This window comes from Schistocerca cancellata, unplaced genomic scaffold, assembly GCF_023864275.1.
Source record: "Schistocerca cancellata isolate TAMUIC-IGC-003103 unplaced genomic scaffold, iqSchCanc2.1 HiC_scaffold_1114, whole genome shotgun sequence".
Classification (NCBI taxonomy): domain Eukaryota; kingdom Metazoa; phylum Arthropoda; class Insecta; order Orthoptera; family Acrididae; genus Schistocerca; species Schistocerca cancellata.
The window spans coordinates 3,483,323-3,555,411 of NW_026047113.1; positions in this window are offsets into that span (position 1 = coordinate 3,483,323).

Genomic DNA, 72,089 nt, shown 5'->3' on the forward strand with positions numbered 1-72,089 from the left:
GGTGGCCCTGAAAGTTACAATTCACTATCAGTTTTTCGTCCGATTCGAAAATCTTCGACTCACAGCAGAACGGCCATTAGGTGCCCGAGGCAGCAATCGACCCATGGAGACAAGTCTGCTGGAGGACGATGTATTGAATCGGGACGCAATTTGTGTGGTCCATCGTCATTAGGTGGCCCTGAATGTTACAAATCACTATCAGTTTTTCGTCCGATTCGAAGATCTTTGACTCACAGCAGAACGGCAATAAGGTGCCCGAGGCAGCAATCGACCCATGGAGACAAGTCTGCTGGAGGACGATGTATTGGATCGGGACGCAATTTGAGTGATCCATCGTCATTAGGTGGCCCTGAAAGTTACAATTCACTATTAGTTTTTCGTCCGATTCGAAAATCTTTGACTCACAGCAGAACGGCCATAAGGTGCACGAGGCAGCAATAGACGCATGGAGACAAGTCTGCTGGAGGACGATGTATTGAATCGGGACGCAATTTGAGTGTTCCATCGTCATTAGGAGGCCCTGAACGTTAGAATTCACTATCAGTTTTTCGTCCGATTCGAAAATCTTTGAGTCACAGCAGGCCTGCCATAAGGTGCCCGAGGCAGCAATAGACCCATGGAGACAAGTCTGCTGGAGGACGATGTATTGAATCGGGACGCAATTTGAGTGATCCATCGTCATTAGGTGGCCCTGAACGTTACAATTCACTATCAGTTTTTCATCCCATTCTATAATCTAGACTCACAGCAGAACGGCCAGAAGGTGCCCGAGGCAGCAATAGTCCCATGGAGTCAAGTCGGCTAGTGGACGATGTACTGAATCGGGACGCAATTTGTGTGGTCCATCGTCATTAGGTGGCACTGAATGTTACAAATCACTATCAGTTTTTCGTCCGATTCGAAAATCTTTGACTCACAGCAGAACGGCCATAAGGTGCCCGAGGCAGCAATCGACCCATGGAGACAAGTCTGCTGGAGGACGATGTATTGGATCGGGACGCAATTTGAGTGATCCATCGTCATTAGGTGGCCCTGAAAGTTACAATTCACTATCAGTTTTTCGTCCAATTCGAAAGTCTTTGACTCACAGCAGAACGGCCATTAGGTGCCCGAGGCAGCAATCGACCCATGGAGACAAGTCTGCTGGAGTACGATGTATTGAATCGGGACGCAATTTGAGTGATCCATCGTCATTCGGTGGCCCTGAACGTTACAATTCACTATCAGTTTTTCGTCCCATTCGATAATCTAGACTCACAGCAGATCGGCCATAAGGTGCCCGAGGCAGCAATAGACCCATGGAGACAAGTCTGCTGGAGGACGATGTATTGAATCGGGACGCAATTTGAGTGATCCATCGTCATTAGGAGGACCTGAACGTTACAATTCACTATCAGTTTTTTGTCCCATTCGATAATCTAGACTCACGGCAGAACGGCCATAAGGTGCCCGAGGCAGCAATAGACCCATGAAGTCAAGTCGGCTGGAGGACGATATAAAGAATCGGGACGCAATTTGAGTGATCCATCGTCAATAGGTGGCCCTGAACGTTACAATTCACTATCAGTTTTTCGTCCGATTCGAAAATCTTTGACTCACAGCAGAATGGCCATAAGGTGCCCAAGGCAGCAATCGACCCATGGAGACAAGTCTGCTGAGGACGATGTATTGATTCGGGACGCAATTTGAGTGTTCCATCGTCATTAGGAGGCCCTGAACGTTACAATAAACTATCAGTTTTTCGTCCGATTCGAAAATCTTTGAGTCACAGCAGGACTGCCATAAGGTGCCCGAGGCAGCAATAGACCCATGGAGACAAGTCTGCTGGAGGACGATGTATTGAATCGGGACGCAATTTGAGTGATCCATCGTCATTAGGTGGCCCTGAACGTTACAATTCACTATCAGTTTTTCATCCCATTCGATAATCTAGACTCACAGCAGAACGGCCATAAGGTGCCCGAGGCAGCAATAGTCCCATGGAGTCAAGTCGGCTAGTGGACGATGTACTGAATCGGGACGCAATTTGTGTGGTCCATCGTCATTAGGTGGCCCTGAATGTTACAAATCACTATCAGGTTTTTCGTCGGATTCGAAAATCTTTGACTCACAGCAGAACGGCCATTAGGTGCCCGAGGCAGCAATCGACCCATGGAGACAAGTCTGCTGGAGGACGATGTATTGAATCGGGACGCAATTTGAGTGATCCATCGTCATTAGGAGGCCCTGAACGTTACAATTCACTATCAGTTTTTCGTCCCATTCGATAAACTAGACTCACAGCAGAACGGCCGTAAGGTGCCCGAGGCAGCAATAGACCCATGGAGTCAAGTCGGCTGGAGGACCATGTATTGAATCGGGACGCAATTTGAGTGATCCATCGTCATTAGGTGGCCCTGAGAGTTACAATTCACTATCAGTTTTTCGTCCGATTCGAAAATCTTTGACTCACAGCAGAACGGCCATTAGGTGCCCGAGGCAGCAATCGACCCATGGAGACAAGTCTGCTGGAGGACGATGTATTGAATCGGGACGCAATTTGAGTGATCCATCGTCATTAGGAGGCCGTGAACGTTACAATTCACTATCAGTTTTTCGTCCCATTCGATAATCTAGACTCACAGCAGAACGGCCATAAGGTGCCCGAGGCAGCAATAGACCCATGGAGTCAAGTCGGCTGGAGGACGATGTATTGAATCGGGACGCAATTTGAGTGATCCATCGTCATTAGGTGGCCCTGAACGTTACAATTCACTATCAGTTTTTCGTCCCATTCGATAATCTAGACTCACAGCAGAACGGCCATAAGGTGCCCGAGGCAGCAATAGACCCATGGAGACAAGTCTGCTGGAGGACGATGTATTGAATCGGGACGCAATTTGAGTGATCCATCGTCATTAGGAGGACCTGAACGTTACAATTCACTATCAGTTTTTTGTCCCATTCGATAATCTAGACTCACAGCAGAACGGCCATAAGGTGCCCGAGGCAGCAATAGACCCATGGAGTCAAGTCGGCTGGAGGACGATGTATTGAATCGGGACGCAATTTGAGTAATCCATCGTCATTAGGTGGCCCTGAACGTTACAAATCACTATCAGTTTTTCGTCCGATTCGAAAATCTTTGACTCACAGCACAACGGCCATAAGGTGCCCGAGGCAGCAATCGACCCATGGAGACAAGTCTGCTGGAGGACGATGTATTGAATCGGGACGCAATTTGAGTGTTCCATCGTCATTAGGTGGCCCTGAAAGTTACAATTCACTATCTGTTTTTCGTCCCATTCGATAATCTAGACTCACAGCAGAACGGCCATAAGGTGCCCGAGGCAGCAATAGACCCATGGAGACAAGTCAGCTGGAGGACGTTGTATTGAATCGGGACGCATTTTGAGTGATCCATCGTCATTAGGTGGCCCTGAACGTTACAATTCACTACCAGTTTTTCGTCCCATTCGATAATCTAGATTCACAGCAGAACGGCCATAAAGGGCCCGAGGCAGCAATCGACCCATGGAGACAAGTCTGCTGGAGGACGATGTATTGAATCGGGACGCAATTTGAGTGATCCATCGTCATTAGGTGGCCCTGAAAGTTACAATTCACTATTAGTTTTTCGTCCGATTCGAAAATCTTTGACTCACAGCAGAACGGCCATAAGGTGCACGAGGCAGCAATAGACGCATGGAGACAAGTCTGCTGGAGGACGATGTATTGAATCGGGACGCAATTTGAGTGTTCCATCGTCATTAGGAGGCCCTGAACGTTAGAATTCACTATCAGTTTTTCGTCCGATTCGAAAATCTTTGAGTCACAGCAGGCCTGCCATAAGGTGCCCGAGGCAGCAATAGACCCATGGAGACAAGTCTGCTGGAGGACGATGTATTGAATCGGGACGCAATTTGAGTGATCCATCGTCATTAGGTGGCCCTGAACGTTACAATTCACTATCAGTTTTTCATCCCATTCTATAATCTAGACTCACAGCAGAACGGCCAGAAGGTGCCCGAGGCAGCAATAGTCCCATGGAGTCAAGTCGGCTAGTGGACGATGTACTGAATCGGGACGCAATTTGTGTGGTCCATCGTCATTAGGTGGCACTGAATGTTACAAATCACTATCAGTTTTTCGTCCGATTCGAAAATCTTTGACTCACAGCAGAACGGCCATAAGGTGCCCGAGGCAGCAATCGACCCATGGAGACAAGTCTGCTGGAGGACGATGTATTGGATCGGGACGCAATTTGAGTGATCCATCGTCATTAGGTGGCCCTGAAAGTTACAATTCACTATCAGTTTTTCGTCCAATTCGAAAGTCTTTGACTCACAGCAGAACGGCCATTAGGTGCCCGAGGCAGCAATCGACCCATGGAGACAAGTCTGCTGGAGTACGATGTATTGAATCGGGACGCAATTTGAGTGATCCATCGTCATTCGGTGGCCCTGAACGTTACAATTCACTATCAGTTTTTCGTCCCATTCGATAATCTAGACTCACAGCAGATCGGCCATAAGGTGCCCGAGGCAGCAATAGACCCATGGAGACAAGTCTGCTGGAGGACGATGTATTGAATCGGGACGCAATTTGAGTGATCCATCGTCATTAGGAGGACCTGAACGTTACAATTCACTATCAGTTTTTTGTCCCATTCGATAATCTAGACTCACAGCAGAACGGCCATAAGGTGCCCGAGGCAGCAATAGACCCATGAAGTCAAGTCGGCTGGAGGACGATATAAAGAATCGGGACGCAATTTGAGTGATCCATCGTCAATAGGTGGCCCTGAACGTTACAATTCACTATCAGTTTTTCGTCCGATTCGAAAATCTTTGACTCACAGCAGAATGGCCATAAGGTGCCCAAGGCAGCAATCGACCCATGGAGACAAGTCTGCTGAGGACGATGTATTGATTCGGGACGCAATTTGAGTGTTCCATCGTCATTAGGAGGCCCTGAACGTTACAATAAACTATCAGTTTTTCGTCCGATTCGAAAATCTTTGAGTCACAGCAGGACTGCCATAAGGTGCCCGAGGCAGCAATAGACCCATGGAGACAAGTCTGCTGGAGGACGATGTATTGAATCGGGACGCAATTTGAGTGATCCATCGTCATTAGGTGGCCCTGAACGTTACAATTCACTATCAGTTTTTCATCCCATTCGATAATCTAGACTCACAGCAGAACGGCCATAAGGTGCCCGAGGCAGCAATAGTCCCATGGAGTCAAGTCGGCTAGTGGACGATGTACTGAATCGGGACGCAATTTGTGTGGTCCATCGTCATTAGGTGGCCCTGAATGTTACAAATCACTATCAGGTTTTTCGTCGGATTCGAAAATCTTTGACTCACAGCAGAACGGCCATTAGGTGCCCGAGGCAGCAATCGACCCATGGAGACAAGTCTGCTGGAGGACGATGTATTGAATCGGGACGCAATTTGAGTGATCCATCGTCATTAGGAGGCCCTGAACGTTACAATTCACTATCAGTTTTTCGTCCCATTCGATAAACTAGACTCACAGCAGAACGGCCGTAAGGTGCCCGAGGCAGCAATAGACCCATGGAGTCAAGTCGGCTGGAGGACCATGTATTGAATCGGGACGCAATTTGAGTGATCCATCGTCATTAGGTGGCCCTGAGAGTTACAATTCACTATCAGTTTTTCGTCCGATTCGAAAATCTTTGACTCACAGCAGAACGGCCATTAGGTGCCCGAGGCAGCAATCGACCCATGGAGACAAGTCTGCTGGAGGACGATGTATTGAATCGGGACGCAATTTGAGTGATCCATCGTCATTAGGAGGCCGTGAACGTTACAATTCACTATCAGTTTTTCGTCCCATTCGATAATCTAGACTCACAGCAGAACGGCCATAAGGTGCCCGAGGCAGCAATAGACCCATGGAGTCAAGTCGGCTGGAGGACGATGTATTGAATCGGGACGCAATTTGAGTGATCCATCGTCATTAGGTGGCCCTGAACGTTACAATTCACTATCAGTTTTTCGTCCCATTCGATAATCTAGACTCACAGCAGAACGGCCATAAGGTACCCGAGGCAGCAATAGACCCATGGAGACAAGTCTGCTGGAGGACGATGTATTGAATCGGGACGCAATTTGAGTGATCCATCGTCATTAGGAGGACCTGAACGTTACAATTCACTATCAGTTTTTTGTCCCATTCGATAATCTAGACTCACAGCAGAACGGCCATAAGGTGCCCGAGGCAGCAATAGACCCATGGAGTCAAGTCGGCTGGAGGACGATGTATTGAATCGGGACGCAATTTGAGTAATCCATCGTCATTAGGTGGCCCTGAACGTTACAAATCACTATCAGTTTTTCGTCCGATTCGAAAATCTTTGACTCACAGCACAACGGCCATAAGGTGCCCGAGGCAGCAATCGACCCATGGAGACAAGTCTGCTGGAGGACGATGTATTGAATCGGGACGCAATTTGAGTGTTCCATCGTCATTAGGTGGCCCTGAAAGTTACAATTCACTATCTGTTTTTCGTCCCATTCGATAATCTAGACTCACAGCAGAACGGCCATAAGGTGCCCGAGGCAGCAATAGACCCATGGAGACAAGTCAGCTGGAGGACGTTGTATTGAATCGGGACGCAATTTGAGTGATCCATCGTCATTAGGTGGCCCTGAACGTTACAATTCACTACCAGTTTTTCGTCCCATTCGATAATCTAGATTCACAGCAGAACGGCCATAAGGGGCCCGAGGCAGCAATCGACCCATGGAGACAAGTCTGCTGGAGGACGATGTATTGAATCGGGACGCAATTTGAGTGATCCATCGTCATTAGGTGGCCCTGAGTGTTACAATTCACTATCAGTTTTTCATCCCATTCTATAATCTAGACTCACAGCAGAACGGCCAGAAGGTGCCCGAGGCAGCAATAGTCCCATGGAGTCAAGTCGGCTAGTGGACGATGTACTGAATCGGGACGCAATTTGTGTGGTCCATCGTCATTAGGTGGCCCTGAATGTTACAAATCACCATCAGTTTTTCGTCCGATTCGAAAATCTTTGACTCACAGCAGAACGGCCATAAGGTGCCCGAGGCAGCAATCGACCCATGGAGACAAGTCTGCTGGAGGACGATGTATTGGATCGGGACGCAATTTGAGTGATCCATCGTCATTAGGTGGCCCTGAAAGTTACAATTCACTATCAGTTTTTCGTCCGATTCGAAAGTCTTTGACTCACAGCAGAACGGCCATTAGGTGCCCGGGGCAGCAATCGACCCATGGAGACAAGTCTGCTGGAGTACGATGTATTGAATCGGGACGCAATTTGAGTGATCCATCGTCATTCGGTGGCCCTGAACGTTACAATTCACTATCAGTTTTTCGTCCCATTCGATAATCTAGACTCACAGCCGATCGGCCATAAGGTGCCCGAGGCAGCAATAGACCCATGGAGACAAGTCTGCTGGAGGACGATGTATTGAATCGGGACGCAATTTGAGTGATCCATCGTCATTAGGAGGACCTGAACGTTACAATTCACTATCAGTTTTTTGTCCCATTCGATAATCTAGACTCACAGCAGAACGGCCATAAGGTGCCCGAGGCAGCAATAGACCCATGAAGTCAAGTCGGCTGGAGGACGATGTAAAGAATCGGGACGCAATTTGAGTGATCCACCGTCAATAGGTGGCCCTGAACGTTACAATTCACTATCAGTTTTTCGTCCGATTCGAAAATCTTTGACTCACAGCAGAACGGCCATAAGGTGCCCAAGGCAGCAATCGACCCATGGAGACAAGTCTGCTGAGGACGATGTATTGATTCGGGACGCAATTTGAGTGTTCCATCGTCATTAGGAGGCCCTGAACGTTACAATAAACTATCAGTTTTTCGTCCGATTCGAAAATCTTTGAGTCACAGCAGGACTGCCATAAGGTGCCCGAGGCAGCAATAGACCCATGGAGACAAGTCTGCTGGAGGACGATGTATTGAATCGGGACGCAATTTGAGTGATCCATCGTCATCAGGTGGCCCTGAACGTTACAATTCACTATCAGTTTTTCATCCCATTCGATAATCTAGACTCACAGCAGAACGGCCATAAGGTGCCCGAGGCAGCAATAGTCCCATGGAGTCAAGTCGGCTAGTGGACGATGTACTGAATCGGGACGCAATTTGTGTGGTCCATCGTCATTAGGTGGCCCTGAATGTTACAAATCACTATCAGGTTTTTCGTCCGATTCGAAAATCTTTGACTCACAGCAGAACGGCCATTAGGTGCCCGAGGCAGCATTCGACCCATGGAGACAAGTCTGCTGGAGGACGATGTATTGAATCGGGACGCAATTTGAGTGATCCATCGTCATTAGGAGGCCCTGAACGTTACAATTCACTATCAGTTTTTCGTCCCATTCGATAAACTAGACTCACAGCAGAACGGCCGTAAGGTGCCCGAGGCAGCAATAGACCCATGGAGTCAAGTCGGCTGGAGGACCATGTATTGAATCGGGACGCAATTTGAGTGATCCATCGTCATTAGATGGCCCTGAGAATTACAATTCACTATCAGTTTTTCGTCCGATTCGAAAATCTTTGACTCACAGCAGAACGGCCATTAGGTGCCCGAGGCAGCAATCGACCGATGGAGACAAGTCTGCTGGAGGACGATGTATTGAATCGGGACGCAATTTGAGTGATCCATCGTCATTAGGAGGCCCTGAACGTTACAATTCACTATCAGTTTTTCGTCCCATTCGATAATCTAGACTCACAGCAGAACGGCCATAAGGTGCCCGAGGCAGCAATAGACTCATGGAGTCAAGTCGGCTGGAGGACGATGTATTGAATCGGGACGCAATTTGAGTGATCCATCGTCATTAGGTGGCCCTGAACGTTACAATTCACTATCAGTTTTTCGTCCCATTCGATAATCTAGACTCACAGCAGAACGGCCATAAGGTGCCCGAGGCAGCAATAGACCCATGGAGACAAGTCTGCTGGAGGACGATGTATTGAATCGGGACGCAATTTGAGTGATCCATCGTCATTAGGAGGACCTGAACGTTACAATTCACTATCAGTTTTTCAGCCCATTCTATAATCTAGACTCACAGCAGAACGGCCATAAGGTGCCCGAGGCAGCAATAGACCCATGAAGTCAAGTCGGCTGGAGGACGATGTATTGATCCATCGTCATTAGGTGGCCTTGAGAGTTACAATTCACTATCAGTTTTTCGTCCGATTCGAAAATCTTTGAGTCACAGCAGGCCTGCCATAAGGTGCCCGAGGCAAAAATAGACCCATGGAGAAAAGTCTGCTGGAGGACGATGTATTGAATCGGGACGCAATTTGAGTGATCCATCGTCATTAGGTGGCCCTGAACGTTACAATTCACTATCAGTTTTTCATCCCATTCTATAATCTAGACTCACAGCAGTACGGCCATAAGGTGCCCGAGGCAGCAATAGTCCAATGCAGTCAATCGGCTAGTGGACGATGTATTGAATCGGGACGCAATTTGTGTGGTCCATCGTCATTAGGTAGCCCTGAATGTTACAAATCACTATCAGTTTTTCGTCCCATTCGAAGATCTTTGACTCACAGCAGAACGGCAATAAGGTGCCCGAGGCAGCAATCGACCCATGGGTCAAGTCTGCTGGAGGACGATGTATTGAATCGGGACGCAATTTGTGTGGTCCATCGTCATTAGGTGGCCCTGAATGTTACAAATCACTATCAGTTTTTCGTCCGATTCGAAGATCTTTGACTCACAGCAGAACGGCAATAAGGTGCCCGAGGCAGCATTCGACCCATGGAGACAAGTCTGCTGGAGGACGATGTATTGAATCGGGACGCAATTTGAGTGATCCATCGTCATTAGGTGGCCCTGAAAGTTACAATTCACTATTAGTTTTTCGTCCGATTCGAAAATCTTTGACTCACAGCAGAACGGCCATAAGGTGCCCGAGGCAGCAATCGACCCATGGAGACAAGTCTGCTGGAGGACGATGTATTGGATCGGGACGCAATTTGAGTGATCCATCGTCATTAGGTGGCCCTGAAAGTTACAATTCACTATCAGTTTTTCGTCCGATTCGAAAGTCTTTGACTCACAGCAGAACGGCCATTAGGTGCCCGAGGCAGCAATCGACCCATGGAGACAAGTCTGCTGGAGTACGATGTATTGAATCGGGACGCAATTTGAGTGATCCATCGTCATTCGGTGGCCCTGAACGTTACAACTCACTATCAGTTTTTCGTCCCATTCGATAATCTAGACTCACAGCCGATCGGCCATAAGGTGCCCGAGGCAGCAATAGACCCATGGAGACAAGTCTGCTGGAGGACGATGTATTGAATCGGGACGCAATTTGAGTGATCCATCGTCATTAGGAGGACCTGAACGTTACAATTCACTATCAGTTTTTTGTCCCATTCGATAATCTAGACTCACAGCAGAACGGCCATAAGGTGCCCGAGGCAGCAATAGACCCATGAAGTCAAGTCGGCTGGAGGACGATGTAAAGAATCGGGACGCAATTTGAGTGATCCATCGTCAATAGGTGGCCCTGAACGTTACAATTCACTATCAGTTTTTCGTCCGATTCGAAAATCTTTGACTCACAGCAGAACGGCCATAAGGTGCCCAAGGCAGCAATCGACCCATGGAGACAAGTCTGCTGAGGACGATGTATTGATTCGGGACGCAATTTGAGTGTTCCATCGTCATTAGGAGGCCCTGAACGTTACAATAAACTATCAGTTTTTCGTCCGATTCGAAAATCTTTGAGTCACAGCAGGACTGCCATAAGGTGCCCGAGGCAGCAATAGACCCATGGAGACAAGTCTGCTGGAGGACGATGTATTGAATCGGGACGCAATTTGAGTGATCCATCGTCATCAGGTGGCCCTGAACGTTACAATTCACTATCAGTTTTTCATCCCATTCGATAATCTAGACTCACAGCAGAACGACCATAAGGTGCCCGAGGCAGCAATAGTCCCATGGAGTCAAGTCGGCTAGTGGACGATGTACTGAATCGGGACGCAATTTGTGTGGTCCATCGTCATTAGGTGGCCCTGAATGTTACAAATCACTATCAGGTTTTTCGTCCGATTCGAAAATCTTTGACTCACAGCAGAACGGCCATTAGGTGCCCGAGGCAGCATTCGACCCATGGAGACAAGTCTGCTGGAGGACGATGTATTGAATCGGGACGCAATTTGAGTGATCCATCGTCATTAGGAGGCCCTGAACGTTACAATTCACTATCAGTTTTTCGTCCCATTCGATAAACTAGACTCACAGCAGAACGGCCGTAAGGTGCCCGAGGCAGCAATAGACCCATGGAATCAAGTCGGCTGGAGGACCATGTATTGAATCGGGACGCAATTTGAGTGATCCATCGTCATTAGGTGGCCCTGAGAATTACAATTCACTATCAGTTTTTCGTCCGATTCGAAAATCTTTGACTCACAGCAGAACGGCCATTAGGTGCCCGAGGCAGCAATCGACCCATGGAGACAAGTCTGCTGGAGGACGATGTATTGAATCGGGACGCAATTTGAGTGATCCATCGTCATTAGGAGGCCCTGAACGTTACAATTCACTATCAGTTTTTCGTCCCATTCGATAATCTAGACTCACAGCAGAACGGCCATAAGGTGCCCGAGGCAGCAATAGACCCATGGAGTCAAGTCGGCTGGAGGACGATGTATTGAATCGGGACGCAATTTGAGTGATCCATCGTCATTAGGTGGCCCTGAACGTTACAATTCACTATCAGTTTTTCGTCCCATTCGATAATCTAGACTCACAGCAGAACGGCCATAAGGTGCCCGAGGCAGCAATAGACCCATGGAGTCAAGTCGGCTGGAGGACGATGTATTGAATCGGGACGCAATTTGAGTAATCCATCGTCATTAGGTGGCCCTGAACGTTACAATTCACTATCAGTTTTTCGTCCGATTCGAAAAATGTTTGACTCACAGCAGAACGGCCATAAGGTGCCCGAGGCAGCAATCGACCCATGGAGACAAGTCTGCTGGAGGACGATGTATTGAATCGGGACGCAATTTGAGTGTTCCATCGTCATTAGGTGGCCCTGAAAGTTACAATTCACTATCAGTTTTTCGTCCCATTCGATAATCTAGACTCACAGCAGAACGGCCATAAGGTGCCCGAGGCAGCAATAGACCCATGGAGACAAGTCGGCTGGAGGACGTTGTATTGAATCGGGACGCAATTTGAGTGATCCATCGTCATTAGGTGGCCCTGAACGTTACAATTCACTACCAGTTTTTCGTCCCATTCGATAATCTAGATTCACAGCAGAACGGCCATAAAGGGCCCGAGGCAGCAATCGACCCATGGAGACAAGTCTGCTGGAGGACGATGTATTGAATCGGGACGCAATTTGAGTGATCCATCGTCATTAGGTGGCCTTGAGAGTTACAATTCACTATCAGTTTTTCGTCCGATTCGAAAATCTTTGAGTCACAGCAGGCCTGCCATAAGGTGCCCGAGGCAAAAATAGACCCATGGAGAAAAGTCTGCTGGAGGACGATGTATTGAATCGGGACGCAATTTGAGTGATCCATCGTCATTAGGTGGCCCTGAACGTTACAATTCACTATCAGTTTTTCATCCCATTCTATAATCTAGACTCACAGCAGTACGGCCATAAGGTGCCCGAGGCAGCAATAGTCCAATGGAGTCAATCGGCTAGTGGACGATGTACTGAATCGGGACGCAATTTGTGTGGTCCATCGTCATTAGGTGGCCCTGAACGTTACAATTCACTATCAGTTTTTCATCCCATTCTATAATCTAGACTCACAGCAGAACGGCCAGAAGGTGCCCGAGGCAGCAATAGTCCCATGGAGTCAAGTCGGCTAGTGGACGATGTACTGAATCGGGACGCAATTTGTGTGGTCCATCGTCATTAGGTGGCACTGAATGTTACAAATCACTATCAGTTTTTCGTCCGATTCGAAAATCTTTGACTCACAGCAGAACGGCCATAAGGTGCCCGAGGCAGCAATCGACCCATGGAGACAAGTCTGCTGGAGGACGATGTATTGGATCGGGACGCAATTTGAGTGATCCATCGTCATTAGGTGGCCCTGAAAGTTACAATTCACTATCAGTTTTTCGTCCAATTCGAAAGTCTTTGACTCACAGCAGAACGGCCATTAGGTGCCCGAGGCAGCAATCGACCCATGGAGACAAGTCTGCTGGAGGACGATGTATTGGATCGGGACGCAATTTGAGTGATCCATCGTCATTAGGTGGCCCTGAAAGTTACAATTCACTATCAGTTTTTCGTCCGATTCGAAAATCTTTGACTCACAGCAGAACGGCCATTAGGTGCCCGAGGCAGCAATCGACCCATGGAGACAAGTCTGCTGGAGGACGATGTATTGAATCGGGACGCAATTTGTGTGGTCCATCGTCATTAGGTGGCCCTGAATGTTACAAATCACTATCAGTTTTTCGTCCGATTCGAAGATCTTTGACTCACAGCAGAACGGCAATAAGGTGCCCGAGGCAGCAATCGACCCATGGAGACAAGTCTGCTGGAGGACGATGTATTGAATCGGGACGCAATTTGAGTGATCCATCGTCATTAGGTGGCCCTGAAAGTTACAATTCACTATTATTTTTTCGTCCGATTCGAAAATCTTTGACTCACAGCAGAACGGCCATAAGGTGCACGAGGCAGCAATAGACGCATGGAGACAAGTCTGCTGGAGGACGATGTATTGAATCGGGACGCAATTTGAGTGTTCCATCGTCATTAGGAGGCCCTGAACGTTAGAATTCACTATCAGTTTTTCGTCCGATTCGAAAATCTTTGAGTCACAGCAGGCCTGCCATAAGGTGCCCGAGGCAGCAATAGACCCATGGAGACAAGTCTGCTGGAGGACGATGTATTGAATCGGGACGCAATTTGAGTGATCCATCGTCATTAGGTGGCCCTGAACGTTACAATTCACTATCAGTTTTTCATCCCATTCTATAATCTAGACTCACAGCAGAACGGCCAGAAGGTGCCCGAGGCAGCAATAGTCCCATGGAGTCAAGTCGGCTAGTGGACGATGTACTGAATCGGGACGCAATTTGTGTGGTCCATCGTCATTAGGTGGCACTGAATGTTACAAATCACTATCAGTTTTTCGTCCGATTCGAAAATCTTTGACTCACAGCAGAACGGCCATAAGGTGCCCGAGGCAGCAATCGACCCATGGAGACAAGTATGCTGGAGGACGATGTATTGGATCGGGACGCAATTTGAGTGATCCATCGTCATTAGGTGGCCCTGAAAGTTACAATTCACTATCAGTTTTTCGTCCAATTCGAAAGTCTTTGACTCACAGCAGAACGGCCATTAGGTGCCCGAGGCAGCAATCGACCCATGGAGACAAGTCTGCTGGAGTACGATGTATTGAATCGGGACGCAATTTGAGTGATCCATCGTCATTCGGTGGCCCTGAACGTTACAATTCACTATCAGTTTTTCGTCCCATTCGATAATCTAGACTCACAGCAGATCGGCCATAAGGTGCCCGAGGCAGCAATAGACCCATGGAGACAAGTCTGCTGGAGGACGATGTATTGAATCGGGACGCAATTTGAGTGATCCATCGTCATTAGGAGGACCTGAACGTTACAATTCACTATCAGTTTTTTGTCCCATTCGATAATCTAGACTCACAGCAGAACGGCCATAAGGTGCCCGAGGCAGCAATAGACCCATGAAGTCAAGTCGGCTGGAGGACGATATAAAGAATCGGGACGCAATTTGAGTGATCCATCGTCAATAGGTGGCCCTGAACGTTACAATTCACTATCAGTTTTTCGTCCGATTCGAAAATCTTTGACTCACAGCAGAATGGCCATAAGGTGCCCAAGGCAGCAATCGACCCATGGAGACAAGTCTGCTGAGGACGATGTATTGATTCGGGACGCAATTTGAGTGTTCCATCGTCATTAGGAGGCCCTGAACGTTAGAATAAACTATCAGTTTTTCGTCCGATTCGAAAATCTTTGAGTCACAGCAGGACTGCCATAAGGTGCCCGAGGCAGCAATAGACCCATGGAGACAAGTCTGCTGGAGGACGATGTATTGAATCGGGACGCAATTTGAGTGATCCATCGTCATTAGGTGGCCCTGAACGTTACAATTCACTATCAGTTTTTCATCCCATTCGATAATCTAGACTCACAGCAGAACGGCCATAAGGTGCCCGAGGCAGCAATAGTCCCATGGAGTCAAGTCGGCTAGTGGACGATGTACTGAATCGGGACGCAATTTGTGTGGTCCATCGTCATTAGGTGGCCCTGAACGTTACAATTCACTATCAGTTTTTCGTCCCATTCGATAATCTAGACTCACAGCAGAACGGCCATAAGGTGCCCGAGGCAGCAATAGACCCATGGAGACAAGTCTGCTGGAGGACGATGTATTGAATCGGGACGCAATTTGAGTGATCCATCGTCATTAGGAGGACCTGAACGTTACAATTCACTATCAGTTTTTTGTCCCATTCGATAATCTAGACTCACAGCAGAACGACCATAAGGTGCCCGAGGCAGCAATAGACCCATGGAGTCAAGTCGGCTGGAGGACGATGTATTGAATCGGGACGCAATTTGAGTAATCCATCGTCATTAGGTGGCCCTGAACGTTACAATTCACTATCAGTTTTTCGTCCGATTCGAAAATCTTTGACTCACAGCACAACGGCCATAAGGTGCCCGAGGCAGCAATCGACCCATGGAGACAAGTCTGCTGGAGGACGATGTATTGAATCGGGACGCAATTTGAGTGTTCCATCGTCATTAGGTGGCCCTGAAAGTTACAATTCACTATCTGTTTTTCGTCCCATTCGATAATCTAGACTCACAGCAGAACGGCCATAAGGTGCCCGAGGCAGCAATAGACCCATGGAGACAAGTCGGCTGGAGGACGTTGTATTGAATCGGGACGCAATTTGAGTGATCCATCGTCATTAGGTGGCCCTGAACGTTACAATTCACTACCAGTTTTTCGTCCCATTCGATAATCTAGATTCACAGCAGAACGGCCATAAGGGGCCCGAGGCAGCAATCGACCCATGGAGACAAGTCTGCTGGAGGACGATGTATTGAATCGGGACGCAATTTGAGTGATCCATCGTCATTAGGTGGCCCTGAGAGTTACAATTCACTATCAGTTTTTCGTCCGATTCGAAAATCTTTGAGTCACAGCAGGCCTGCCATAAGGTGCCCGAGGCAAAAATAGACCCATGGAGAAAAGTCTGCTGGAGGACGATGTATTGAATCGGGACGCAATTTGAGTGATCCATCGTCATTAGGTGGCCCTGAACGTTACAATTCACTATCAGTTTTTCATCCCATTCTATAATCTAGACTCACAGCAGTACGGCCATAAGGTGCCCGAGGCAGCAATAGACCCATGGAGACAAGTCTGCTGGAGGACGATGTATTGAATCGGTACGCAATTTGAGTGATCCATCGTCATTAGGTGGCCCTGAACGTTACAATTCACTATCAGTTTTTCATCCCATTCTATAATCTAGACTCACAGCAGAACGGCTAGAAGGTGCCCGAGGCAGCAATAGTCCCATGGAGTCAAGTCGGCTAGTGGACGATGTACTGAATCGGGACGCAATTTGTGTGGTCCATCGTCATTAGGTGGCACTGAATGTTACAAATCACTATCAGTTTTTCGTCCGATTCGAAAATCTTTGACTCACAGCAGAACGGCCATAAGGTGCCCGAGGCAGCAATCGACCCATGGAGACAAGTCTGCTGGAGGACGATGTATTGGATCGGGACGCAATTTGAGTGATCCATCGTCATTAGGTGGCCCTGAACGTTACAATTCACTATCAGTTTTTTATCCCATTCTATAATCTAGACTCACAGCAGTACGGCCATAAGGTGCCCGAGGCAGCAATAGACCCATGGAGACAAGTCTGCTGGAGGACGATGTATTGAATCGGGACGCAATTTGAGTGATCCATCGTCATTAGGTGGCCCTGAACGTTACAATTCACTATCAGTTTTTCATCCCATTCTATAATCTAGACTCACAGCAGAACGGCCAGAAGGTGCCCGAGGCAGCAATAGTCCCATGGAGTCAAGTCGGCTAGTGGACGATGTACTGAATCGGGACGCAATTTGTGTGGTCCATCGTCATTAGGTGGCACTGAATGTTACAAATCACTATCAGTTTTTCGTCCGATTCGAAAATCTTTGACTCACAGCAGAACGGCCATAAGGTGCCCGAGGCAGCAATCGACCCATGGAGACAAGTCTGCTGGAGGACGATGTATTGGATCGGGACGCAATTTGAGTGATCCATCGTCATTAGGTGGCCCTGAAAGTTACAATTCACTATCAGTTTTTCGTCCAATTCGAAAGTCTTTGACTCACAGCAGAACGGCCATTAGGTGCCCGAGGCAGCAATCGACCCATGGAGACAAGTCTGCTGGAGTACGATGTATTGAATCGGGACGCAATTTGAGTGCTCCATCGTCATTCGGTGGCCCTGAACGTTACAATTCACTATCAGTTTTTCGTCCGATTCGAAAATCTTTGACTCACAGCAGAATGGCCATAAGGTGCCCAAGCCAGCAATCGACCCATGGAGACAAGTCTGCTGAGGACGATGTATTGATTCGGGACGCAATTTGAGTGTTCCATCGTCATTAGGAGGCCCTGAACGTTACAATAAACTATCAGTTTTTCGTCCGATTCGAAAATCTTTGAGTCACAGCAGGACTGCCATAAGGTGCCCGAGGCAGCAATAGACCCATGGAGACAAGTCTGCTGGAGGACGATGTATTGAATCGGGACGCAATTTGAGTGATCCATCGTCATTAGGTGGCCCTGAACGTTACAATTCACTATCAGTTTTTCATCCCATTCGATAATCTAGACTCACAGCAGAAGGGTTATAAGGTGCCCGAGGCAGCAATAGTCCCATGGAGTCAAGTCGGCTAGTGGACGATGTACTGAATCGGGACGCAATTTGTGTGGTCCATCGTCATTAGGTGGCCCTGAATGTTACAAATCACTATCTGGTTTTTCGTCCGATTCGAAAATCTTTGACTCACAGCAGAACGGCCATTAGGTGCCCGAGGCAGCAATCGACCCATGGAGACAAGTCTGCTGGAGGACGATGTATTGAATCGGGACGCAATTTGAGTGATCCATCGTCATTAGGAGGCCCTGAACGTTACAATTCACTATCAGTTTTTCGTCCCATTCGATAAACTAGACTCACAGCAGAACGGCCGTAAGGTGCCCGAGGCAGCAATAGACCCATGGAGTCAAGTCGGCTGGAGGACCATGTATTGAATCGGGACGCAATTTGAGTGATCCATCGTCATTAGGTGGCCCTGAGAGTTACAATTCACTATCAGTTTTTCGTCCGATTCGAAAATCTTTGACTCACAGCACAACGGCCATAAGGTGCCCGAGGCAGCAATCGACCCATGGAGACAAGTCTGCTGGAGGACGATGTATTGAATCGGGACGCAATTTGAGTGTTCCATCGTCATTAGGTGGCCCTGAAAGTTACAATTCACTATCTGTTTTTCGTCCCATTCGATAATCTAGACTCACAGCAGAACGGCCATAAGGTGCCCGAGGCAGCAATAGACCCATGGAGACAAGTCGGCTGGAGGACGTTGTATTGAATCGGGACGCAATTTGAGTGATCCATCGTCATTAGGTGGCCCTGAACGTTACAATTCACTACCAGTTTTTCGTCCCATTCGATAATCTAGATTCACAGCAGAACGGCCATAAGGGGCCCGAGGCAGCAATCGACCCATGGAGACAAGTCTGCTGGAGGACGATGTATTGAATCGGGACGCAATTTGAGTGATCCATCGTCATTAGGTGGCCCTGAGAGTTACAATTCACTATCAGTTTTTCGTCCGATTCGAAAATCTTTGAGTCACAGCAGGCCTGCCATAAGGTGCCCGAGGCAAAAATAGACCCATGGAGAAAAGTCTGCTGGAGGACGATGTATTGAATCGGGACGCAATTTGAGTGATCCATCGTCATTAGGTGGCCCTGAACGTTACAATTCACTATCAGTTTTTCATCCCATTCTATAATCTAGACTCACAGCAGTACGGCCATAAGGTGCCCGAGGCAGCAATAGTCCAATGGAGTCAATCGGCTAGTGGACGATGTACTGAATCGGGACGCAATTTGTGTGGTCCATCGTCATTAGGTGGCCCTGAATGTTACAAATCACTATCAGTTTTTCGTCCGATTCGAAAATCTTTGACTCACAGCAGAACGGCCATAAGGTGCCCGAGGCAGCAATCGACCCATGGAGACAAGTCTGCTGGAGGACGATGTATTGGATCGGGACGCAATTTGAGTGATCCATCGTCATTAGGTGGCCCTGAAAGTTACAATTCACTATCAGTTTTTCGTCCGATTCGAAAATCTTTGACTCACAGCAGAACGGCCATTAGGTGCCCGAGGCAGCAATCGACCCATTTAGACAAGTCTGCTGGAGGACGATGTATTGAATCGGGACGCAATTTGTGTGGTCCATCGTCATTAGGTGGCCCTGAATGTTACAAATCACTATCAGTTTTTCGTCCGATTCGAAAATCTTTGACTCACAGCAGAACGGCCATAAGGTGCCCGAGGCAGCAATCGACCCATGGAGACAAGTCTGCTGGAGGACGATGTATTGGATCGGGACGCAATTTGAGTGATCCATCGTCATTAGGTATCCCTGAAAGTTACAATTCACTATCAGTTTTTCGTCCGATTCGAAAGTCTTTGACTCACAGCAGAACGGCCATTAGGTGCCCGAGGCAGCAATCGACCCATGGAGACAAGTCTGCTGGAGGAGGATGAATTGAATCGGGACGCAATTTGAGTGATCCATCGTCATTAGGTGGCCCTGAACGTTACAATTCACTATCAGTTTTTCGTCCCATTCGATAATCTAGACTCACAGCAGATCGGCCATACGGTGCCCGAGGCAGCAATAGACCCATGAAGTCAAGTCGGCTGGAGGACGATGTAAAGAATCGGGACGCAATTTGAGTGATCCATCGTCATTAGGTGGCCCTGAACGTTACAATTCACTATCAGTTTTTCATCCCATTCGATAATCTAGACTCACAGCAGAACGGCCATAAGGTGCCCGAGGCAGCAATAGTCCCATGGAGTCAAGTCGGCTAGTGGACGATGTACTGAATCGGGACGCAATTTGTGTGGTCCATCGTCATTAGGTGGCCCTGAACGTTACAATTCACTACCAGTTTTTCGTCCCATTCGATAATCTAGATTCTGAATCACTATCAGGTTTTTCGTCCGATTCGAAAATCTTTGACTCACAGCAGAACGGCCATTAGGTGCCCGAGGCAGCAATCGACCCATGGAGACAAGTCTGCTGGAGGACGATGTATTGAATCGGGACGCAATTTGAGTGATCCATCGTCATTAGGAGGCCCTGAACGTTACAATTCACTGTCAGTTTTTCGTCCCATTCGATAATCTAGACTCACAGCAGAACGGCCGTAAGGTGCCCGAGGCAGCAATAGACCCATGGAGACAAGTCGGCTGGAGGACGTTGTATTGAATCGGGACGCAATTTGAGTGATCCATCGTCATTAGGTGGCCCTGAACGTTACAATTCACTACCAGTTTTTCGTCCCATTCGATAATCTAGATTCACAGCAGAACGGCCATAAGGTGCCCGAGGCAGTAATAGACCCATGGAGTCAACTCGGCTGGAGGACGATGTATTGAATCGGGACGCAATTTGCGTGGTCCATCGTCATTAGGTGGCCCTGAATGTTACAATTCACTATCAGTTTTTCGTCCGATTCGAAAGTCTTTGACTCACAGCAGAACGGCCATTAGGTGCCCGAGGCAGCAATAGACCAATGGAGACAAGTCCGCTGGATGACGATGTATTGAATCGGGACGCAATTTGAGTGTTCCATCGTCATTAGGAGGCCCTGAACGTTCCAATTTACTATCAGTTTTTCGTCCGATTCGAAAATCTTTGACTCACAGCAGAACTGCCATAAGGTGCCCGAGGCAGCAATAGACCCATGGAGACAAGTCGGCTGGATGACGATGTATTGAATCGGGACGCAATTTGAGTTATCCATCGTCATTTGGTTGCCCTGAAAGTTACAATTCACTATCAGTTTTTCATCCCATTCGATAATCTAGACTCACAGCAGAAGGGTTATAAGGTGCCCGAGGCAGCAATAGTCCCATGGAGTCAAGTCGGCTAGTGGACGATGTACTGAATCGGGACGCAATTTGTGTGGTCCATCGTCATTAGGTGGCCCTGAATGTTACAAATCACTATCTGGTTTTTCGTCCGATTCGAAAATCTTTGACTCACAGCAGAACGGCCATTAGGTGCCCGAGGCAGCAATCGACCCATGGAGACAAGTCTGCTGGAGGACGATGTATTGAATCGGGACGCAATTTGAGTGATCCATCGTCATTAGGAGGCCCTGAACGTTACAATTCACTATCAGTTTTTCGTCCCATTCGATAAACTAGACTCACAGCAGAACGGCCGTAAGGTGCCCGAGGCAGCAATAGACCCATGGAGTCAAGTCGGCTGGAGGACCATGTATTGAATCGGGACGCAATTTGAGTGATCCATCGTCATTAGGTGGCCCTGAGAGTTACAATTCACTATCAGTTTTTCGTCCGATTCGAAAATCTTTGACTCACAGCAGAACGGCCATTAGGTGCCCGAGGCAGCAATAGACCCATGGAGTCAAGTCGGCTGGAGGACGATGTATTGAATCGGGACGCAATTTGAGTGATCCATCGTCATTAGGTGGCCCTGAACGTTACAATTCACTATCAGTTTTTCGTCCCATTCGATAATCTAGACTCACAGCAGAACGGCCATAAGGTGCCCGAGGCAGCAATAGACCCATGGAGACAAGTCTGCTGGAGGACGATGTATTGAATCGGGACGCAATTTGAGTGATCCATCGTCATTAGGAGGACCTGAACGTTACAATTCACTATCAGTTTTTTGTCCCATTCGATAATCTAGACTCACAGCAGAACGGCCATAAGGTGCCCGAGGCAGCAATAGACCCATGGAGTCAAGTCGGCTGGAGGACGATGTATTGAATCGGGACGCAATTTGAGTAATCCATCGTCATTAGGTGGCCCTGAACGTTACAATTCACTATCAGTTTTTCGTCCGATTCGAAAATCTTTGACTCACAGCACAACGGCCATAAGGTGCCCGAGGCAGCAATCGACCCATGGAGACAAGTCTGCTGGAGGACGATGTATTGAATCGGGACGCAATTTGAGTGTTCCATCGTCATTAGGTGGCCCTGAAAGTTACAATTCACTATCTGTTTTTCGTCCCATTCGATAATCTAGACTCACAGCAGAACGGCCATAAGGTGCCCGAGGCAGCAATAGACCCATGGAGACAAGTCGGCTGGAGGACGTTGTATTGAATCGGGACGCAATTTGAGTGATCCATCGTCATTAGGTGGCCCTGAACGTTACAATTCACTACCAGTTTTTCGTCCCATTCGATAATCTAGATTCACAGCAGAACGGCCATAAGGGGCCCGAGGCAGCAATCGACCCATGGAGACAAGTCTGCTGGAGGACGATGTATTGAATCGGGACGCAATTTGAGTGATCCATCGTCTTTAGGTGGCCCTGAGAGTTACAATTCACTATCAGTTTTTCGTCCGATTCGAAAATCTTTGAGTCACAGCAGGCCTGCCATAAGGTGCCCGAGGCAAAAATAGACCCATGGAGAAAAGTCTGCTGGAGGACGATGTATTGAATCGGGACGCAATTTGAGTGATCCATCGTCATTAGGTGGCCCTGAACGTTACAATTCACTATCAGTTTTTCATCCCATTCTATAATCTAGACTCACAGCAGTACGGCCATAAGGTGCCCGAGGCAGCAATAGTCCAATGGAGTCAATCGGCTAGTGGACGATGTACTGAATCGGGACGCAATTTGTGTGGTCCATCGTCATTAGGTGGCCCTGAATGTTACAAATCACTATCAGTTTTTCGTCCGATTCGAAAATCTTTGACTCACAGCAGAACGGCCATAAGGTGCCCGAGGCAGCAATCGACCCATGGAGACAAGTCTGCTGGAGGACGATGTATTGGATCGGGACGCAATTTGAGTGATCCATCGTCATTAGGTGGCCCTGAAAGTTACAATTCACTATCAGTTTTTCGTCCGATTCGAAAATCTTTGACTCACAGCAGAACGGCCATTAGGTGCCCGAGGCAGCAATCGACCCATTTAGACAAGTCTGCTGGAGGACGATGTATTGAATCGGGACGCAATTTGTGTGGTCCATCGTCATTAGGTGGCCCTGAATGTTACAAATCACTATCAGTTTTTCGTCCGATTCGAAAATCTTTGACTCACAGCAGTACGGCCATAAGGTGCCCGAGGCAGCAATAGTCCAATGGAGTCAATCGGCTAGTGGACGATGTACTGAATCGGGACGCAATTTGTGTGGTCCATCGTCATTAGGTGGCCCTGAATGTTACAAATCACTATCAGTTTTTCGTCCGATTCGAAAATCTTTGACTCACAGCAGAACGGCCATAAGGTGCCCGAGGCAGCAATAGACCCATGGAGACAAGTCGGCTGGATGACGATGTATTGAATCGGGACGCAATTTGAGTTATCCATCGTCATTTGGTTGCCCTGAAAGTTACAATTCACTATCAGTTTTTCGTCCGATTCGAAAATCTTTGACTCACAGCAGAACGGCCATAAGGTGCCCGACGCAACAATAGACCCATGGAAACAAGTCTGCTGGAGGACGATAAATTGAATCGGGACGCAATTTTAGTGATCTATCGTCATTAGGTGGCCCTGAACGTTACAATTCACTATCAGTTTTTCGTCCCATTCGATAATCTAGACTCACAGCAGAACGGCCATAAGGTGCCTGAGACAGCAATAGACCCATGGACTTTGGTCGGCTGGAGGACGATGTACTGAATCGGGACGCAATTTGTGTGGTCCATCGTCATTAGGTGGCCCTGAATGTTAGAATTCACTATCAGTTTTTCGTCCGATTCGAAAATCTTTGACTCACAGCAGAACGGCCATAAGGTGCCCGAGGCAGCAATAGACCCATGGAGACAAGTCTGCTGGTGGACGATGTATTGGATCGGGACGCCATTTGAGTGTTCCATCGTCATTAGGAGGCCCTGAACGTTACAATTCACTATCAGTTTTTCGTCCGATTCGAAAATCTTTGACTCACAGCAGAACGGCCATTAGGTGCCCGAGGCAGCAATCGACCCATGGAGACAAGTCTGCTGGAGGACGATGTATTGAATCGGGACGCAATTTGAGTGATCCATCGTCATTAGGAGGCCCTGAACGTTACAATTCACTATCAGTTTTTCGTCCCATTCGATAATCTAGACTCACAGCAGAACGGCCGTAAGGTGCCCGAGGCAGCAATAGACCCATGGAGTCAAGTCGGCTGGAGGACGATGTATTGAATCGGGACGCAATTTGAGTGATCCATCGTCATTAGGTGGCCCTGAGAGTTACAATTCACTATCAGTTTTTCGTCCGATTCGAAAATCTTTGACTCACAGCAGAACGGCCATAAGGTGCCCGAGGCAGCAATAGACGCATGGAGTCAAGTCGGCTGGAGGACGATGTATTGAATCGGGACGCAATTTGCGTGTTCCATCGTCATTAGGAGGCCCTGAACGTTACAATTCACTATCAGTTTTTCGTCCCATTCGATAATCTAGACTCACAGCAGAACGGCCGTAAGGTGCCCGAGGCAGCAATAGACCCATGGAGTCAAGTCGGCTGGAGCACGATGTATTGAATCGGGACGCAATTTGAGTGATCCATCGTTATTAGGTGGCCCTGAGAGTTACAATTCACTATCAGTTTTTCGTCCGATTCGAAAATCTTTGACTCACAGCAGAACGGCCATAAGGTGCCCGAGGCAGCAATAGACGCATGGAGACAAGTCTGCTGGAGGACGATGTATTGAATCGGGACGCAATTTGAGTGTTCCATCGTCATTAGGAGGCCCTGAACGTTACAATTCACTATCAGTTTTTCGTCCGATTCGAAAATCTTTGAGTCACAGCAGGACTACCATAAGGTGCCCGAGGCAGCAATAGACCCATGGAGACAAGTCTGCTGGAGGACGATGTATTGAATCGGGACGCAATTTGAGTGATCCATCGTCATTAGGTGGCCCTGAACGTTACAATTCACTATCAGTTTTTCATCCCATTCGATAATCTAGACTCAAAGCAGTACGGCCATAAGGTGCCCGAGGCAGCAATAGTCCCATGGAGTCAAGTCGGCTAGTGGACGATGTACTGAATCGGGACGCAATTTGTGTGGTCCATCGTCATTAGGTGGCCTTGAATGTTACAAATCACTATCTGGTTTTTCGTCCGATTCGAAAATCTTTGACTCACAGCAGAACGGCCATAAGGTGCCCGAGGCAGCAATCGACCCATGGAGACAAGTCTGCTGGAGGATGATGTATTGAATCGGGACGCAATTTGAGTGATCCATCGTCATTAGGTGGCCCTGAAAGTTACAATTCACTATCAGTTTTTCGTCCCATTCGATAATCTAGACTCACAGCAGAACGGCCATGAGGTGCCCTAGGCAGCAATAGACCCATGGAGACAAGTCGGCTGGAGGACGTTGTATTGAATCGGGACGCAATTTGAGTGATCCATCGTCATTAGGTGGCCCTGAACGTTACAATTCACTACCAGTTTTTCGTCCCATTCGATAATCTAGATTCACAGCAGAACGGCCATAAGGTGCCCGAGGCAGCAATAGACCCATGGAGTCAACTCGGCTGGAGGACGATGTATTGAATCGGGACGCAATTTGCGTGGTCCATCGTCATTAGGTGGCCCTGAATGTTACAATTCACTATCAGTTTTTCGTCCGATTCGAAAGTCTTTGACTCACAGCAGAACGGCCATTAGGTGCCCGAGGCAGCAATAGACCAATGGAGACAAGTCCGCTGGATGACGATGTATTGAATCGGGACGCAATTTGAGTGTTCCATCGTCATTAGGAGGCCCTGAACGTTCCAATTTACTATCAGTTTTTCGTCCGATTCGAAAATCTTTGACTCACAGCAGAACGGCCATAAGGTGCCCGAGGCAACAATAGACCCATGGAAACAAGTCTGCTGGAGGACGATATATTGAATCGGGACGCAATTTTAGTGATCTATCGTCATTAAGTGGCCCTGAACGTTACAATTCACTATCAGTTTTTCGTCCCATTCGATAATCTAGACTCACAGCAGAACGGCCATAAGGTGCATGAGTCAGCAATAGACCCATGGAGATTGGTCGGCTGGAGGACAATGTACTGAATCGGGACGCAATTTGAGTGGTCCATCGTCATTAGGTGGCCCTGAATGTTAGAATTCACTATCAGTTTTTCGTCCGATTCGAAAATCTTTGACTCACAGCAGAACGGCCATAAGGTGCCCGAGGCAGCAATAGACCCATGGAGACAAGTCTGCTGGTGGACGATGTATTGAATCGGGACGCAATTTGAGTGTTCCATCGTCATTAGGTGGCCCTGAATGTCAGTTTTTCGTCCGATTCGAAAATCTTTGAATCACAGCAGAACGGCCATTAGCTGCCCGAGGCAGCAATCGACCCATGGAGACAAGTCTGCTGGAGGACGATGTATTGAATCGGGACGCAATTTGTGTGGTCCATCGTCATTAGGTGGCCCTGAATGTTACAAATCACTATCAGTTTTTCGTCCGATTCGAAAATCTTTGACTCACAGCAGAACGGCCATAAGGTGCCCGAGGCAGCAATCGACCCTTGGAGACAAGTCTGCTGGAGGATGATGTATTGAATCGGGACGCAATTTGAGTGATCCATCGTCATTAGGTGGCCCTGAGTGTTACAAATCACTATCAGTTTTTCGTCCCATTCGATAATCTAGACTCACAGCAGAACGGCCATGAGTTGCCCGAGGCAGCAATAGACCCATGGAGACAAGTCGGCTGGAGGACGTTGTATTGAATCGGGACGCAATTTGAGTGATCCATCGTCATTAGGTGGCCCTGAACGTTACAATTCACTACCAGTTTTTCGTCCCATTCGCTAATCTAGATTCACAGCAGAACGGCCATAAGGTGCCCGAGGCAGCAATAGACCCATGGAGTCAACTCGGCTGGAGGACGATGTATTGAATCGGGACGCAATTTGCGTGGTCCATCAACATTAGGTGGCCCAGAATGTTACAATTCACTATCAGTTTTTCGTCCGATTCGAAAGTCTTTGACTCACAGCAGAACGGCCATTAGGTGCCCCAGGCAGCAATAGACCAATGGAGACAAGTCCGGTTGATGACGATGTATTGAATCGGGACGCAATTTGAGTGTTCCATCGTCATTAGGAGGCCCTGAACGTTCCAATTTACTATCAGTTTTTCGTCCGATTCGAAAATCTTTGACTCACAGCAGAACTGCCATAAGGTGCCCGAGGCAGCAATAGACCCATGGAGACAAGTCTGCTGGAGGACGATGTATTGAATCGGGACGCAATTTGAGTGATCCATCGTCATTAGGAGGCCCTGAACGTTACAATTCACTATCAGTTTTTCGTCCCATTCGATAATCTAGACTCACAGCAGAACGGCCGTAAGGTGCCCGAGGCAGCAATAGACCCATGGAGTCAAGTCGGCTAGAGGACGATGTATTGAATCGGGACGCAATTTGAGTGATCCATCGTTATTAGGTGGCCCTGAGAGTTACAATTCACTATCAGTTTTTCGTACGATTCGAAAATCTTTGAGTCACAGCAGGACTGCCATAAGGTGCCCGAGGCAGCAATAGACCCATGGAGACAAGTCTGCTGGAGGACGATGTATTGAATCGGGACGCAATTTGAGTGATCCATCGTCATTAGGTGGCCCTGAACGTTACAATTCACTATCAGTTTTTCATCCCATTCGATAATCTAGACTCAAAGCAGTACGGCCATAAGGTGCCCGAGGCAGCAATAGTCCCATGGAGTCAAGTCGGCTAGTGGACGATGTACTGAATCGGGACGCAATTTGTGTGGTCCATCGTCATTAGGTGGCCCTGAATGTTACAAATCACTATCTGGTTTTTCGTCCGATTCGAAAATCTTTGACTCACAGCAGAACGGCCATAAGGTGCCCGAGGCAGCAATCGACCCATGGAGACAAGTCTGCTGGAGGATGATGTATTGAATCGGGACGCAATTTGAGTGATCCATCGTCATTAGGTGGCCCTGAAAGTTACAATTCACTATCAGTTTTTCGTCCCATTCGATAATCTAGACTCACAGCAGAACGGCCATGAGGTGCCCGAGGCAGCAATAGACCCATGGAGACAAGTCGGCTGGAGGACGATGTAAAGAATCGGGACGCAATTTGAGTGATCCATCGTCATTAGGTGGCCCTGAACGTTACAATTCACTATCAGTTTTTCATCCCATTCGATAATCTAGACTCACAGCAGAACGGCCATAAGGTGCCTGAGACAGCAATAGACCCATGGAGTTTGGTCGGCTGGAGGACGATGTACTGAATCGGGACGCAATTTGTGTGGTCCATCGTCATTAGGTGGCCCTGAACGTTACAATTCACTATCAGTTTTTCGTCCCATTCGATAATCTAGACTCACAGCAGAACGGCCGTAAGGTGCCCGAGGCAGCAATAGACCCATGGAGTCAAGTCGGCTGGAGGACGATGTATTGAATCGGGACGCAATTTGAGTGATCCATCGTTATTAGGTGGCCCTGAGAGTTACAATTCACTATCAGTTTTTCGTCCGATTCGAAAATCTTTGACTCACAGCAGAACGGCCATAAGGTGCCCGAGGCAGCAATAGACGCATGGAGACAAGTCTGCTGGAGGACGATGTATTGAATCGGGACGCAATTTGAGTGATCCATCGTCATTAGGTGGCCCTGAACGTTACAATTCACTATCAGTTTTTCATCCCATTCGATAATCTAGACTCAAAGCAGTACGGCCATAAGGTGCCCGAGGCAGCAATAGTCCCATGGAGTCAAGTCGGCTAGTGGACGATGTACTGAATCGGGACGCAATTTGTGTGGTCCATCGTCATTAGGTGGCCCTGAATGTTACAAATCACTATCTGGTTTTTCGTCCGATTCGAAAATCTTTGACTCACAGCAGAACGGCCATAAGGTGCCCGAGGCAGCAATCGACCCATGGAGACAAGTCTGCTGGAGGATGATGTATTGAATCGGGACGCAATTTGAGTGATCCATCGTCATTAGGTGGCCCTGAAAGTTACAATTCACTATCAGTTTTTCGTCCCATTCGATAATCTAGACTCACAGCAGAACGACCATGAGGTGCCCTAGGCAGCAATAGACCCATGGAGACAAGTCGGCTGGAGGACGTTGTATTGAATCGGGACGCAATTTGAGTGATCCATCGTCATTAGGTGGCCCTGAACGTTACAATTCACTACCAGTTTTTCGTCCCATTCGATAATCTAGATTCACAGCAGAACGGCCATAAGGTGCCCGAGGCAGCAATAGACCCATGGAGTCAACTCGGCTGGAGGACGATGTATTGAATCGGGACGCAATTTGCGTGGTCCATCGTCATTAGGTGGCCCTGAATGTTACAATTCACTATCAGTTTTTCGTCCGATTCGAAATTCTTTGACTCACAGCAGAACGGCCATTAGGTGCCCGAGGCAGCAATAGACCAATGGAGACAAGTCCGCTGGATGACGATGTATTGAATCGGGACGCAATTTGAGTGTTCCATCGTCATTAGGAGGCCCTGAACGTTCCAATTTACTATCAGTTTTTCGTCCGATTCGAAAATCTTTGACTCACAGCAGAACTGCCATAAGGTGCCCGAGGCAGCAATAGACCCATGGAGACAAGTCGGCTGGAGGACGATGTATTGAATCGGGACGCAATTTGAGTTATCCATCGTCATTTGGTTGCCCTGAAAGTTAGAATTCACTATCAGTTTTTCGTCCGATTCGAAAATCTTTGACTCACAGCAGAACGGCCATAAGGTGCCCGAGGCAACAATAGACCCATGGAAACAAGTCTGCTGGAGGACGATATATTGAATCGGGACGCAATTTTAGTGATCTATCGTCATTAGGTGGCCCTGAACGTTACAATTCACTATCAGTTTTTCGTCCCATTCGATAATCTAGACTCACAGCAGAACGGCCATAAGGTGCATGAGTCAGCAATAGACCCATGGAGATTGGTCGGCTGGAGGACGATGTACTGAATCGGGACGCAATTTGAGTGGTCCATCGTCATTAGGTGGCCCTGAATGTTAGAATTCACTATCAGTTTTTCGTCCGATTCGAAAATCTTTGACTCACAGCAGAACGGCCATAAGGTGCCCGAGGCAGCAATAGACTCATGGAGACAAGTCTGCTGGTGGACGATGTATTGAATCGGGACGCAATTTGAGTGTTCCATCGTCATTAGGAGGCCCTGAACGTTACAATTCATTATCAGTTTTTCGTCCCATTCGATAATCTAGATTCACAGCAGAATGGCCATAAGGTGCCGGAGGCAGCAATAGACCCATGGAGTCAACTCGGCTGGAGGACGATGTATTGAATCGGGACGCAATTTGCGTGGTCCATCGTCATTAGGTGGCCCTGAATGTCAGTTTTCCGTCCGATTCGAAAATCTTTGACTCACAGCAGAACGGCCATTAGGTGCCCGAGGCAGCAATCGACCCATGGAGACAAGTCTGCTGGAGGACGATGTATTGAATCGGGACGCAATTTGTGTGGTCCATCGTCATTAGGTGGCCCTGAATGTTACAAATCACTATCAGTTTCTCGTCCGATTCGAAAATCTTTGACTCACAGCAGAACGGCCATAAGGTGCCCGAGGCAGCAATCGACCCTTGGAGACAAGTCTGCTGGAGGATGATGTATTGAATCGGGACGCAATTTGAGTGATCCATCGTCATTAGGTGGCCCTGAGTGTTACAAATCACTATCAGTTTTTCGTCCCATTCGATAATCTAGACTCACAGCAGAACGGCCATGAGGTGCCCGAGGCAGCAATAGGCCCATGGAGACAAGTCGGCTGGAGGACGTTGTATTGAATCGGGACGCAATTTGAGTGATCCATCGTCATTAGGTGGCCCTGAACGTTACAATTCACTACCAGTTTTTCGTCCCATTCGATAATCTAGATTCACAGCAGAACGGCCATAAGGTGCCCGAGGCAGCAATAGACCCATGGAGTCAACTCGGCTGGAGGACGATGTATTGAATCGGGACGCAATTTGCGTGGTCCATCGTCATTAGGTGGCCCTGAATGTTACAATTCACTATCAGTTTTTCGTCCGATTCGAAAGTCTTTGACTCACAGCAGAACGTCCATTAGGTGCCCGAGGCAGCAATAGACCAATGGAGACAAGTCCGCTTGATGACGATGTATTGAATCGGGACGCAATTTGAGTGTTCCATCGTCATTAGGAGGCCCTGAACGTTCCAATTTACTATCAGTTTTTCGTCCGATTCGAAAATCTTTGACTCACAGCAGAACTGCCATAAGGTGCCCGAGGCAGCAATAGACCCATGGAGACAAGTCTGCTGGAGGATGATGTATTGAATCGGGACGCAATTTGAGTGTTCCATCGTAATTAGGAGGCCCTGAACGTTACAATTCACTATCAGTTTTTCGTCCGATTCGAAAATCTTTGACTCACAGCAGAACGGCCATAAGGTGCCCGAGGCAGCAATAGACGCATGGAGACAAGTCGGCTGGAGGACGATGTATTGAATCGGGACGCAATTTGAGTGTTCCATCGTAATTAGGAGGCCCTGAACGTTACAATTCACTATCAGTTTTTCGTCCGATTCGAAAATCTTTGAGTCATAGCAGGACTGCCATAAGGTGCCCGAGGCAGCAATAGACCCATGGAGACAACTCTGCTGGAGGACGATGTATTGAATCGGGACGCAATTTGAGTGATCCATCGTCATTAGGTGGCCCTGAACGTTACAATTCACTATCAGTTTTTCATCCCATTCGATAATCTAGACTCACAGCAGAACGGCCATAAGGTGCCCGAGGCAGCAATAGTCCTATGGAGTCAAGTCGGCTAGTGGACGATGTACTGAATCGGGACGCAATTTGTGTGGTCCATCGTCATTAGGTATCCCTGAATGTTACAAATCACTATCAGGTCTTTCGTCCGATTCGAAAATCTTTGACTCACAGCAGAACGGCCATTAGGTGCCCGAGGCAGCAATCGACCCATGGAGACAAGTCTGCTGGAGGACGATGTATTGAATCGGGACGCAATTTGAGTGATCCATCGTCATTAGGAGGCCCTGAACGTTACAATTCACTATCAGTTTTTCGTCCCATTCGATAATCTAGACTCACAGCAGAACGGCCGTAAGGTGCCCGAGGCAGCAATAGACCCATGGAGTCAAGTCGGCTGGAGGACGATGTATTGAATCGGGACGCAATTTGAGTGATCCATCGTTATTAGGTGGCCCTGAGAGTTACAATTCACTATCAGTTTTTCGTCCGATTCGAAAATCTTTGACTCACTGCAGAACGGCCATAAGGTGCCCGAGGCAGCAATAGACGCATGGAGACAAGTCTGCTGGAGGACGATGTATTGAATCGGGACGCAATTTGAGTGTTCCATCGTAATTAGGAGGCCCTGAACGTTACAATTCACTATCAGTTTTTCGTCCGATTCGAAAATCTTTGAGTCACAGCAGGACTGCCATAAGGTGCCCGAGGCAGCAATAGTCCCATGGAGTCAAGTCGGCTAGTGGACGATGTACTGAATCGGGACGCAATTTGTGTGGTCCATCGTCATTAGGTGGCCCTGAATGTTACAAATCACTATCTGGTTTTTCGTCCGATTCGAAAATCTTTGACTCACAGCAGAACGGCCATAAGGTGCCCGAGGCAGCAATCGACCCATGGAGACAAGTCTGCTGGAGGATGATGTATTGAATCGGGACGCAATTTGAGTGATCCATCGTCATTAGGTGGCCCTGAAAGTTACAATTCACTATCAGTTTTTCGTCCCATTCGATAATCTAGACTCACAGCAGAACGGCCATGAGGTGCCCGAGGCAGCAATAGACCCATGGAGACAAGTCGGCTGGAGGACGTTGTATTGAATCGGGACGCAATTTGAGTGATCCATCGTCTTTAGGTGGCCCTGAACGTTACAATTCACTATCAGTTTTTCGTCCAATTCGAAAATCTTTGACTCACCGCAGAACGGCCATAAGGTGCCCGAGGCAGCAATAGACCCATGGAGACAAGTCGGCTGGAGGACGATGTATTGAATCGGGACGCAATTTGAGTAATCCATCGTCATTAGGTGGCCCTGAACGTTGCAATTCACTATCAGTTTTTCGTCCCACTAGACTCACAGCAGAACGGCCATAAGGTGCCCGAGGCAGCAATAGACCCATGGAGTCATGTCGGCTGGAGGACGATGTATTGAATCGGGACGCAATTTGAGTGATCCATCGTCATTAGGAGGCCCTGAACGTTACAATTCACTATCAGTTTTTCATCCCATTCGATAATCTAGACTCACAGCAGAACGGCCATAAGGTGCCCGAGGCAGCAATAGACCCATGGAGTCAAGTCGGCTGGAGGACGATGTATTGAATCGGGACGCAATTTGAGTGATCCATCGTCATTAGGTGGCCCTGAACGTTACAATTCACTATCAGTTTTTCGTCCAATTCGAAAATCTTTGACTCACCGCAGAACGGCCATAAGGTGCCCGAGGCAGCAAGAGACCCATGGAGACAAGTCTGCTGGAGGACGATGTATTGAATCGGGACGCAATTTGAGTAATCCATCGTCATTAGGTGGCCCTGAACGTTACAATTCACTATCAGTTTTTCGTCCCATTCGATAATCTAGACTCACAGCAGAACGGCCATAAGGTGCCCGAGGCAGCAATAGACCCATGGAGTCAAGTCGGCTGGAGGACGATGTATTGAATCGGGTCGCAATTTGAGTGATCCAACGTCATTAGGAGGCCCTGAACGTTGCAATTCACTATCAGTTTTTCGTCCCATACGATAATCTAGACTCACAGCAGAACGGCCATAAGGTGCCCGAGGCAGCAATAGACCCATGGAGTCAAGTCGGCTGGAGGACGATGTATTGAATCGGGACGCAATTTGAGTGATCCATCGTCATTAGGTGGCCCTGAACGTTACAATTCATTATCAGTTTTTCGTCCCATTCGATAATCTAGACTGACAGCAGAACGGCCATAAGGTGCCTGAGGCAGCAATAGACCCATGGAGACAAGTCTGCTGGAGGACGATGTATTGAATCGGGACGCAATTTGAGTGATCCATCGTCATTAGGAGGCCCTGAACGTTACAATTCACTATCAGTTTTTTGGCCCATTCGATAATCTAGACTCACAGCAGAACGGCCATAAGGTGCCCGACGCAGCAATAGACCTTTGGAGTCAAGTCGGCTGGAGGACGATGTATTGAATCGGGACGCAATTTGAGTGATCCATCGTCATTAGGTGGCCCTGAACGTTACAATTCACTATCAGTTTTTCGTCCCATTCGATAATCTAGACTCACAGCAGAACGGCCATAAGGTGCCCGAGGCAGCAATAGACCCATGGAGTCAAGTCGGCTGGAGGACGATGTATTGAATCGGGTCGCAATTTGAGTGATCCATCGTCATTAGGAGGCCCTGAACGTTGCAATTCACTATCAGTTTTTCGTCCCACTAGACTCACAGCAGAACGGCCATAAGGTGCCCGAGGCAGCAATAGACCCATGGAGTCAAGTCGGCTGGAGGACGATGTATTGAATCGGGACGCAAATTGAGTGATCCATCGTCATTAGGTGGCCCTGAACGTTACAATTCATTATCAGTTTTTCGTCCCATTCGATAATCTAGACTGACAGCAGAACAGCCATAAGGTGCCCGAGGCAGCAATAGACCCATGAAGTAAAGTCTGCTGGAGGACGATGTATTGAATCGGGACGCAATTTTAGTGTTCCATCGTCATTAGGAGGCCCTGACGTTACAATTCACTATCAGTTTTTCGTCCGATTCGAAAATCTTTGACTCACAGCAGAACGGCCATAAGGTGCCCGAGGCAGCAATAGACCCATGGATACAAGCCGGCTGGAGGACGATGTATTTAATCGGGACGCAATTTGAGTGATCCATCGTCATTAGGTGGCCCTGAAAGTTACAATTCACTATCAGTTTTTCGTCCGATTCGAAAATCTTTGACTCACAGCAGAACGGCCATAAGGTGCCCGAGGCAGCAATAGACCCATGGAGACAAGTCGGCTGGAGGACGATGTATTGAATCGGGACGTAATTTGAGTGTTCCATCGTCATTAGGAGGCCCTGAACGTTACAATTCACTATCAGTTTTTCGTCCGATTCGAAAATCTTTGAGTCACTGCTGAACGGCCATAAGGTGCCCGAGGCTGCAATAGACCAAATGGAGACAGTCTGCTGGAGGACAATGTATTGAATCGGGACGCAATTTGAGTGATCCATCGTCATTAGGTGGCCCTGAACGTTACAATTCACTATCAGTTTTTCGTCCGATTCGAAAATCTTTGACTCACAGCAGAACGGCCATAAGGTGCCAAGGCAGCAATAGACCCATGGTGACATGTCGGCTGGAGAACGATGTATTGAATCGGGACGCAATTTGAGTGATCCATCGTCATTAGGTGGCCCTGAACGTTACAATTCACTATCAGTTTTTCATCCCATTCGATAATCTAGACTCAAAGCAGTACGGCCATAAGGTGCCCGAGGCAGCAATAGTCCCATGGAGTCAAGTCGGCTAGTGGACGATGTACTGAATCGGGACGCAATTTGTGTGGTCCATCGTCATTAGGTGGCCCTGAATGTTACAAATCACTATCTGGTTTTTCGTCCGATTCGAAAATCTTTGACTCACAGCAGAACGGCCATAAGGTGCCCGAGGCAGCAATCGACCCATGGAGACAAGTCTGCTGGAGGATGATGTATTGAATCGGGACGCAATTTGAGTGATCCATCGTCATTAGGTGGCCCTGAAAGTTACAATTCACTATCAGTTTTTCGTCCCATTCGATAATCTAGACTCACAGCAGAACGGCCATGAGGTGCCCGAGGCAGCAATAGACCCATGGAGACAAGTCGGCTGGAGGACGTTGTATTGAATCGGGACGCAATTTGAGTGATCCATCGTCATTAGGTGGCCCTGAACGTTACAATTCACTACCAGTTTTTCGTCCCATTCGATAATCTAGATTCACAGCAGAACGGCCATAAGGTGCCCGAGGCAGCAATAGACCCATGGAGTCAACTCGGCTGGAGGACGATGTATTGAATCGGGACGCAATTTGCGTGGTCCATCGTCATTAGGTGGCCCTGAATGTTACAATTCACTATCAGTTTTTCGTCCGATTCGAAAGTCTTTGACTCACAGCAGAACGGCCATTAGGTGCCCGAGGAAGCAATAGACCAATGGAGACAAGTCCGCTGGATGACGATGTATTGAATCGGGACGCAATTTGAGTGTTCCATCGTCATTAGGAGGCCCTGAACGTTCCAATTTACTATCAGTTTTTCGTCCGATTCGAAAATCTTTGACTCACAGCAGAACTGCCATAAGGTGCCCGAGGCAGCAATAGACCCATGGAGACAAGTCGGCTGGAGGACGATGTATTGAATCGGCACGCAATTTGAGTTATCCATCGTCATTTGGTTGCCCTGAAAGTTAGAATTCACTATCAGTTTTTCGTCCGATTCGAAAATCTTTGACTCACAGCAGAACGGCCATAAGGTGCCCGAGGCAACAATAGACCCATGGAAACAAGTCTGCTGGAGGACGATATATTGAATCGGGACGCAATTTTAGTGATCTATCGTCATTAGGTGGCCCTGAACGTTACAATTCACTATCAGTTTTTCGTCCCATTCGATAATCTAGACTCACAGCAGAACGGCCGTAAGGTGCCCGAGGCAGCAATAGACCCATGGAGTCAACTCGGCTGGAGGACGATGTATTGAATCGGGACGCAATTTGCGTGGTCCATCGTCATTAGGTGGCCCTGAATGTTACAATTCACTATCAGTTTTTCGTCCGAATCGAAAGTCTTTGACTCACAGCAGAACGGCCATTAGGTGCCCGAGGCAGCAATAGACCAATGGAGACAAGTCCGCTGGATGACGATGTATTGAATCGGGACGCAATTTGAGTGTTCCATCGTCATTAGGAGGCCCTGAACGTTCCAATTTACTATCAGTTTTTCGTCCGATTCGAAAATCTTTGACTCACAGCAGAACTGCCATAAGGTGCCCGAGGCAGCAATAGACCCATGGAGACAAGTCTGCTGGTGGACGATGTATTGAATCGGGAGGCAATTTGAATGTTCCATCGTCATTAGGAGGCCCTGAACGTTACAATTCACTATCAGTTTTTCATCCCATTCTATAATCTAGACTCACAGCAGAACGGCCATAAGGTGCCCGAGGCAGCAATAGTCCCATGGAGTCAAGTCGGCTAGTGGACGATGTACTGAATCGGGACGCAATTTGTGTGGTCCATCGTCATTAGGTGGCCCTGAATGTTACAAATCACTATCAGTTTTTCGTCCCATTCGATAATCTAGATTCACAGCAGAATGGCCATAAGGTGCCCGAGGCAGCAATAGACCCATGGAGTCAACTCGGCTGGAGGACGATGTATTGAATCGGGACGCAATTTGCGTGGTCCATCGTCATTAGGTGGCCCTGAATGTCAGTTTTTCGTCCGATTCGAAAATCTTTGACTCACAGCAGAACGGCCATTAGGTGCCCGAGGCAGCAACCGACCCATGGAGACAAGTCTGCTGGAGGACGATGTATTGAATCGGGACGCAATTTGTGTGGTCCATCGTCATTAGGTGGCCCTGAATGTTACAAATCACTATCAGTTTTTCGTCCGATTCGAAAATCTTTGACTCACAGCAGAACGGCCATAAGGTGCCCGAGGCAGCAATCGACCATTGGAGACAAGTCTGCTGGAGGACGATTTATTGAATCGGGACGCAATGTGAGTGATCCATCGTCATTAGGTGGCCCTGAACGTTACAATTCACTATCAGTTTTTCGTCCCATTCGATAATCTAGACTCACAGCAATAGACCCATTGAGTCAAGTCGGCTGGAGGACGATGTATTGAATCGGGACGCAATTTGAGTGATCCATCGTCATTAGGAGGCCCTGAACGTTGCAATTCACTATCAGTTTTTCGTCCCACTAGACTCACAGCAGAACGGCCATAAGGTGCCCGAGGCAGCAATAGACCCATGGATACAAGCCGGCTGGAGGACGATGTATTTAATCGGGACGCAATTTGAGTGATCCATCGTCATTAGGTGGCCCTGAAAGTTACAATTCACTATCAGTTTTTCGTCCGATTCGAAAATCTTTGACTCACAGCAGAACGGCCATAAGGTGCCCGAGGCAGCAATAGACCCATGGAGACAAGTCGGCTGGAGGACGATGTATTGAATCGGGACGTAATTTGAGTGTTCCATCGTCATTACGAGGCCCTGAACGTTACAATTCACTATCAGTTTTTCGTCCGATTCGAAAATCTTTGAGTCACTGCTGAACGGCCATAAGGTGCCCGAGGCTGCAATAGACCAAATGGAGACAGTCTGCTGGAGGACAATGTATTGAATCGGGACGCAATTTGAGTGATCCATCGTCATTAGGTGGCCCTGAACGTTACAATTCACTATCAGTTTTTCGTCCGATTCGAAAATCTTTGACTCACAGCAGAACGGCCATAAGGTGCCAAGGCAGCAATAGACCCATGGTGACATGTCGGCTGGAGAACGATGTATTGAATCGGGACGCAATTTGAGTGATCCATCGTCATTAGGTGGCCCTGAACGTTACAATTCACTATCAGTTTTTCATCCCATTCGATAATCTAGACTCAAAGCAGTACGGCCATAAGGTGCCCGAGGCAGCAATAGTCCCATGGAGTCAAGTCGGCTAGTGGACGATGTACTGAATCGGGACGCAATTTGTGTGGTCCATCGTCATTAGGTGGCCCTGAATGTTACAAATCACTATCTGGTTTTTCGTCCGATTCGAAAATCTTTGACTCACAGCAGAACGGCCATAAGGTGCCCGAGGCAGCAATCGACCCATGGAGACAAGTCTGCTGGAGGATGATGTATTGAATCGGGACGCAATTTGAGTGATCCATCGTCATTAGGTGGCCCTGAAAGTTACAATTCACTATCAGTTTTTCGTCCCATTCGATAATCTAGACTCACAGCAGAACGGCCATGAGGTGCCCGAGGCAGCAATAGACCCATGGAGACAAGTCGGCTGGAGGACGTTGTATTGAATCGGGACGCAATTTGAGTGATCCATCGTCATTAGGTGGCCCTGAACGTTACAATTCACTACCAGTTTTTCGTCCCATTCGATAATCTAGATTCACAGCAGAACGGCCATAAGGTGCCCGAGGCAGCAATAGACCCATGGAGTCAACTCGGCTGGAGGACGATGTATTGAATCGGGACGCAATTTGCGTGGTCCATCGTCATTAGGTGGCCCTGAATGTTACAATTCACTATCAGTTTTTCGTCCGATTCGAAAGTCTTTGACTCACAGCAGAACGGCCATTAGGTGCCCGAGGAAGCAATAGACCAATGGAGACAAGTCCGCTGGATGACGATGTATTGAATCGGGACGCAATTTGAGTGTTCCATCGTCATTAGGAGGCCCTGAACGTTCCAATTTACTATCAGTTTTTCGTCCGATTCGAAAATCTTTGACTCACAGCAGAACTGCCATAAGGTGCCCGAGGCAGCAATAGACCCATGGAGACAAGTCGGCTGGAGGACGATGTATTGAATCGGCACGCAATTTGAGTTATCCATCGTCATTTGGTTGCCCTGAAAGTTAGAATTCACTATCAGTTTTTCGTCCGATTCGAAAATCTTTGACTCACAGCAGAACGGCCATAAGGTGCCCGAGGCAACAATAGACCCATGGAAACAAGTCTGCTGGAGGACGATATATTGAATCGGGACGCAATTTTAGTGATCTATCGTCATTAGGTGGCCCTGAACGTTACAATTCACTATCAGTTTTTCGTCCCATTCGATAATCTAGACTCACAGCAGAACGGCCGTAAGGTGCCCGAGGCAGCAATAGACCCATGGAGTCAACTCGGCTGGAGGACGATGTATTGAATCGGGACGCAATTTGCGTGGTCCATCGTCATTAGGTGGCCCTGAATGTTACAATTCACTATCAGTTTTTCGTCCGATTCGAAAGTCTTTGACTCACAGCAGAACGGCCATTAGGTGCCCGAGGCAGCAATAGACCAATGGAGACAAGTCCGCTGGATGACGATGTATTGAATCGGGACGCAATTTGAGTGTTCCATCGTCATTAGGAGGCCCTGAACGTTCCAATTTACTATCAGTTTTTCGTCCGATTCGAAAATCTTTGACTCACAGCAGAACTGCCATAAGGTGCCCGAGGCAGCAATAGACCCATGGAGACAAGTCTGCTGGTGGACGATGTATTGAATCGGGAGGCAATTTGAATGTTCCATCGTCATTAGGAGGCCCTGAACGTTACAATTCACTATCAGTTTTTCATCCCATTCTATAATCTAGACTCACAGCAGAACGGCCATAAGGTGCCCGAGGCAGCAATAGTCCCATGGAGTCAAGTCGGCTAGTGGACGATGTACTGAATCGGGACGCAATTTGTGTGGTCCATCGTCATTAGGTGGCCCTGAATGTTACAAATCACTATCAGTTTTTCGTCCCATTCGATAATCTAGATTCACAGCAGAATGGCCATAAGGTGCCCGAGGCAGCAATAGACCCATGGAGTCAACTCGGCTGGAGGACGATGTATTGAATCGGGACGCAATTTGCGTGGTCCATCGTCATTAGGTGGCCCTGAATGTCAGTTTTTCGTCCGATTCGAAAATCTTTGACTCACAGCAGAACGGCCATTAGGTGCCCGAGGCAGCAACCGACCCATGGAGACAAGTCTGCTGGAGGACGATGTATTGAATCGGGACGCAATTTGTGTGGTCCATCGTCATTAGGTGGCCCTGAATGTTACAAATCACTATCAGTTTTTCGTCCGATTCGAAAATCTTTGACTCACAGCAGAACGGCCATAAGGTGCCCGAGGCAGCAATCGACCATTGGAGACAAGTCTGCTGGAGGACGATTTATTGAATCGGGACGCAATGTGAGTGATCCATCGTCATTACGTGGCCCTGAACGTTACAATTCACTATCAGTTTTTCGTCCCATTCGATAATCTAGACTCACAGCAATAGACCCATTGAGTCAAGTCGGCTGGAGGACGATGTATTGAATCGGGACGCAATTTGAGTGATCCATCGTCTTTAAGAGGCCCTGAACGTTACAATTCACTATCAGTTTTTCGTCCCATTCGATAATCTAGACTCACAGCAGAACGGCCATAAGGTGCCCGAGGCAGCAATAGATCCATGGAGTCAAGTCGGCTGGAGGACGATGTATTGAATCGGGACGCAATTTGAAAGATCCATCGTCATAAGGTGGCCCTGAACGTTACAATTCACTATCAGTTTTTCGTCCCATTCGATAATCTAGACTCACAGCAGAAAGCCATAAGGTGCCCGAGGCAGCAATAGACCCATGGAGACAAGTCTGCTGGAGGACGATGTATTGAATCGGGACGCAATTTGAGGGATCCATCGTCATTAGGAGGCCCTGAACGTTACAATTCACTATCATTTTTTTGTCCCATTCGATAATCTAGATTCACAGCAGAACGGCCATAAGGTGCCCGAGGCAGCAATAGACCCATGGAGTCAAGTCGGCTGGAGGACGATGTATTGAATCGGGACGCAATTTGAGTGATCCATCGTCATTAGGTGGCCCTGAACGTTACAATTCACTATCAGTTTTTCGTCCAATTCGAAAATCTTTGACTCACAGCAGAACTGCCATAAGGTGCCCGAGGCAGCAATAGACCCATGGAGACAAGTCGGCTGGAGGACGATGTATTGAATCGGGACGCAATTTGAGTTATCCATCGTCAATTGGTTGCCCTGAAAGTTAGAATTCTCTATCAGTTTTTCGTCCGATTCGAAAATCTTTGACACTCAGCAGAACGGCCATAAGGTGCCCGAGGCAACAATAGACCCATGGAAACAAGTCTGCTGGAGGACGATATATTGAATCGGGACGCAATTTTAGTGATCTATCGTCATTAGGTGGCCCTGAACGTTACAATTCACTATCAGTTTTTCGTCCCATTCGATAATCTAGACTCACAGCAGAACGGCCATAAGGTGCCTGAGTCAGCAATAGACCCATGCAGATTGGTCGGCTGGAGGACGATGTACTGAATCGGGACGCAATTTGAGTGGTCCATCGTCATTAGGTGGCCCTGAATGTTAGAATTCACTATCAGTTTTTCGTCCGATTCGAAAATCTTTGACTCACAGCAGAACGGCCATAAGGTGCCCGAGGCAGCAATAGACCCATGGAGACAAGTCTGCAGGTGGACGATGTATTGAATCGGGACGCAATTTGAGTGTTCCATCGTCATTAGGAGGCCCTGAACGTTACAATTCACTATCAGTTTTTCATCCCATTCTATAATCTAGACTCACAGCAGAACGGCCATAAGGTGCCCGAGGCAGCAATAGTCCCATGGAGTCAAGTCGGCTAGTGGACGATGTACTGAATCGGGACGCAATTTGTGTGGTCCATCGTCATTAGGTGGATCTGAATGTTACAAATCACTATCAGTTTTTCGTCCCATTCGATAATCTAGATACACAGCAAAATGGCCATAAGGTGCCCGAGGCAGCAATAGACCCATGGAGTCAACTCGGCTGGAGGACGATGTATTGAATCGGGACGCAATTTGCGTGGTCCATCGTCATTAGGTGGCCCTGAATGTCAGTTTTTCGTCCGATTCGAAAATCTTTGACTCACAGCAGAACGGCCATTAGGTGCCCGAGGCAGCAACCGACCCATGGAGACAAGTCTGCTGGAGGACGATGTATTGAATCGGGACGCAATTTGTGTGGTCCATCGTCATTAGGTGGCCCTGAATGTTACAAATCACTATCAGTTTTTCGTCCCATTCGATAATCTAGACTCACAGCAGAACGGCCGTAAGGTGCCCGAGGCAGCAATAGACCCATGGAGTCAACTCGGCTGGAGGACGATGTATTGAATCGGGACGCAATTTGCGTGGTCCATCGTCATTAGGTGGCCCTGAATGTTACAATTCACTATCAGTTTTTCGTCCGATTCGAAAGTCTTTGACTCACAGCAGAACGGCCATTAGGTGCCCGAGGCAGCAATAGACCAATGGAGACAAGTCCGCTGGATGACGATGTATTGAATCGGGACGCAATTTGAGTGTTCCATCGTCATTAGGAGGCCCTGAACGTTCCAATTTACTATCAGTTTTTCGTCCGATTCGAAAATCTTTGACTCACAGCAGAACTGCCATAAGGTGCCCGAGGCAGCAATAGACCCATGGAGACAAGTCTGCTGGTGGACGATGTATTGAATCGGGAGGCAATTTGAGTGTTCCATCGTCATTAGGAGGCCCTGAACGTTACAATTCACTATCAGTTTTTCATCCCATTCTATACTCTAGACTCACAGCAGAACGGCCATAAGGTGCCCGAGGCAGCAATAGTCCCATGGAGTCAAGTCGGCTAGTGGACGATGTACTGAATCGGGACGCAATTTGTGTGGTCCATCGTCATTAGGTGGCCCTGAATGTTACAAATCACTATCAGTTTTTCGTCCCATTCGATAATCTAGATTCACAGCAGAATGGCCATAAGGTGCCCGAGGCAGCAATAGACCCATGGAGTCAACTCGGCTGGAGGACGATGTATTGAATCGGGACGCAATTTGCGTGGTCCATCGTCATTAGGTGGCCCTGAATGTCAGTTTTTCGTCCGATTCGAAAATCTTTGACTCACAGCAGAACGGCCATTAGGTGCCCGAGGCAGCAACCGACCCATGGAGACAAGTCTGCTGGAGGACGATGTATTGAATCGGGACGCAATTTGTGTGGTCCATCGTCATTAGGTGGCCCTGAATGTTACAAATCACTATCAGTTTTTCGTCCGATTCGAAAATCTTTGACTCACAGCAGAACGGCCATAAGGTGCCCGAGGCAGCAATCGACCATTGGAGACAAGTCTGCTGGAGGACGATTTATTGAATCGGGACGCAATGTGAGTGATCCATCGTCATTAGGTGGCCCTGAACGTTACAATTCACTATCAGTTTTTCGTCCCATTCGATAATCTAGACTCACAGCAATAGACCCATTGAGTCAAGTCGGCTGGAGGACGATGTATTGAATCGGGACGCAATTTGAGTGATCCATCGTCTTTAAGAGGCCCTGAACGTTACAATTCACTATCAGTTTTTCGTCCCATTCGATAATCTAGACTCACAGCAGAACGGCCATAAGGTGCCCGAGGCAGCAATAGATCCATGGAGTCAAGTCGGCTGGAGGACGATGTATTGAATCGGGACGCAATTTGAAAGATCCATCGTCATAAGGTGGCCCTGAACGTTACAATTCACTATCAGTTTTTCGTCCCATTCGATAATCTAGACTCACAGCAGAAAGCCATAAGGTGCCCGAGGCAGCAATAGACCCATGGAGACAAGTCTGCTGGAGGACGATGTATTGAATCGGGACGCAATTTGAGGGATCCATCGTCATTAGGAGGCCCTGAACGTTACAATTCACTATCATTTTTTTGTCCCATTCGATAATCTAGATTCACAGCAGAACGGCCATAAGGTGCCCGAGGCAGCAATAGACCCATGGAGACAAGTCTGCTGGAGGACGATGTATTGAATCGGGACGCAATTTGAGTAATCCATCGTCATTAGGTGGCCCTGAACGTTACAATTCACTATCAGTTTTTCGTCCCAATTCGAAAATCTAGACTCACAGCAGAACGGCCATAAGGTGCCCGAGGCAGCAATCGACCCATGGAGTCAAGTCGGCTGGAGGACGATGTATTGAATCGGGTCGCAATTTGAGTGATCCATCGTCATTAGGAGGCCCTGAACGTTGCAATTCACTATCAGTTTTTCGTCCCATACGATAATCTAGACTCACAGGAGAACGGCCATAAGGTGCCCGAGGCAGCAATAGACCCATGGAGTCAAGTCGGCTGGAGGACGATGTATTGAATCGGGACGCAATTTGAGTGATCCATCGTCATTAGTTGGCCCTGAACGTTACAATTCATTATCAGTTTTTCGTCCCATTCGATAATCTAGACTCACAGCAGAACGGCCATAAGGTGCCCGAGGCAGCAATAGACCCATGGAGACAAGTCTGCTGGAGGACGATGTATTGAATCGGGACGCAATTAGAGTGATCCATCGTCATTAGGAGGCCCTGAACGTTACAATTCACTATCAGTTTTTTGTCCCATTCGATAATCTAGACTCACAGCAGAACGGCCATAAGGTGCCCGATGCAGCAATAGACCTTTGGAGTCAAGTCGGCTGGAGGACGATGTATTGAATCGGGACGCAATTTGAGTGATCCATCGTCATTAGGTGGCCCTGAACGTTACAATTCACTATCAGTTTTTCGTCCGATTCGAAAATCTTTGACTCACAGCAGAACGGCCATAAGGTGCCCGAGGCAGCAATAGACCCATGAAGTAAAGTCTGCTGGAGGACGATGTATTGAATCGGGACGCAATTTTAGTGTTCCATCGTCATTAGGAGGCCCGGAACGTTACAATTCACTATCAGTTTTTCGTCCGATTCGAAAATCTTTGACTCACAGCAGAACGGCCATAAGGTGCCCGAGGCAGCAATAGACCCATGGATACAAGTCGGCTGGAGGACGATGTATTTAATCGGGACGCAATTTGAGTGATCCATCGTCATTAGGTGGTCCTGAAAGTTACAATTCACTATCAGTTTTTCGTCCGATTCGAAAATCTTTGACTCACAGCAGAACGGCCATAAGGTGCCCGAGGCAGCAATAGACCCATGGAGACAAGTCGGCTGGAGGACGATGTATTGAATCGGGACGTAATTTGTGTGGTCCATCGTCATTAGGTGGCCCTGAATGTCAGTTTTTCGTCCGATTCGAAAATCTTTGACTCACAGCAGAACGGCCATTAGGTGCCCGAGGCAGCAACCGACCCATGGAGACAAGTCTGCTGGAGGACGATGTATTGAATCGGGACGCAATTTGTGTGGTCCATCGTCATTAGGTGGCCCTGAATGTTACAAATCACTATCAGTTTTTCGTCCGATTCGAAAATCTTTGACTCACAGCAGAACGGCCATAAGGTGCCCGAGGCAGCAATCGACCCTTGGAGACAAGTCTGCTGGAGGACGATTTATTGAATCGGGACGCAATGTGAGTGATCCATCGTCATTAGGTGGCCCTGAACGTTACAATTCACTATCAGTTTTTCGTCCCATTCGATAATCTAGACTCACAGCAGAACGGCCATAAGGTGCCCGAGGCAGCAATAGACCCATTGAGTCAAGTCGGCTGGAGGACGATGTATTGAATCGGGACGCAATTTGAGTGATCCATCGTCTTTAAGAGGCCCTGAACGTTATAATTCACTATCAGTTTTTCGTCCCATTCGATAATCTAGACTCACAGCAGAACGGCCATTAGGTGCCCGAGGCAGCAATAGACCCATGGAGTCAAGTCGGCTGGAGGACGATGTATTGAATCGGGACGCAATTTGAAAGATCCATCGTCATTAGGTGGCCCTGAACGTTACAATTCACTATCAGTTTTTCGTCCCATTCGATAATCTAGACTCACAGCAGAAAGCCATATGGTGCCCGAGGCAGCAATAGACCGATGGAGACAAGTCTGCTGGAGGACGATGTATTGAATCGGGACGCAATTTGAGTGATCCATCGTCATTAGGTGGCCCTGAACGTTACAATTCACTATCAGTTTTTCGTCCCATTCGATAATCTAGATTCACAGCAGAACGGCCATAAGGTGCCCGAGGCAGCAATAGACCCATGGAGTCAAGTCGGCTGGAGGACGATGTATTGAATCGGGACGCAATTTGAGTGATCCATCGTCATTAGGTGGCCCTGAACGTTACAATTCACTATCAGTTTTTCGTCCCATTCGATAATCTAGATTCACAGCAGAACGGCCATAAGGTGCCCGAGGCAGCAATAGACCCATGGAGTCAACTCGGCTGGAGGACGATGTATTGAATCGGGACGCAATTTGCGTGGTCCATCGTCTTTAGGTGGCCCTGAATGTTACAATTCACTATCAGTTTTTCGTCCGATTCGAAAATCTTTGAATCACAGCAGAACGGTCATAAGGTGCCCGAGGCAGCAATAGACCCATGGAGTCAAGTCGGCTGGAGGACGATGTATTGAATCGGGACGCAATTTGAGTGATCCATCGTCATTAGGAGGCCCTGAACGTTACAATTCACTATCAGTTTTTCGTCCCATTCGATAATCTAGACTCACAGCACAACGGCCATAAGGTGCCCGAGGCAGCAATAGACCCATGGAGTCAAGTCGGCTGGAGGACGATGTATTGAATCGGGACGCAATTTGAGAGATCCATCGTCATTAGGTGGCCCTGAACGTTACAATTCACTATCAGTTTTTCGTCCCATTCGATAATCTAGACTCACAGCAGAACGGCCATAAGGTGCCCGAGGCAGCAATAGACCCATGGAGTCAAGTCGGCTGGAGGACGATGTATTGAATCGGGACGCAATTTGAGTGATCCATCGTCTTTAGGTGGCCCTGAACGTTACAATTCACTATCAGTTTTTCGTCCAATTCGAAAATCTTTGACTCACCGCAGAACGGCCATAAGGTGCCCGAGGCAGCAATAGACCCATGGAGACAAGTCGGCTGGAGGACGATGTATTGAATCGGGACGCAATTTGAGTAATCCATCGTCATTAGGTGGCCCTGAACGCTACAATTCACTATCAGTTTTTCGTCCCATTCGAAAATCTAGACTCACAGCAGAACGGCCATAAGGTGCCCGAGGCAGCAATAGACCCATGGAGTCAAGTCGGCTGGAGGACAATGTATTGAATCGGGTCGCAATTTGAGTGATCCATCGTCATTAGGAGGCCCTCAACGTTGCAATTCACTATCAGTTTTTCGTCCCATACGATAATCTAGACTCACAGCAGAACGGCCATAAGGTGCCCGAGGCAGCAATAGACCCATGGAGTCAAGTCGGCTGGAGGACGATGTATTGAATTGGGACGCAATTTGAGTGATCCATCGTCATTAGGTGGAGCTGAACGTTACAATTCATTATCAGTTTTTCGTCCCATTCGATAATCTAGACTCACAGCAGAACGGCCATAAGGTGCCCGAGGCAGCAATAGACCCATGGAGACAAGTCTGCTGGAGGACGATGTATTGAATCGGGACGCAATTTGAGTGATCCAACGTCATTAGGAGGCCCTGAACGTTACAATTCACTATCAGTTTTTTGTCCCATTTGATAATCTAGACTCACAGCAGAACGGCCATAAGGTGCCCGACGCAGCAATAGACCTTTGGAGTCAAGTCGGCTGGAGGACGATGTATTGAATCGGGACGCAATTTGAGTGATCCATCGTCATTAGGTGGCCCTGAACGTTACAATTCACTATCAGTTTTTCGTCCGATTCGAAAATCTTTGACTCACAGCAAAACGGCCATAAGGTGCCCGATGCAGCAATAGACCCATGAAGTAAAGTCTGCTGGAGGACGATGTATTGAATCGGGACGCAATTTTAGTGTTCCATCGTCATTAGGAGGCCCTGAACGTTACAATTCACTATCAGTTTTTCGTCCGATTCGAAAATCTTTGACTCACAGCAGAACGGCCATAAGGTGCCCGAGGCAGCAATAGACCCATGGATACAAGTCGGTTGGAGGACGATGTATTTAATCGGGACGCAATTTGAGTGATCCATCGTCATTAGGTGGTCCTGAAAGTTACAATTCACTATCAGTTTTTCGTCCGATTCGAAAATCTTTGACTCACAGCAGAACGGCCATAAGGTGCCCGAGGCAGCAATAGACCCATGGAGACAAGTCGGCTGGAGGACGATGTATTGAATCGGGACGTAATTTGAGTGTTCCATCGTCATTAGGAGGCCCTGAACGTTACAATTCACTATCAGTTTTTCGTCCGATTCGAAAATCTTTGAGTCACTGCTGAACGGCCATAAGGTGCCCGAGGCTGCAATAGACCAAATGGAGACAGTCTGCTGGAGGACAATGTATTGAATCGGGACGCAATTTGAGTGTTCCATCGTCATTAGGTGGCCCTGAAAGTTACAATTCACTATCAGTTTTTCGTCCGATGCGAAAATCTTTTACTCACAGCAGAACGGCCATAAGGTGCCCGAGGCAGCAATAGACCCATGGAGACAAGTCTGCTGGAGGACGATGTATTGAATCGGGACGCAATTTGAGTGATCCATCGTCATTAGGAGGCCCTGAACGTTACAATTCACTATCAGTTTTTTGTCCCATTCGATAATCTAGACTCACAGCAGAACGGCCATAAGGTGCCCGAGGCAGCAATAGACCCATGGAGTCAAGTCGGCTGGAGGACGATGTATTGAATCGGGACGCAATTTGAGTGATCCATCGTCATTAGGTGGCCCTGAACGTTACAATTCACTATCAGTTTTTCATCCGATTCGAAAGTGTTTGACTCACAGCAGAACGGCCATTAGGTGCCCGAGGCAGCAATAGACCAATGGAGACAAGTCCGCTGGAGGACGATGTATTGAATCAGGACGCAATTTGAGTGTTCCATCGTCATTAGGAGGCCGTCAACGTTCCAATTTACTATCAGTTTTTCGTCCGATTCGAAAATCTTTGACTCACAGCAGAACGGCCATAAGGTGCCCGAGGCAGCAATAGACCCATGGAGACAAGTCGGCTGGAGGACGATGTATTGAATCGGGACGCAATTTGAGTGATCCATCGTCATTAGGTTGCCCTGAAAGTTACAATTCACTATCAGTTTTTCGTCCGATTCGAAAATCTTTGACTCACAGCAGAACGGCCATATGGTGCCCGAGGCAACAATATACCCATGGAAACAAGTCTGCTGGAGGACGATATATTGAATCGGGACGCAATTTGAGTGATCCATCGTCATTAGGTGGCCCTCAACGTTACAATTCACTATCAGTTTTTCGTCCCATTCGATAATCTAGACTCACAGCAGAACGGCCATAAGGTGCCTGAGGCATCAATAGACCCATGGAGTCATGGTCGGCTGGAGGACTATGTACTGAATCGGGACGCAATTTGTGTGGTCCATCGTCATTAGGTGGCCCTGAATGTTACAATTCACTATCAGTTTTTCGTCCGATTCGAAAATCTTTGACTCACAGCAGAACGGCCATAAGGTGCCCGAGGCAGCAATAGACCCATGGAGACAAGTCTGCTGGAGGACGATGTATTCAATCGGGACGCAATTTGAGTGTTCCATCGTCATTAGGAGGCCCTGAACGTTACAATTCACTATCAGTTTTTCGTCCGATTCGAAAATCTTTGGGTCACAGCAGGCCTGCCATAAGGTGCCCGAGGCAGCAATAGACCCATGGAGACAAGTCTGCTGGAGGACGATGTATTAAATCGGGACGCAATTTGAGTATTCCATCGTCATTAGGTGGCCCTGAACGTTACAATTCACTATCTGTTTTTCATCCCATTCTATAATCTAGACTCACAGCAGAACGGCCATAAGGTGCCCGAGGCAGCAATAGACCGATGGAATCAACTCGGCTGGAGGACGATGTATTGAATCGGGACGCAATTTGCGTGGTCCATCGTCATTAGGTGGCCCTGAATGTTACAATTCACTATCAGTTTTTCGTCCGATTCGAAAATCTTTGACTCACAGCAGAACGGCCATTAGGTGCCCGAGGCAGCAATAGACCCATGGAGTCAAGTCTGCTGGAGGACGATGTATTGAATCGGGACGCAATTTGAGTGATCCATCGTCAATAGGAGGCCCTGAACGTTACAATTCACTATCAGTTTTTCGTCCCATTCGATAATCTAGACTCACAGCAGAACGGCCATAAGGTGCCAGAGGCAGCAATAGACCCATGGAGTCAAGTCGGCTGGAGGACGATGTATTTAATCGGGACGCAAGTTGAGAGATCCATCGTCATTAGGTGGCCCTGAACGCTACAATTCACTATCAGTTTTTCGTCCCATTCGATAATCTAGACTCACAGCAGAACGGCCATAAGGTGCCCGAGGCAGCAATAGACCCATGGAGACAAGTCTGCATGAGGACGATGTATTGAATCGGGACGCAATTTGAGTGATCCATCGTCATTAGGAGGCCCTGAACGTTACAATTCACTATCAGTTTTTTGTCCCATTCGATAATCTAGACTCACAGCAGAACGGCCATAAGGTCCCCGAGGCAGCAATAGACCCTTGGAGTCAAGTCGGCTGGAGGACGATGTATTGAATCGGGACGCAATTTGAGTAATCCATCGTCATTAGGTGGCCCTGAACGTTACAATTCACTATCAGTTTTTCGTCCCATTCGATAATCTAGACTCACAGCAGAACGGCCATAAGGTGCCCGAGGCAGCAATAGACCCATGGAGTCAAGTCGGCTGGAGGACGATGTATTGAATCGGGACGCAATTTGAGTGATCCATCGTCATTAGGAGGCCCTGAACGTTGCAATTCACTATCAGTTTTTGTCCATACGATAATCTAGACTCACAGCAGAACGGCCATAAGGTGCCCGAGGCAGCAATAGACCCATGGAGTCAAGTCGGCTGGAGGACGATGTATTGAATCGGGACGCAATTTGAGTGATCCATCGTCATTAGGTGGCCCTGAACGTTACAATTCACTATCAGTTTTTCATCCCATTCGATAATCTAGACTCACAGCAGAACGGCCATAAGGTGCCCGAGGCAGCAATAGTCCCATGGAGTCAAGTCGGCTAGTGGACGATGTACTGATTCGTGACGCAATTTGTGTGGTCCATCGTCATTAGGTGGCCCTGAATGTTACAAATCACTATCAGGTTTTTCGTCCGATTCGAAAATCTTTGACTCACAGCAGAACGGCCAAAAGGTGCCCGAGGCTGCAATAGACCCATGGAGACAGTCTGCTGGAGGACAATGTATTGAATCGGGACGCAATTTAAGTCATCCATCGTCATTAGGTGGCCCTGAACGTTACAATTCACTACCAGTTTTTCGTCCCATTCGATAATCTATATTCACAGCAGAACGGCCATAAGGTGCCCGAGGCAGCAATAGACCCATGGAGTCAACTCGGCTGGAGGACGATGTATTGAATCGGGACGCAATTTGCGTGGTCCATCGTCATTAGGTGGCCCTGAACGTTTCAATTCACTATCAGTTTTTCGTTCGATTCGAAAATCTTTGACTCACAGCAGAACGGCCATAAGGTGCCCGAGGCAGCAATAGACCCATGAAGTAAAGTCTGCTGGAGGACGATGTATTGAATCGGGACGCAATTTTAGTGTTCCATCGTCATTAGGAGGCCCTGAACGTTACAATTCACTATCAGTTTTTCGTCCGATTCGAAAATCTTTGACTCACAGCAGAACGGCCATAAGGTGCCCGTCGCAGCAATAGACCTATGGATACAAGTCATAAGGTGCCCGAGGCAGCAATAGACCCATGGAGACAAGTCGGCTGGAGGACGATGTATTGAATCGGGACGCAATTTGAGTGTTCCATCGTCATTAGGAGGCCCTGAACGTTACAATTCACTATCAGTTTTTCGTCCGATTCGAAAATCTTTGACTCACAGCAGAACGGCCATAAGGTGCCAAGGCAGCAATAGACCCATGGTGACATGTCGGCTGGAGAACGATGTATTGAATCGGGACGCAATTTGAGTGATCCATCGTCATTAGGTGGCCCTGAACGTTACAATTCACTATCAGTTTTTCGTCCGATTCGAAAAACTTTGACTCACAGCAGAACGGCCATAAGGTGCCCGAGGCAGCAATAGACTCATGGAGACAAGTCTGCTGGAGGACGATGTATTGAATCGGGACGCAATTTGAGTGTTCCATCGTCATTAGGAGGCCCAGAACGTTACAATTCACTATCAGGTTTTCGTCCGATTCGATAATCTTTGACTCACAGCAGAACGGCCATAGGGTGCGCGAGGCATCAATAGACCCATGGAGACAAGTCGGCTGGTGGACGATGTATTGAAACGGGACGCAATTTGAGTGATCCATCGTCATTAGGTGGCCCTGAAAGTTACAATTCACTATCAGTTTTTCGTCCGATTCGAAAATCTTTGACTCACCGCAGAACGGCCATAAGGTGCCCGAGGCAGCAATAGACCCATGGAGACAAGTCTGCAGGAGGACGATGTATTGAATCGGGACGCAATTTGAGTAATCCATCGTCATTAGGTGGCCCTGAACGTTACAATTCACTATCAGTTTTTCGTCCCATTCGATAATCTAGACTCACAGCAGAACGGCCATAAGGTGCCCGAGACAGCAATAGACCCATGGAGTCAGGTCGGCTGGAGGACGATGTACTGAATCGGGACGCAATTTGTGTGGTCCATCGTCATTAGGTGGCCCTGAATGTTACAATTCACTATCAGTTTTTCGTCCGATTCGAAAATCTTTGACTCACAGCAGAACGGCCATAAGGTGCCCGAGGCAGCAATAGACCCATGGAGACAAGTCTGCTGGAGGACGATGTATTGAATCGGGACGCAATTTGAGTGATCCATCGTCATTAGGAGGCCCTGAACGTTACAATTCACTATCAGTTTTTTGTCCCATTCGATAATCTAGACTCACAGCAGAACGGCCATAAGGTGCCCGAGGCAGCAATAGACCCATGGAGTCAAGTCGGCTGGAGGACGATGTATTGAATCGGGACGCAATTTGAGTGATCCATCGTCATTAGGTGGCCCTGAACGTTACAATTCACTATCAGTTTTTCATCCCATTCGATAATCTAGACTCACAGCAGAACGGCCATAAGGTGCCCGAGGCAGCAATAGTCCCATGGAGTCAAGTCGGCTAGTGGACGATGTACTGATTCGGGACGCAATTTGTGTGGTCCATCGTCATTAGGTGGCCCTGAATGTTACAAATCTCTATCAGGTTTTTCGTCCGATTCGAAAATCTTTGACTCACAGCAGAACGGCCAAAAGGTGCCCGAGGCTGCAATAGACCCATGGAGACAGTCTGCTGGAGGACAATGTATTGAATCGGGACGCAATTTAAGTGATCCATCGTCATTAGGTGGCCCTGAACGTTACAATTCACTACCAGTTTTTCGTCCCATTCGATAATCCAGATTCACAGCAGAACGGCCATAAGGTGCCTGAGGCAGCAATAGACCCATGGAGTCAACTCGGCTGGAGGACGATGTATTGAATCGGGACGCAATTTGCGTGGTCCATCGTCATTAGGTGGCCCTGAATGTTACAATTCACTATCAGTTTTTCGTCCGATTCGAAAATCTTTGACTCACAGCAGAACGGCCATAAGGTGCCCGAGGCAGCAATAGACCCATGGAGACAAGTCTGCTGGAGGACGATGTATTGAATCGGGACGCAATTTGAGTGTTCCATCGTCATTAGGAGGCCCTGAACGTTACAATTCACTATCAGTTTTTCGTCCGATTCGAAAATCTTTGGGTCACAGCAGGCCTGCCATAAGGTGCCCGAGGCAGCAATAGACCCATGGAGACAAGTCTGCTGGAGGACGATGTATTAAATCGGGACGCAATTTGTGTGGTCCATCGTCATTAGGTGGCCCTGAACGTTACAATTCACTATCAGTTTTCAATCCCATTCTATAATCTAGACTCACAGCAGAACGGCCATAAGGTGCCCGAGGCAGCAATAGACCGATGGAATCAACTCGGCTGGAGGACGATGTATTGAATCGGGACGCAATTTGCGTGGTCCATCGTCATTAGGTGGCCCTGAATGTTACAATTCACTATCAGTTTTTCGTCCGATTCGAAAATCTTTGACTCACAGCAGAACGGCCATTAGGTGCCCGAGGCAGCAATCGACCCATGGAGTCAAGTCTGCTGGAGGACGATGTATTGTATCGGGACGCAATTTGAGTGATCCATCGTCAATAGGAGGCCCTGAACGCTACAATTCACTATCAGTTTTTCGTCCCATTCGATAATCTAGACTCACAGCAGAACGGCCATAGGGTGCCCGAGGCAGCAATAGACCCATGCAGACAAGTCTGCTGGAGGACGATGTATTGAATCGGGACGCAATTTGAGTGATCCATCGTCATTAGGAGGCCCTGAACGTTACAATTCACTATCAGTTTTTTGTCCCATTCGATAATCTAGACTCACAGCAGAACGGCCATAAGGTGCCCGAGGCAGCAATAGACCCATGGCGTCAAGTCGGCTGGAGGACGATGTATTGAATCGGGACGCAATTTGAGTGATCCATCGTCATTAGGTGGCCCTGAACGTTACAATTCACTATGAGTTTTTCGTCCAATTCGAAAATCTTTGACTCACCGCAGAACGGCCATAAGGTGCCCGAGGCAGCAATAGACCCATGGAGACAAGTCTGCTGGAGGACGATGTATTGAATCGGGACGCTATTTGAGTGTTCCATCGTCATTAGGAGGCCCTGAACGTTACAATTCACTATCAGTTTTTCGTCCGATTCGAAAATCTTTGAGTCACTGCTGAACGGCCATAAGGTGCCCGAGGCTGCAATAGACCAAATGGAGACTGTCTGCTGGAGGACAATGAATTAATCGGGACGCAATTTGAGTGATCCATCGTCATTAGGTGGCCCTGAACGTTGCAATTCACTATCAGTTTTTCGTCCGATTCGAAAATCTTTGACTCACAGCAGAACGGCCATAAGGTGCCAAGGCAGCAATAGACCCATGGTGACATGTCGGCTGGAGAACGATGTATTGAATCGGGACGCAATTTGAGTGATCCATCGTCATTAGGTGGCCCTGAACGTTACAATTCACTATCAGTTTTTCGTCCCATTCGATAATGTAGACTCACAGCAGAACGGCCATAAGGTGCCCGAGACAGCAATAGACCCATGGAGTCAGGTCGGCTGGAGGACGATGTACTGAATCGGGACGCAATTTGTGTGGTCCATCGTCATTAGGTGGCCCTGAATGTTACAATTCACTATCAGTTTTTCGTCCGATTCGAAAATCTTTGACTCACAGCAGAACGGCCATAAGGCAGCAATAGACCCATGGAGACAAGTCTGCTGGAGGACGATGTATTGAATCGGGACGCAATTTGAGTGATCCATCGTCATTAGGAGGCCGTGAACGTTACAATTCACTATCAGTTTTTTGTCCCATTCGATAATCTAGACTCACAGCAGAACGGCCATAAGGTGCCCGAGGCAGCAATAGGCCCATGGAGTCAATTCGGCTTGAGGACGATGTATTGAATCGCGACGCAATTTGAGTGATCCATCGTCATTAGGTGGCCCTGAACGTTACAATTCACTATCAGTTTTTCATCCCATTCGATAATCTAGACTCACAGCAGAACGGCCATAAGGTGTCCGAGGCAGCAATAGTCCCATGGAGTCAAGTCGGCTAGTGGACGATGTACTGATTCGGGACGCAATTTGTGTGGTCCATCGTCATTAGGTGGCCCTGAATGTTACAAATCACTATCAGGTTTTTCGTCCGATTCGAAATTCTTTGACTCACAGCAGAACGGCCAAAAGGTGCCCGAGGCTGCAATAGACCCATGGAGACAGTCTGCTGGAGGACAATGTATTGAATCGGGACGCAATTTGAGTGATCCATCGTCATTAGGTGGCCCTGAACGTTACATTTCACTACCAGTTTTTCGTCCCATTCGATAATCTAGATTCACAGCAGAACGGCCATAAGGTGCCCGAGGCAGCAATAGTCCCATGGAGTCAACTCGGCTGGAGGACGATGTATTGAATCGGGACGCAATTTGCGTGGTCCATCGTCATTAGGTGGCCATGAATGTTACAATTCACTATGAGTTTTTCGTCCGATTCGAAAATCTTTGACTCACAGCAGAACGGCCATAAGGTGCCCGAGGCAGCAATAGACCCATGGAGACAAGTCTGCTGGAGGACGATGTATTGAATCGGGACGCAATTTGAGTGTTCCATCGTCATTAGGAGGCCCTGAACGTTACAATTCACTATCAGTTTTTCGTCCGATTCGAAAATCTTTGGGTCACAGCAGGCCTGCCATAAGGTGCCCGAGGCAGCAATAGACCCATGGAGACAAGTCTGCTGGAGGACGATGTATTAAATCGGGACGCAATTTGAGTGATCCATCGTCATTAGGTGGCCCTGAACGTTACAATTCACTATCAGTTTTTCATCCCATTCTATAATCTAGACTCACAGCAGAACGGCAATAAGGTGCCCGAGGCAGCAATAGACCGATGGAATCAACTCGGCTGGAGGACGATGTATTGAATCGGGACGCAATTTGAGTGATCCATCGTCAATAGGAGGCCCTGAACGTTACAATTCACTATCAGTTTTTCGTCCCATTCGATAATCTAGACTCACAGCAGAACGGCCATAAGGTGCCCGAGGCAGCAATAGACCCATGGAGTCAAGTCGGCTGGAGGACGATGTATTTAATCGGGACGCAAGTTGAGAGATCCATCGTCATTAGGTGGCCCTGAACGCTACAATTCACTATCAGTTTTTCGTCCCATTCGATAATCTAGACTCACAGCAGAACGGCCATAAGGTGCCCGAGGCAGCAATAGACCCATGGAGACAAGTCTGCTGGAGGACGATGTATTGAATCGGGACGCAATTTGAGTGATCCATCGTCATTAGGAGGCCCTGAACGTTACAATTCACTATCAGTTTTGTGTCCCATTCGATAATCTAGACTCACAGCAGAACGGCCCTAAGGTGCCCGAGGCAGCAATAGTCCCATGGAGTCAAGTCGGCTAGTGGACGATGTACTGATTCGGGACGCAATTTGTGTGGTCCATCGTCATTAGGTGGCCCTGAATGTTACAAATCACTATCAGGTTTTTCTTCCGATTCGAAAATCTTTGACTCACAGCAGAACGGCCAAAAGGTGCCCGAGGCTGCAATAGACCCATCGAGACAGTCTGCTGGAGGACAATGTATTGTATCGGGACGCAATTTGAGTGTTCCATCGTCATTAGGAGGCCCAGAACGTTACAATTCACTATCAGGATTTCGTCCGATTCGAAAATCTTTGACTCACAGCAGAACGGCCATAGGGTGCGCGAGGCATCAATAGACCCATGGAGACAAGTCGGCTGGTGGACGATGTATTGAAACGGGACGCAATTTGAGTGATCCATCGTCATTAGGTGGCCCTGAAAGTTACAATTCACTATCAGTTTTTCGTCCGATTCGAAAATCTTTGACTCACCGCAGAACGGCCATAAGGTGCCCGAGGCAGCAATAGACCCATGGAGACAAGTCTGCTGGAGGACGATGTATTGAATCGGGACGCAATTTGAGTAATCCATCGTCATTAGGTGGCCCTGAACGTTACAATTCACAATCAGTTTTTCGTCCCATTCGATAATCTAGACTCACAGCAGAACGGCCATAAGGTGCCCGAGACAGCAATAGACCCATGGAGTCAGGTCGGCTGGAGGACGATGTACTGAATCGGGACGCAATTTGTGTGGTCCATCGTCATTAGGCGGCCCTGAATGTTACAATTCACTATCAGTTTTTCGTCCGATTCGAAAATCTTTGACTCACAGCTGAACGGCCATAAGGTGCCCGAGGCAGCAATAGACCCATGGAGACAAGTCTGCTGGAGGACGATGTATTGAATCGGGACGCAATTTGAGTGATCCATCGTCATTAGGAGGCCGTGAACGTTACAATTCACTATCAGTATTTTGTCCCATTCGATAATCTAGACTCACAGCAGAACGGCCATAAGGTGCCCGAGGCAGCAATAGACCCATGGAGTCAAGTCGGCTGGAGGACGATGTATTGAATCGGGACGCAATTTGAGTGATCCATCGTCATTAGGTGGCCCTGAACGTTACAATTCACTATCAGTTTTTCATCCCATTCGATAATCTAGACTCACAGCAGAACGGCCATAAGGTGCCCGAGGCAGCAATAGTCCCATGGAGTCAAGTCGGCTAGTGGACGATGTACTGATTCGGGACGCAATTTGTGTGGTCCATCGTCATTAGGTGGCCCTGAATGTTACAAATCACTATCAGGTTTTTCGTCCGATTCGAAAATCTTTGACTCACAGCAGAACGGCAAAAAGGTGCCCGAGGCTGCAATAGACCCATGGAGACAGTCTGCTGGAGGACAATGTATTGAATCGGGACGCAATTTGAGTGATCCATCGTCATTAGGTGGCCCTGAACGTTACAATTCACTACCAGTTTTTCGTCCCATTCGATAATCTAGATTCACAGCAGAACGGCCATAAGGTGCCCGAGGCAGCAATAGTCCCATGGAGTCAACTCGGCTGGAGGACGATGTATTGAATCGGGACGCAATTTGCGTGGTCCATCGTCATTAGGTGGCCCTGGATGTTACAATTCACTATCAGTTTTTCATCCGATTCGAAAGTGTTTGACTCACAGCAGAACGGCCATTAGGTGCCCGAGGCAGCAATAGACCCATGGAGACAAGTCGGCTGGAGGACGATGTATTGAATCGGGACGCAATTTGAGTGATCCATCGTCATTAGGTTGCCCTGAAAGTTACAATTCACTATCAGTTTTTCGTCCGATTCGAAAATCTTTGACTCACAGCAGAACGGCCATAAGGTGCCCGAGGCAACACTAGACCCATGGAAACAAGTCTGCTGGAGGACGATATATTGAATCGGGACGCAATTTGAGTGATCCATCGTCATTAGGTGGCCCTGAACGTTACAATTCACTATCAGTTTTTCGTCCCATTCGATAATCTAGACTCACAGCAGAACGGCCATAAGGTGCCTGAGGCAGCAATAGACCCATGGAGTCAGGTCGGCTGGAGGACGATGTACTGAATCGGGACGCAATTTGTGTGGTCCATCGTCATTAGGTGGCCCTGAATGTTACAATTCACTATCAGTTTTTCGTCCGATTCGAAAATCTTTGACTCACAGCAGAACGGCCATAAGGTGCCCGAGGCAGCAATAGACCCATGGAGACAAGTCTGCTGGAGGACGATGTATTGAATCGGGACGCAATTTGAGTGTTCCATCGTCATTAGGAGGCCCTGAACGTTACAATTCACTATCAGTTTTTCGTCCGATTCGAAAATCTTTGGGTCACAGCAGGCCTGCCATAAGGTGCCCGAGGCAGCAATAGACCCATGGAGACAAGTCTGCTGGAAGACGATGTATTAAATCGGGACGCAATTTGAGTGATCCATCGTCATTAGGTGGCCCTGAACGTTACAATTCACTATCAGTTTTTCATCCCATTCTATAATCTAGACTCACAGCAGAACGGCCATAAGGTGCCCGAGACAGCAATAGACCGATGGAATCAACTCGGCTGGAGGACGATGTATTGAATCGGGACGCAATTTGCGTGGTCCATCGTCATTAGGTGGCCCTGAATGTTACAATTCACTATCAGTTTTTCGTCCGATTCGAAAATCTTTGACTCACAGCAGAACGGCCATTAGGTGCCCGAGGCAGCATTCGACCCATGGAGTCAAGTCGGCTGGAGGACGATGTATTGAATCGGGACGCAATTTGAGTGATCCATCGTCATTAGGAGGCCCTGAACGTTACAATTCACTATCAGTTTTTTGTCCCATTCGATAATCTAGACTCACAGCAGAACGGCCATAAGGTGCCCGAGGCAGCAATAGACCCATGGAGTCAAGTCGGCTGGAGGACGATGTATTGAATCGGGACGCAATTTGAGTGATCCATCGTCATTAGGTGGCCCTGAACGTTACAATTCACTATCAGTTCTTCATCCCATTCGATAATCTAGACTCACAGCAGAACGGCCATAAGGTGCCCGAGGCAGCAATAGTCCCATGGAGTCAAGTCGGCTAGTGGACGATTTACTGATTCGGGACGCAATTTGTGTGGTCCATCGTCATTAGGTGGCCCTGAATGTTACAAATCACTATCAGGTTTTTCGTCCGATTCGAAAATCTTTGACTCACAGCAGAACGGCCAAAAGGTGCCCGAGGCTGCAATAGACCCATGGAGACAGTCTGCTGGAGGACAATGTATTGAATCGGGACGCAATTTGAGTGATCCATCGTCATTAGGTGGCCCTGAACGTTACAATTCACTACCAGTTTTTCGTCCCATTCGATAATCTAGATTCACAGCAGAACGGCCATAAGGTGCCCGAGGCAGCAATAGACCCATGGAGTCAACTCGGCTGGAGGACGATGTATTGAATCGGGACGCAATTTGCGTGGTCCATCGTCATTAGGTGGCCCTGAACGTTACAATTCACTATCAGTTTTTCATCCCATTCGATAATCTAGACTCACAGCAGAACGGCCATAAGGTGCCCGAGGCAGCAATAGTCCCATGGAGTCAAGTCGGCTAGTGGACGATGTACTGATTCGGGACGCAATTTGTGTGGTCCATCGTCATTAGGTGGCCCTGAATGTTACAAATCACTATCAGGTTTTTCGTCCGATTCGAAAATCTTTGACTCACAGCAGAACGGCCAAAAGGTGCCCGAGGCTGCAATAGACCCATGGAGACAGTCTGCTGGAGGACAATGTATTGAATTGGGACGCAATTTGAGTGATCCATCGTCATTAGGTGGCCCTGAACGTTACAATTCACTACCAGTTTTTCGTCCCATTCGATAATCTAGATTCACAGCAGAACGGCCATAAGGTGCCCGAGGCAGCAATAGACCCATGGAGTCAACTCGGCTGGAGGGCGATGTATTGAATCGGGACGCAATTTGCGTGGTCCATCGTCATTAGGTGGCCCTGAATGTTACAATTCACTATCAGTTTTTCGTCCGATTCGAAAGTGTTTGACTCACAGCAGAACGGCCATTAGGTGCCCGAGGCAGCAATAGACCAATGGAGACAAGTCCGCTGGAGGACGATGTATTGAATCGGGACGCAATTTGAGTGTTCCATCGTCATTAGGAGGCCCTCAACGTTCCAATTTACTATCAGTTTTTCGTCCGATTCGAAAATCTTTGACTCACAGCAGAACATCCATAAGGTGCCCGAGGCAGCAATAGACCCATGGAGACAAGTCGGCTGGAGGACGATGTATTGAATCGGGACGCAATTTGAGTGTTCCATCGTCATTAGGAGGCCCTGAACGTTACAATTCACTATCAGTTTTTCGTCCGATTCGAAAATCTTTGGGTCACAGCAGGCCTGCCATAAGGTGCCCGAGGCAGCAATAGACCCATGGAGACAAGTCTGCTGGGGACGATGTATTGAATCGGGACGCAATTTGAGTGATCCATCGTCATTAGGTGGCCCTGAACGTTACAATTCACTATCAGTTTTTCGTCCCATTCGATAATCTAGACTCACAGCAGAACGGCCATAAGGTGCCCGAGGCAGCAATAGACCCATGGAGACAAGTCGGCTGGGGACGATGTATTGAATCGGGACGCAATTTGAGTGATCCATCGTCATTAGGTGGCCCTGAACGTTACAAATCACTATCAGTTTTTCGTCCCATTCGATAATCTAGATTCACAGCAGAACGGCCATAAGGTGCCCGAGGCATCATTAGACCCATGGAGTCAACTCGGCTGGAGGACGATATATTGAATCGGGACGCAATTTGGGTGGTCCATCGTCATTAGGTGGCCCTGAATGTTACAATTCACTATGAGTTTTTCGTCCGATTCGAAAATCTTTGACTCACAGCAGAACGGCCATTAGGTGCCCGAGGCAGCAATAGACCCATGGAGACAAGTCTGCTGGAGGACGATGTATTGAATCGGGACGCAATTTGAGTGATCCATCGTCATTAGGAGGCCGTGAACGTTACAATTCACTATCGGTTTTTTGTCCCATTCGATAATCTAGACTCACAGCAGAACGGCCATAATGTGCCCGAGGCAGCAATAGACCCATGGAGTCAAGTCGGCTTGAGGACGATGTATTGAATCGGGACGCAATTTGAGTGATCCATCGTCATTAGGTGGCCCTGAACGTTACAATTCACTATCAGTTTTTCATCCCATTCGATAATCTAGACTCACAGCAGAACGGCCATCAGGTGCCCGAGGCAGCAATAGTGCCATGGAGTCAACTCGGCTGGAGGACGATGTATTGAATCGGGACGCAATTTGCGTGGTCCATCGTCATTAGGTGGCCCTGAATGTTACAATTCAATATCAGTTTTTCGTCCGATTCGAAAGTGTTTGACTCACAGCAGAACGGCCATTAGGTGCCCGAGGCAGCAATAGACCAATGGAGACAAGTCCGCTGGAGGACGATGTATTGAATCGGGACGATATTTCAGTGTTCCATCGTCATTAGGTGGCCCTGAACGTTACAATTCACTACCAGTTTTTCGTCCCATTCGATAATCTAGACTCACAGCAGAACGGCCATAAGGTGCCCGAGGCAGCAATAGACCCATGGAGACAAGTCGGCTGGGGACGATGTATTGAATCGGGACGCAATTTGAGTGATCCATCGTCATTAGGTGGCCCTGAACGTTACAAATCACTATCAGTTTTTCGTCCCATTCGATAATCTAGACTCACAGCAGAACGGCCATAAGGTGCCTGAGGCAGCAATAGACCCATGGAGTCAGGTCGGCTGGAGGACGATGTACTGAATCGGGACGCAATTTGTGTGGTCCATCGTCATTAGGTGGCCCTGAATGTTACAATTCATCATCAGTTTTTCTTGCGATTCGAAAATCTTTGACTCACAGCAGAACGGCCATAAGGTGCCCGAGGCAGCAATAGACCCATGGAGACAAGTCTGCTGGAGGACGATGTATTGAATCGGGACGCAATTTGAGTGTTCCATCGTCATTAGGAGGCCCTGAACGTTACAATTCACTATCAGTTTTTCGTCCGATTCGAAAATCTTTGGGTCACAGCAGGCCTGCCATAAGGTGCCCGAGGCAGCAATAGACCCATGGAGACAAGTCTGCTGGAGGACGATGTATTGAATCGGGACGCAATTTGAGTGATCCATCGTCATTAGGTGGCCCTGAACGTTACAATTCACTATCAGTTTTTCATCCCATTCTATAATCTAGACTCACAGCAGAACGGCCATAAGGTGCCCGAGGCAGCAATAGACCGATGGAATCAACTCGGCTGGAGGACGATGTATTGAATCGGGACGCAATTTGAGTGATCCATCGTCATTAGGAGGCCCTGAACGTTACAATTCACTATCAGTTTTTTGTCCCATTCGATAATCTAGACTCACAGCAGAACGGCCATAAGGTGCCCGAGGCAGCAATAGACCCATGGAGTCAAGTCGGCTGGAGGACGATGTATTGAATCGGGACGCAATTTGAGTGATCCATCGTCATTAGGTGGCCCTGAACGTTACAATTCACTATCAGTTCTTCATCCCATTCGATAATCTAGACTCACAGCAGAACGGCCATAAGGTGCCCGAGGCAGCAATAGTCCCATGGAGTCAAGTCGGCTAGTGGACGATGTACTGATTTGGGACGCAATTTGTGTGGTCCATCGTCATTAGGTGGCCCTGAATGTTACAAATCACTATCAGGTTTTTCGTCCGATTCGAAAATCTTTGACTCACAGCAGAACGGCCAAAAGGTGCCCGAGGCTGCAATAGACCCATGGAGACAGTCTGCTGGAGGACAATGTATTGAATCGGGACGCAATTTGAGTGATCCATCGTCATTAGGTGGCCCTGAACGTTACAATTCACTACCAGTTTTTCGTCCCATTCGATAATCTAGATTCACAGCAGAACGGCCATAAGGTGCCCGAGGCAGCAATAGACCCATGGAGTCAACTCGGCTGGAGGACGATGTATTGAATCGGGACGCAATTTGCGTGGTCCATCGTCATTAGGTGGCCCTGAATGTTACAATTCACTATCAGTTTTTCGTCCGATTCGAAAGTGTTTGACTCACAGCAGAACGGCCATAAGGTGCCCGAGGCAACAATAGACCCATGGAAACAAGTCTGCTGGAGGACGATATATTGAATCGGGACGCAATTTGAGTGATCCATCGTCATTAGGTGGCCCTGAACGTTACAATTCACTATCAGTTTTTCGTCCCATTCGATAATCTAGACTCACAGCAGAACGGCCATAAGGTGCCTGAGGCAGCAATAGACCCATGGAGTCAGGTCGGCTGGAGGACGATGTACTGAATCGGGACGCAATTTGTGTGGTCCATCGTCATTAGGTGGCCCTGAATGTTACAATTCACTATCAGTTTTTCTTGCGATTCGAAAATCTTTGACTCACAGCAGAACGGCCATAAGGTGCCCGAGGCAGCAATAGACCCATGGAGACAAGTCTGCTGGAGGACGATGTATTGAATCGGGACGCAATTTGAGTGATCCATCGTCATTAGGTGGCCCTGAACGTTACAATTCACTATCAGTTTTTCATCCCATTCTATAATCTAGACTCACAGCAGAACGGCCATAAGGTGCCCGAGGCAGCAATAGACCGATGGAATCAACTCGGCTGGAGGACGATGTATTGAATCGGGACGCAATTTGCGTGGTCCATCGTCATTAGGTGGCCCTGAATGTTACAATTCACTATCAGTTTTCCGTCCGATTCGAAAATCTTTGACTCACAGCAGAACGGCCATTAGGTGCCCGAGGCAGCAATCGACCCATGGAGTCAAGTCTGCTGGAGGTGATGTATTGAATCGGGACGCAATTTGAGTGATCCATCGTCAATAGGAGGTTCTGAACGTTACAATTCACTATCAGTTTTTCGTCCCATTCGATAATCTAGACTCACAGCAGAACGGCCATAAGGTGCCCGAGGCAGCAATAGACCCATGGAGTCAAGTCGGCTGGAGGACGATGTATTTAATCGGGACGCAATTTGAGAGATCCATCGTCATTAGGTGGCCCTGAACGCTACAATTCACTATCAGTTTTTCGTCCCATTCGATAATCTAGACTCACAGCAGAACGGCCATAAGGTGCCCGAGGCAGCAATAGACCCATGGAGACAAGTCTGCTGGAGGACGATGTATTGAATCGGGACGCAATTTGAGTGATCCATCGTCATTAGGAGGCCCTGAACGTTACAATTCACTACCAGTTTTTTGTCCCATTTGATAATCTAGACTCACAGCAGAACGGCCATAAGGTGCCCGAGGCAGCAATAGACCCATGGAGTCAAGTCGGCTGGAGGACGATGTATTGAATCGGGACGCAATTTGAGTGATCCATCGTCATTAGGTGGCCCTGAACGTTACAATTCACTATCAGTTTTTCATCCCATTCGATAATCTAGACTCACAGCAGAACGGCCATAAGGTGCCCGAGGCAGCAATAGTCCCATGGAGTCAAGTCGGCTAGTGGACGATGTACTGATTCGGGACGCAATTTGTGTGGTCCATCGTCATTAGGTGGCCCTGAATGTTACAAATCACTATCAGGTTTTTCGTCCGATTCGAAAATCTTTGACCCACAGCAGAACGGCCAAAAGGTGCCCGAGGCTGCAATAGACCCATGGAGACAGTCTGCTGGAGGACAATGTATTAAATCGGGACGCAATTTGAGTGATCCATCGTCATTAGGAGGCCCTGAACGTTACAATTCACTATCAGGTTTTTGTCCCATTCGATAATCTAGACTCACAGCAGAACGGCCATAAGGTGCCCGAGGCAGCAATAGACCCATGGAGACAAGTCTGCTGGAGGACGATGTATTGAATCGGGACGCAATTTGAGTGTTCCATCGTCATTAGGAGGCCCTGAACGCTACAATTCACTATCAGTTTTTCGTCCGATTCGAAAATCTTTGGGTCACAGCAGGCCTGCCATAAGGTGCCCGAGGCAGCAATAGACCCATGGAGACAAGTCTGCTGGAGGACGATGTATTGAATCGGGACGCAATTTGAGTGATCCATCGTCATTAGGTGGCCCTGAACGTTACAATTCACTATCAGTTTTTCATCCCATTCTATAATCTAGACTCACAGCAGAACGGCCATAAGGTGCCCGAGGCAGCAATAGACCGATGGAATCAACTCGGCTGGAGGACGATGTATTGAATCGGGACGCAATTTGCGTGGTCCATCGTCATTAGGTGGCCCTGAATGTTACAATTCACTATCAGTTTTCCGTCCGATTCGAAAATCTTTGACTCACAGCAGAACGGCCATTAGGTGCCCGAGGCAGCAATCGACCCATGGAGTCAAGTCTGCTGGAGGTGATGTATTGAATCGGGACGCAATTTGAGTGATCCATCGTCAATAGGAGGTTCTGAACGTTACAATTCACTATCAGTTTTTCGTCCCATTCGATAATCTAGACTCACAGCAGAACGGCCATAAGGTGCCCGAGGCAGCAATAGACCCATGGAGTCAAGTCGGCTGGAGGACGATGTATTTAATCGGGACGCAATTTGAGAGATCCATCGTCATTAGGTGGCCCTGAACGCTACAATTCACTATCAGTTTTTCGTCCCATTCGATAATCTAGACTCACAGCAGAACGGCCATAAGGTGCCCGAGGCAGCAATAGACCCATGGAGACAAGTCTGCTGGAGGACGATGTATTGAATCGGGACGCAATTTGAGTGATCCATCGTCATTAGGAGGCCCTGAACGTTACAATTCACTACCAGTTTTTTGTCCCATTTGATAATCTAGACTCACAGCAGAACGGCCATAAGGTGCCCGAGGCAGCAATAGACCCATGGAGTCAAGTCGGCTGGAGGACGATGTATTGAATCGGGACGCAATTTGAGTGATCCATCGTCATTAGGTGGCCCTGAACGTTACAATTCACTATCAGTTTTTCATCCCATTCGATAATCTAGACTCACAGCAGAACGGCCATAAGGTGCCCGAGGCAGCAATAGTCCCATGGAGTCAAGTCGGCTAGTGGACGATGTACTGATTCGGGACGCAATTTGTGTGGTCCATCGTCATTAGGTGGCCCTGAATGTTACAAATCACTATCAGGTTTTTCGTCCGATTCGAAAATCTTTGACCCACAGCAGAACGGCCAAAAGGTGCCCGAGGCTGCAATAGACCCATGGAGACAGTCTGCTGGAGGACAATGTATTAAATCGGGACGCAATTTGAGTGATCCATCGTCATTAGGAGGCCCTGAACGTTACAATTCACTATCAGGTTTTTGTCCCATTCGATAATCTAGACTCACAGCAGAACGGCCATAAGGTGCCCGAGGCAGCAATAGACCCATGGAGTCAAGTCGGCTGGAGGACGATGTATTGAATCGGGACGCAATTTGAGTGATCCATCGTCATTAGGTGGCCCTGAACGTTACAATTCACTATCAGTTTTTCATCCCATTCGATAATCTAGACTCACAGCAGAACGGCCATAAGGTGCCCGAGGCAGCAATAGTCCCATGGAGTCAAGTCGGCTAGTGGACGATGTACTGATTCGGGACGCAATTTGTGTGGTCCATCGTCATTAGGTGGCCCTGAATGTTACAAATCACTATCAGGTTTTTCGTCCGATTCGAAAATCTTTGACTCACAGCAGAACGGCCAAAAGGTGCCCGAGGCTGCAATAGACCCATGGAGACAGTCTGCTGGAGGACAATGTATTGAATTGGGACGCAATTTGAGTGATCCATCGTCATTAGGTGGCCCTGAACGTTACAATTCACTATCAGTTTTTCGTCCCATTCGATAATCTAGACTCACAGCAGAACGGCCATAAGGTGCCTGAGGCAGCAATAGACCCATGGAGTCAGGTCGGCTGGAGGACGATGTACTGAATCGGGACGCAATTTGTGTGGTCCATCGTCATTAGGTGGCCCTGAATGTTACAATTCACTATCAGTTTTTCGTCCGATTCGAAAATCTTTGACTCACAGCAGAACGGCCATAAGGTGCCCGAGGCAGCAATAGACCCATGGAGACAAGTCTGCTGGAGGACGATGTATTGAATCGGGACGCAATTTGAGTGTTCCATCGTCATTAGGAGGCCCTGAACGTTACAATTCACTATCAGTTTTTCGTCCGATTCGAAAATCTTTGGGTCACAGCAGGCCTGCCATAAGGTGCCCGAGGCAGCAATAGACCCATGGAGACAAGTCTGCTGGAAGACGATGTATTAAATCGGGACGCAATTTGAGTGATCCATCGTCATTAGGTGGCCCTGAACGTTACAATTCACTATCAGTTTTTCATCCCATTCTATAATCTAGACTCACAGCAGAACGGCCATAAGGTGCCCGAGGCAGCAATAGACCGATGGAATCAACTCGGCTGGAGGACGATGTATTGAATCGGGACGCAATTTGCGTGGTCCATCGTCATTAGGTGGCCCTGAATGTTACAATTCACTATCAGTTTTTCGTCCGATTCGAAAATCTTTGACTCACAGCAGAACGGCCATTAGGTGCCCGAGGCAGCATTCGACCCATGGAGTCAAGTCGGCTGGAGGACGATGTATTGAATCGGGACGCAATTTGAGTGATCCATCGTCATTAGGAGGCCCTGAACGTTACAATTCACTATCAGTTTTTTGTCCCATTCGATAATCTAGACTCACAGCAGAACGGCCATAAGGTGCCCGAGGCAGCAATAGACCCATGGAGTCAAGTCGGCTGGAGGACGATGTATTGAATCGGGACGCAATTTGAGTGATCCATCGTCATTAGGTGGCCCTGAACGTTACAATTCACTATCAGTTCTTCATCCCATTCGATAATCTAGACTCACAGCAGAACGGCCATAAGGTGCCCGAGGCAGCAATAGTCCCATGGAGTCAAGTCGGCTAGTGGACGATGTACTGATTCGGGACGCAATTTGTGTGGTCCATCGTCATTAGGTGGCCCTGAATGTTACAAATCACTATCAGGTTTTTCGTCCGATTCGAAAATCTTTGACTCACAGCAGAACGGCCAAAAGGTGCCCGAGGCTGCAATAGACCCATGGAGACAGTCTGCTGGAGGACAATGTATTGAATCGGGACGCAATTTGAGTGATCCATCGTCATTAGGTGGCCCTGAACGTTACAATTCACTACCAGTTTTTCGTCCCATTCGATAATCTAGATTCACAGCAGAACGGCCATAAGGTGCCCGAGGCAGCAATAGACCCATGGAGTCAACTCGGCTGGAGGACGATGTATTGAATCGGGACGCAATTTGCGTGGTCCATCGTCATTAGGTGGCCCTGAACGTTACAATTCACTATCAGTTTTTCATCCCATTCGATAATCTAGACTCACAGCAGAACGGCCATAAGGTGCCCGAGGCAGCAATAGTCCCATGGAGTCAAGTCGGCTAGTGGACGATGTACTGATTCGGGACGCAATTTGTGTGGTCCATCGTCATTAGGTGGCCCTGAATGTTACAAATCACTATCAGGTTTTTCGTCCGATTCGAAAATCTTTGACTCACAGCAGAACGGCCAAAAGGTGCCCGAGGCTGCAATAGACCCATGGAGACAGTCTGCTGGAGGACAATGTAATGAATTGGGACGCAATTTGAGTGATCCATCGTCATTAGGTGGCCCTGAACGTTACAATTCACTACCAGTTTTTCGTCCCATTCGATAATCTAGATTCACAGCAGAACGGCCATAAGGTGCCCGAGGCAGCAATAGACCCATGGAGTCAACTCGGCTGGAGGGCGATGTATTGAATCGGGACGCAATTTGCGTGGTCCATCGTCATTAGGTGGCCCTGAATGTTACAATTCACTATCAGTTTTTCGTCCGATTCGAAAGTGTTTGACTCACAGCAGAACGGCCATTAGGTGCCCGAGGCAGCAATAGACCAATGGAGACAAGTCCGCTGGAGGACGATGTATTGAATCGGGACGCAATTTGAGTGTTCCATCGTCATTAGGAGGCCCTCAACGTTCCAATTTACTATCAGTTTTTCGTCCGATTCGAAAATCTTTGACTCACAGCAGAACATCCATAAGGTGCCCGAGGCAGCAATAGACCCATGGAGACAAGTCGGCTGGAGGACGATGTATTGAATCGGGACGCAATTTGAGTGTTCCATCGTCATTAGGAGGCCCTGAACGTTACAATTCACTATCAGTTTTTCGTCCGATTCGAAAATCTTTGGGTCACAGCAGGCCTGCCATAAGGTGCCCGAGGCAGCAATAGACCCATGGAGACAAGTCTGCTGGGGACGATGTATTGAATCGGGACGCAATTTGAGTGATCCATCGTCATTAGGTGGCCCTGAACGTTACAATTCACTATCAGTTTTTCGTCCCATTCGATAATCTAGACTCACAGCAGAACGGCCATAAGGTGCCCGAGGCAGCAATAGACCCATGGAGACAAGTCGGCTGGGGACGATGTATTGAATCGGGACGCAATTTGAGTGATCCATCGTCATTAGGTGGCCCTGAACGTTACAAATCACTATCAGTTTTTCGTCCCATTCGATAATCTAGATTCACAGCAGAACGGCCATAAGGTGCCCGAGGCATCATTAGACCCATGGAGTCAACTCGGCTGGAGGACGATATATTGAATCGGGACGCAATTTGGGTGGTCCATCGTCATTAGGTGGCCCTGAATGTTACAATTCACTATGAGTTTTTCGTCCGATTCGAAAATCTTTGACTCACAGCAGAACGGCCATTAGGTGCCCGAGGCAGCAATAGACCCATGGAGACAAGTCTGCTGGAGGACGATGTATTGAATCGGGACGCAATTTGAGTGATCCATCGTCATTAGGAGGCCGTGAACGTTACAATTCACTATCGGTTTTTTGTCCCATTCGATAATCTAGACTCACAGCAGAACGGCCATAATGTGCCCGAGGCAGCAATAGACCCATGGAGTCAAGTCGGCTTGAGGACGAT